Source organism: Rana temporaria, chromosome 7, assembly GCF_905171775.1.
Source record: "Rana temporaria chromosome 7, aRanTem1.1, whole genome shotgun sequence".
Classification (NCBI taxonomy): domain Eukaryota; kingdom Metazoa; phylum Chordata; class Amphibia; order Anura; family Ranidae; genus Rana; species Rana temporaria.
This window is the reverse complement of record NC_053495.1, coordinates 17747597-17819685: the sequence shown is the minus strand read 5'-3', so window position 1 is coordinate 17819685 and position 72089 is coordinate 17747597.

Sequence of the window (72089 nt, the reverse complement as noted above, 5' to 3'; positions counted from 1 at the left end):
GTCTGGGCTTTGACTAGGCCATTCCAACACATTTACATGTTTCCCCTTAAACCACTCAAGTGTTGCTTTAGCAGTTTGTTTGGGGTCATTGTCCTGCTGGAAGGTGAACCTCCGTCCTAGCCTCAAATCACACACAGAGTGCTACAGGTTTTGCTCAAGAATATCCCTGTATTTAGCACCATCCATCTTTCCCTCAACTCTTACCAGTTTCCCAGTCCCGACTGCTGAAAAACATCCCCGCAGCATGATGCTGCCACCACCACCATGTTTCACAGTGTGGATGGTGTTCTTTGGGTGATGTGATGTGTTGGTTTTGCGCCAGACATAGCGTTTTCTTTGATGGGTAAAAAGTAAAATTTTAGTCTCATCAGACCAGAGCACCTTCCTCCATACATTTTGGGAGTCTCCCACATATCTTTTCACAAACTCAAAACGTGCCATTTTGTTTTTTGCTGAAAGTAATGGCTTTCTTCTGGCCACTCTGCCAGCGTATGGCTTATTGTCGTCCTATGTACAGATACTCCAGTCTCTGCTGTGGAACTCTGCAGCTCCTCCAGGGTTACCTTAGGTCTCTGTGCTCCTCTCTGATTAATGCCCTACTTTCCCGGTCTGTGAGTTTTGGTGTGCGGCCGTCTCTTGGCAGGTTTGCTGTTGTGCCGTGTTCTTTCCATTTGGTTATGACAGATTTGATGGGGCTCCTAGGGATCATCAAAGATTTGGATATTTTTTTATAACCTAACTATGACTTTTACTTCTCAACAACATTGTCCCTTACTTGTTTGGAGAGTCTCTTGGTCTTCATGGCAGTGTTTGGTTAGTGGTGCCTCTTGCTTAGGTGTTGCAGCCTCTGGGGCCTTTCAAAAAGGTGTGTCTATGTAATGACAGGTCATGTGACACTTAGATTGCACACAGGCTGAGATTCAGAGACGTTTACGCCGGCGTATCAGTAGATACGGCGTCGTAACTCTGAATCTACGCCGTCGGAAATTTAAGCGTATTCTGGAAACCAGATACGCTTAAATTAGGCTAAGATACGAGCGGCGTAAGTCTCCTACGCCGTCGTATCTTGGGGTGCATATTTACGCTGGCCGCTAGGTGGCGCTTCCTGATGACGTAAATCTTACGAAACGTACGTCGAGGCATACACCATTCCCGTTTGACGCACTTCCGGGTCTGCTGGTTGTCAGCGCTGACACGCTGACACGCACGCCACACCGCGAGCAACGCTGCTGCTGCAGTACACCGCAACGGAGACCCTCTTTTTCCATCCGATCCATGCCCACAGCCTCAGTGCCGGGATTGTGGCACCAGTTCTGGTGAGGAGCCATTTGGCAAAGTTTTGTATTACTGCAATTTTTAATTAAAAGGTATCACACTATCTGTGGTCTCTCTTCTCATATACATGTTACATCAAAATTGACCGCGAGATTGGAATCTAACCACACGGGACAGAGTTTCCCAAAAAGCGCTTTTGACTTCTTTTTAGTTAAAGAGTCATTTGGAGTCGGTAAGGAGCAATCCTTTATTCGTTCACATCGGGTGTTTGATATCTTATTAACACTATGGTGAAGGCTTTGTGATCATGGATTACCTCTTCTCAGCAATCAAAAATCTTGTTATGCACACTATTTCTGTCTATTGTGTCAAGCATTGGATGCATCATAATTTTTTGGACTTTATTATTGATTTTCACATTTTTAATATTGGTCATTAATGGACTATATACATATTAATGCACATTCCAATTTTTTGGTTTATTTTTATATTTATATCTATATACATTATTAGGGTTTAACTTATATTTATTTGCACGTAGCGCCCCCTACCCTACTATTTTCCAATATTCACGGTTCTGACACTGTTATGAGGGAGGCTGCTTCTAATTTGTGATAGAATTTTTGTTTAATTCACATAAATATTGATTTTAGTGTTATCTAATTGGTAGCATTTAAAACTTTATCTTTGGCGCGAAAGTATACCAATTCCACGGAGCCTATTTAAGGTCCTGGCTCCCAGGCTTGGCAAGTGGTACAAAAAGGAGAGATACCCCACCTGTTAGGGACAGCACAAGCATTAGGGAAAGGTGCCTGACCAAGAAGGAAAGGGTAGGGTCGCAACTCCTTGGACCTCTTCCTGCTTGGACACCAGACGGCCAGGCCGCATTCCACTCTCTTGTCAACCCAGATAAAATTTGTTGGGCCAGATTCACAAAGAGTTACGCCGGCGTATCAGTAGATACACCGACATAACTCGGAATCTAAGCCCGTCGTATGTTTAAGTGTATGCTCAAACTGAGATACACTTAAACCTACCTGCGCCTGCGCCGTCGTATCTTAGGGTGCAATATTTCCGCTGGCCGCTAGGTGGCGCTTCCATTAAGTTTGGCGTAGAATATGCAAATGAGTGGATACGCCGATTCACGAACGTACGCTTGCCCGTCGCAGTAAAGATACGCCGTTTCCGTAAGAGGTACGCCGGCGTAAAGATAAAGCTGCCCCCTAGGTGGCGTAGCCAATGTTAAGTATGGCCGTCGTTCCCGCGTCGAAATTTTGAAATTTTACGTCGTTTGCGTAAGTCTTCCGTGAATGGGGCTGGACGTAATTTACGCTCACGTCTAAACCAATACGTCCTTGCGGCGTGCTTTGCCGCAATGCACACTGGGATATGTACACGGACGGCGCACGTCAATCACGTCGGGTCACCATTCATTTAAATAAAACACGCCCCCCTTCATCCTCATTTGAATTACGCGCGCTTACGCCGGCCCCATTTTCGCTACGCCGCCGTAACTTAGGAGGGAAGTGCTTTGAGAATACAGCACTTGACTCTCTGACTTAAGGCGGCGTAGCGTAAATAGGATACGCTACGCCGCCTCAAAGATGCGGCGACCTACGTGAATCTGGCCCGTTATCTATACATCCTTGGAAACCATGAGCGAACCCGGTTAGGCAGGTGTCCCTCCAGGTTGTTTTGAACTGTCGTTGCTTCACTTTAATACAAGTTTTCTATTGCCTCTGTCGGTGTGAGTTACTGCCTCCCTTACGCGTTGCACCCCACCTACACGTTGTGCTTTGATCTCAAATTGAATGCCGTTGACTCCTTCTTCTCCTTACAATCTCTCACACTGAGACAACCTGACATCAATATCTCGTCTTCTACCTCTCTCCCTTCTATCTACATTTCTCTCTCTTTTTCCTTCTTGGTCTTCTCTCTCTCTCTCTTCTCGCTCTCATCCTCTCTGTCTTTCTCATGTCATCCCCAGCAGCGCACACAACGCCTGAGCATCATTGTGTGATACGAATCCTCTGCTTCTCACTGCGTGGGGGTGTCATGGCAACTTGCCTTGGTAGACGGTGAAATTATGACAAATTACATGATCAGTGAAATTATCTCTTCTGGATACAATGAGGTGTTACAAAGAAAGGCCAGGGTCCCCTGCCGTGCCCAACCGGGCCGTCCTGGGCATCTCAATTTGCCGCGCTGACAACCAGGGACAAGATGACTCCGGAGCCTTTTGCACACGCCTCCCCTCCGCAACGTCGAGGGGACCCCCCGCTCGGAGCTGTAATGAGTTATTTTTTGTTAGCATTAAACACCTCACTCATTACCTTTAATGCTCCACAATAATAAATGTCAGAGCACTGTAATATAAAATGACCTAAAACGCCATAAAACTACCCTGTACGAGGAAGTAAATTGCAGAGCTGCGATATATAAACTCACAGAAGTTTAATACAGTGTAGCCTTTACGGGATCCGAATACAACGACCTATACTTGGTACAGCAATAGAGTACAATGCTCAACAATACCACAGTAGTGCAAAATAAACCAGATAATTGTAATGCGATGACCTTCTGGTGTATGAGAGCTCAAAGCATTGTAATACAATGACCTAGAAAAAAAGAAAGTATAATAAGGCAACTATATATAACTATATATAACCAACGAGGAGGACGGCTACAATAAAACAACCTGAGAAAATGTAACTCTAATAGGATGGCCTACATTTTATGAATAATATATAGGCTAATGGCGGACTGTACTATCAATATAGATTTTCTCAAAGAAAGCGTCAAACTCAATCTACTTACTTATACTTCTCAACTTTTTTACATGAAGACTATCTTGTATTTTTTTTTTTTTTTTTTACTTTTTGAAAAACTTTATTGGTATACCAAATAAACAATGCTTACAGTGGTTTCCAAACTGTGGACCAGGGACTGGGTGTGGCCCTTTGCTTGCCTTTATCTGGCCCTTGGGGCACTATTTCACCAACTGATACCAATGATGGAGCACTATTCATCCACTGATACCAACAAGGGGGCACTATTCTTCCATTTATACCAACAATTGGGCACTATTCTACCATTGATACCAACAAATGGGGACTATTCTTCCATTGATACCAACAAGGGGTCACTATTCTTCCATTGATACCAACAATTGGGCACTATTCTTCCATTGATACCAACAAATGGGCACTATTCTTCCATTGATACCAACAAGGGGTCACTATTCTTCCATTGATACCAACAAGGGGTCACTATTCTTTCATTGATACCAACAAGGGGTCACTATTCTTCCATTGATACCAACAAGGGGGTCACTATTCTTCCATTGATCCCAACAAGGGGTCACTATTCTTCCATTGATACCAACAATTGGGCACTATTCTTCCATTGATACCAACAAATGGGCACTATTCTTCCATTGATACCAACAAGGGGTCACTATTCTTCCATTGATACCAACAAGGGGTCACTATTCTTTCATTGATTCCAAAAGGGGCACTATTCTTCCATTGATTCCAACAAGGGGCACTATTCTTCCATTGATACCAACAATGGAGCAACATTTCTCCCATTACAACCAATATTGGGGCACTTTCTACCCCCTCTGGCCACAGTCTGGCACCCCCAACTCCTGAAGGATAGTAAACTGGCCCTTGGCTTACCTTTATGTGCCCTTGAGGCACTATTTCACCAACTGACACCAATGATGTGGCTCTATTCTTCCATTGATGCCAACAAGGGGGCACTATTCCTCCCATTAAAGCCATTGATGGGGCACTGATGTCGGGGCAATATTTCACCAACTGACGCCAATGATGGGGACCTTTCCTCCACTGATACCAACAATGGGGCACTATTCTTCCATTGATACCAACAATGGAGCACAATTTCTCCCATTACAGCCAATATTGGGGCACTTTCTACCCCCTCTGGCCACAGTCTGGCACCCCCAATTCCTGAAGGATAGTAAACTGGCTTTTTGCTTACCTTTATGTGCCCTTGAGGCACTATTTCACCAACTGACACCAATGATGTGGCACTATTCTTCCATTGATGCCCACAAGGGGGCACTATTCCTCCCATTAAAGACATTGATGGGGCACTGATGTCGGGGCACTATTTTACCAACTGACGCCAATGATGGGGAACTATTCTCCCAATCATACCAACAATGGGCACTATTCTTCCATTGATACCAACAATGGAGCAACATTTCTCCCATTACAACCAATGTTGGGGCCCTTTCTACCCCCTCTAGCCACAGTCTGGCACCCCTAACTCCTGAAGGATAGCAAACTGGCCCTTTGTTTGCCTTAATGTGCCCTTGAGGCACTATTTTGCCAACTGACACCAATGATGGGGCACTATTCTTCCATTGGTACCAACAAGGGGGCACTATTCCTCTCATTAAAACCAATGATAGGGCGCTGATTTTGGGGCACTTTCTACTGTCCTGGCCACAGTCTGGCTCCCCCAAGGCCTGAAGGATAGTAAACTGGCCCTTTGCTTGCCTTTATCTGCTCTTGAGGCACTATTTCACCAACTGACACCACTGATGGGGCACTTTTCTTCCACTGATACTAACAATGGGGCACTATTCATCCATTGATACCAACAAGGGGGCACTATTCCTCCCATTAAAACCAAAGATATGGCGCTAATTTTGGGGTACTTTCTACTCCCTCTGGCCACAGTCTGGCACCCCAAGGCCTGAAGAATAGTAAACTAGCCCTTTGCTTGCCTTTATGTGCCCTTGAGGCACTATTTCGCCAACTGACACCAATGACGGAGCACTATTCTTACACTGATACCAATATTGGGGCACTATTTCTCCCATTAAACCAATGATAGGGCACTGATATTGAGGCGCTTTCTACTTCTGCTGGCCACGGTCTGTCACCCCCAAAACCTGAAGGATAGTAAACTGGCCCTTTGAAAGATTGGAGACCTTTGCTTTAGAACTGCAGCTTCTGGAAGAACCACTTGTTTTTGCCTATACCTTTCCTCAAATGTGACTTTGGCCTCACTTCTGGCTTTCCGTTTCAGAGCTGGCCCTCTGAAAACATCCTTGTTCACCACAGCTTTGTCAGGAGGGTTATCCACTGAGTATCTGGTGGGCATGAAGTGGTTGTAGTTGACGTTGTACACCTTCACAAATGACTTGCAGGGGAGACAAAATCGAGATATTGGCTGGAGGAAGCACAATAATCTGGCAAACAGGAAGTGCAGAGACATGACTTAAAGTGTTTGTTACCCCAACACTTCATATTCCTGATATGTGTCTACTGTACCATGTACTTGTATGAGAAAGTATCCTGTTCTCCTTGTATTGCTTCCTTTATGGGAAATCCCTCCGGTTCCTGCCAGTCCATAGATAAAAACAAAGGGATGCACTGGCCTAGTGCATTATGCAACATAGATTTATGGAAAATCGTAAGATAACATAAAACTACAAGTGTAGGTAGTATCCTCGCTAATAAAGCCACTGCAAGTGGCTACAATCTTCCAACTTTGCCAAAGCCTCTAGCTCAGGGAGGACCCTGCCAGCTGACGTGTTTCGAAGAAAACCCTTTTTCATCAGAGCCTGCCAGTCCCTCTGCTTTCCTATTAAAAACTGACCACTCTAAGCAGGAAAGCACACCATGGTCAGTTCTCTAGCTATACTGAGAACTCAGTGTACTCTCCTCCAATGATCAGACTTGTCCTAACACGCCCCCCCCCCCCTCTCAGCCATTAACTGACAAGCTCAGTGTGCTGCTGATTCTCCTCCCCCAGGTCTTATGCAGCTGAGAACAGAGGGAATGTGATCATTTATAAAAAAAGGGAAAAAAAGTATTAATACTTATGTATTATGTATATATATAAATGTTTTGCCTTTCATTTCTATTTTAAACTGAATGAGTTCTCTGGGTTTCTCCCTAACCCACTGACCACGGTGTATCATGGCTGCTGAGACCTGACACTGGTCAGTTTAAAGCGGGAGTTCACCCATTTCTGTTTTGTTTCCTCTTTTCCCCTTAGATTCCTGCTCGTTTTGTCTAGGGGAATCGGCTATTTGTTTTAAAATATGATCCGTACTTACCGTTTACGAGATGCATCTTCTCCGTCGCTTCCGGGTATGGGCTGCGGGACTGGGCGTTCCTTCTTGATTGACAGTCTTCCGAGAGGCTTCCGACGGTCGCATCCATCGCGTCACTAGTAGCCGAAAGAAGCCGAACGTCGGTGCGGCTCTATACTGCGCCTGCGCACCGACGTTCTTTCGGAAAATCGTGACGCGACGGATGCGACCGTCGGAAGCCTCTCGGAAGACTGTCAATCAAGAAGGAACGCCCAGTCCCGCAGCCCATACCCGGAAGCGACGGAGAAGATGCATCTCGTAAACGGTAAGTACGGATCATATTTTAAAACAAATAGCCGATTCCCCTAGACAAAACGAGCAGGAATCTAAGGGGAAAATCTGTTCTCTATGGGTGAACCTCCGCTTTAAGTGCCTCTGTCATCAGCAGCCTTCTATCTGCTCTCCTCTCTGCTCCTGTGTCCTCCTCCCCCCTCCCCTCTCTGTCTGTGTGTGAGCTGCCCCTCCCCCTCCTGCTGCTCTCATGACACTAACCTATATACATCATCAGCACGGCCTCCTATTGCAGTGTCCCCCTCTGTGAATGATTTATAACTATAAATACCTCATTTAAGAGCTGAGATTGCGATCACATGACCAGCCAGCTCTCTCCTCCTCCCCTCCAGGCTGACATCAGCAGAGGAATCTCAGCCCTGCCCACTGCATCTCTCAGAGGAGGAAAGGAGAAAGCTGGCCAGTCATGTGATCGCAATCTCTGCAGTGAAATTAGGTATTTGCAGCATTTATTTTTATAAATCACACACGGGGGTTAGTACAATAGGAGGCAGTTCTGAGGGTGTATACAGGTTTGAGTGGCTTAACAACCACTTTAACTTTAGGTAGATGCTTAAAGGAGGGGGGTGCCAAATTGCCCCACCCCATTACTGTGCACAACTTGGCCCCTGAACAGTTTACTGCGGCGCCCGTCTCCGGACTTTCAATGTCAGACATTAAATTATAAAAATGTAGGTCATCGTCTTCTAGGTACCGCTCTATCCAGTCGCGGCGGCAGGTTGTGGATCCGAGAAAATTAGCATGACTAATTGGTAATTAGTATAATAAAGATAATAATTGCATTCCTCTTTGTCTGTTCTAATTGAACAGACGGCCATTGTACCTCCAGTTATAAGTGAGTGTAGAAATGGACATCTTGGACTAAAAGACATCCATCAGCAGAAGGAATTATCTCTAACAGTTTTATTAATGACCTCTAATTAAAGAAAAAACCCTCTTTCTGTGGATAGTGTGCCAGTTGTAGGTACATTGGAGGGCAGCCATATTTGTTCAATACATACGAATATGGGCGTGCCCATGCACAAGGGGTACCTTTGCCAGAGGGGACGCTCACCAATAGTGATGGGAAGTTCACAGTGGCTCAAAATTTTATCATGCAACCACTGTGCCATCAAATGCAAATGCAGCCACTGTGCCCATCATATGCAGCCAACTGTGTCCAGAAAATGCAGCCACTCTGCCCATCATATGCAGCCAACTGTGCCCATCATATGCAGCCAACTGTGCCCATCATATGCAGCCAACTGTGCCCATCATATGCAGCCACTGTGCCCATCATATGCAGCCACTGTGCCCATCATATGCAGCCAACTGTGACCAGCCTCCTGGGTTTAGTAACACTTTAAGGCAGGGGTGCCCAACCAGTGGCCCGCGGTGTCCTCTGATGTGGCCCGCGACCTCCTGCTCTGGAATGGAATAGAATAGAATACTGTTATTAAAGGTAAGTTTATTACTAAAATCACAGTATATATCTGGACATATGTGTTCTGCAGTGGTTACAGGGCTGCATTCAACTGATCCGCAGGTGCAGAGCAATGCACCTGTGGGTTACCTGCACTGAGCCATAGACCTTTATTACCTGCGAGTTTATTATGCTTTCTGAAAGTGCATCACACCTCCAGGATATTATAGAAGTCTATGGAAAAGTGCAGCTAAACTGCAGTAAAGCCACAGGGGTAAATGCATCAGAGTAAAAGCAGCCTTAGACCCCTTTCACATGCTCAGTCCGACCAAAATCGGACCCTCCATTCACCTCTAAGGCGAGGCAGATGTAAATGGACTTGTGTCCATTTACAAACACCTACCTCCAATCCGAGTTGAGTGGGCTCTATAGAGTGGGCTGCCATCCACCCGCTCCGTTTATTGTGGTCCGCGACCGGTTACCAAGCCGTTTAATTGGCCCACCGCTCTTCAAAGGGTTGGGCACCCCTGCTTTAAGGAGCCCCCATGGCAACTTCTGCCTACCCCTTGACCTGGCCCTCCCTGACCACTCTGCAGTGAAGACATTGGAAATCTCACCGTTGCGTTACGTGTTCCCGCTCTGCCCTTCTCTGTGCCCGCCTTACTATCTAAGCTCTAATGCATATTCATCACATGTATATGTGGTTTTCATAATTCCAAAAAAAAAAAGTTGCCTTTGGTGATCCTGTACTTTTTTTATTGTGAAGAATCATCTCTGCACTGTGATGTATTGAAGCGTGAGCTTATTTATATATGCAATTATCCCCCTCCCCCCCCCTACCGCCTTCCATGGTGCCGTTTGAAATCACTAAACTTTCCAAGAGCCTAAAAACCTTTGGAAGAGTTTTAATAAGGCAGATTAAGGATACAAACACAAAGGCACCCCCATTTCTCTCTCAGCGGGGAGTTTAATCTTTCCCGCTGATAAACAGTTTTCTTTAAGGAAAGCAAAAAAGAAAAAAAAAAAAAGCGCCAGCGAGAAGGCAGAATGGAGCAGACGGCGAGAAGGAGCCACCAATACCGAAACGGCATCTGAAACTACCATGAAATGAAGCCATTTGGGTGCTAATTGCTTTCCTTTTTTCTGAAGGCTTGGTTTTATTTCCCGCCCCCCCCACATCCATTTTTTTTTTTTTCGATTTGAAATCAGTGACAGGCCAACGTAAGTGGGAAAGGAGGAGGGGGGAACCAAACAAGAGGCTTTGATTAGGCAGTTTTGGTGATAAAAAGATATTGAACAGAAAAATAAAGCCATCAATGGCATACTCTTTGTGACATTAATGGGGAGCATTTTTTTTCCCTTCTCCTTCCCTCTAAATAGACAGAACTGATGCATTGTTCGAGTATTGAGCGCTGGAATAGGAGCTTTGCGTTTGGCTATAAATTTACAGTTTTGATCACGTAGATTATTCTGCAGTCCTGCGGTGGTTACCTGTTGTGTGCGGAATATTGAACTAAATGCAGGCTTTTGCAGGATTGTTAAAGATGGCTGCCAACACGTCTGAACCTGGGTAGTTGTTTTTTTTTTTGCTTTAGATTCTTGGTTGGTGTATGTGCCATGAATAAATGAACACATGCATATTAAAATGGATGGCCATCCTGAAAAAAAAAAAATACATCAAAATCCTGCAAAAAAATGAAAAAAATATATTTTTTACTTACCAGAAATGGCGGTTGCTATGCGGATCTTCCTAATCTGCCTCTTCCCATACCGCAGCAGATATTCTTCCTCGTCCTCTCCGCATTGTCTTTTAGGGGAATGAGCAGGCCCGTCACTACAGGACAGGCAAAACAAACAATTGCTTGGGGCCCCGAGCTGGCCTGGGGCCCCCAACTTCCCCTTCCCAGGCTGTAGCTCCTCTTCCTTCCACCTGGAGTCCTGTCAGTCTGACCAGGTACCGCGCGGGGTACAGGAGATTCAGTTTTCTGTTCCCGGCCGGACTGACAGCAAGTGCACACTGAGTGCTCACTTCCTTTCAGTCCGGCCGGGAAGACAGGAAACTGAATCTCCTGTACCACGCGCGGTACCCGGCACTATCTAATAGGGGTCTGGGGAAGAGGCAGGGGGAAAAGGAGCTCGGCCACGCTACAGCGGCAGCCTACAGGGAAAAACGGGAGGTAAGAATAGAAAAAAAAATTAGTGTAGCGTTAACGTAGGCTTTGCATGCGGGGGGGGGTGCTTGGGGGCCCCCATTTTGCTTGGGGCCCCCAAATTCCTTCAAACGGCCCTGGGAATGGGGCGCGCTGCCTTCTGGGAACTGTGTGTATCCCAGAAAGCAGCCGCCTATTCACAAAGCGTAGCAAGACTCGCGCAGTAGGAAACGGGCAGTGAAGCCGCAAGGCTCCACTGCCTGTTTCCCTTAGTGAGGATGGCGGCGCCAGCAGCTGCCAGGATCAAGAGATCGGCCTTGGGGGGATTAGAGAAGTCCATCCCCTTGGGGGATTAGAGAAGTCCCATGGACATTATTCCTTAGTATGTGGCAGGCCCTTGGCTGCTCCTGACTTTGCCCTTTGGGGGGGGGAGGGAGCCTCCTACCTGGGCATTCCGCCTACATGGTGCATCCCAACCTGATGCACCTCAAATAAAAAGGGGGTTTACACTTACAAAATGGTAAGTGTGACAACCTTATAACTTTCTACTGCACTTTTTGGGATCAATAATTTATCAATTTCCCTGTACACGTCAAGAGAGACGTTCTATGGTCGTTTATTCTTCGGATTAACCACCTCTTGGTGTCTCCACATGAATTTGGACTTTTGAGTGTTTTTTTCATATAATTTTTTGCCCTTCTATTAATGGGTTGTTCATTCACTCATGTTCACTGTTAAATTGACATTCATTTTTTACGTTTATTCATTTACTTTTATATTCATCATTTTGAGCGCTACACTCATTTGTTTACAATACCTTATACTGTCCACTTCCTGTTTCTTGTCTGGTAAAAAGCCTAGGCTTATGACATCATCCACAGCTCTCTCTCTCACTCTCGTCAGAGTTTGCCAGCAAGGAGGGATGAGTCATAGAAGGGCCAATGAGAGCTGCAGAGCTGGAAGAGAGCAGAGATAACAGGAGACTGCAAAGATCCATTTGTATTCCTCAATAGAGGAGAAATGTGCAGGCAAGCAGAGGTGTAAGACAGCGTACACACGATCGGAAATTCCGACAAGAAAACAGTTTTTTTTTCCGACGGAATGTTGGCTGAAACTTGTGTTTTTTTTGTTTGTTTTGTTTGGGGGGGGGGGGGGGGATGATGGGAGGTACAGAGGTATGAAGTCAGATAGGCAGGAATCAGAGGCAGGGAGAGGGGAGACGGAGTGGTGAGAACCGGGGATGCAGGGGTCGGGTCTGGGGAAGCGTCGCCCCATGACGGGACATTGGGAGGGCATATGATGGTGGAGAGATGTTCTTTGTGTGCCCTTCTGCATCCCTGGTTCTTCTTTTCTGTTTCTTCTTTTCTTTTCTTTCCCCGTTTTTAGTTTTTTTCCTTAGAGAATGGGAATTTACAATGTGCGATGCATAGAATCCTCTGACCCTAACCATAGTTTGTTTGTTTGAAATGTATGTAAAGAATAAGATGGTGGGAAAATATATTTAATTATGTACCGACCTTTTTGATTTTGAATTATACTAATAGTAATGACAATATATATGCCCTGTAAAGATGATGTGAAAATTGTTTGAAAAAATGAAAATAAAGAAATTGTAAAAAAAAGAAACTTGTGTTGTATACACACGGTCACACAAATGCTGTCGGAAATTCCAACCGTCAAGAACGCGGTCACGTACGACACTCCGACGAGCCGAGAAAAAATAAGTTCAATGATTCCGAGAATGCGTCAAATTGATTCCGAACATGCGTAGGATTTTTGCACGTCGGAATTGCATACAGACGATCGGAATTTCCAATTTTTTTCCATCGGAAAGTTTGAGAACCAGCTTTCAATTTTTGGTTGGCGGAAATTCCGACAGTAAAAGTCCGATGGATCCTACACACGTCGGAATTTCCGTCCAAAAGCTCACATCAGACTTTTCTTGTCGGAAATTCCAATCGTGTGTACGCGGCATTAGTGTTTCTGTCTGTATATGTGTGTGTGCCTCTGTGTGTCTGTGTAAATCCAGGAAGTGAACAGGCAGCAGCTTCAGCTGCCCACAGTTAAAATGGCTGCAGCCAGACTCAGTGGAGGGAGATTTCTGCAGCATATTTGGCAAGTACAGAATCACAGTATATATAAAATATGCAAAGTGGTTGGAGGGAAGCTTTAGAATGGCAAGGATGCAGTGGCAGTGCGACTATTAAGGGCACACGGGCGCCGTCCCCTCTGTCACGCCACCCCCCTATATGTAAAATGGATAGATTCATGCACAGCATGAATCTATTCATGGCCGCTGTAGCCACCCCCTTTTCAGGCATCCGGCTACTTTTTGGACGCCGGGCGCCTAAATTACAGTGGGGGTGTTTTTTTGAAACACATGATTAGAGCCATAGGCACTAATTGACTCCAAAAAAGGTGGACTCGGAGCACAGAGCATTGCGCTCAAAGTCCACCCAAGTGTGTTAGAAAAGCAGATTAATATTTTCCTTTCTAACACTGAACCGCCTCTCCGCCAATCAGGAAGCGCAGGTCTAATACCCGTCACCTGATTGGCTGAAGGCACCGGCATTCCTATTGGACGCCTAGTGGAATGGAAGAAGAGATGCACGCAAACCATGGAGGACACAGGAGCTGTCTGACCTGCTGCATGGACCCGCTGCATGTCCCACAGTTTGCCACCGTCACCAGCTGCCTGACCCACCACCAAGATGGGGTAAGTGCCGGTCAGACAGTAAGTGGGCGAGTGAGTGGGGGGGGGGTCACAGTGGCTGCATTTGATGGGCACAGAGACTGCATTTTATGGGCACAGTGACTGCATTTGATGGGCACAGAGGCCGCATATGATGGGCACAGAGGCCGCATATGATGGGCACAGAGGCAACATATGATGGGCACAGAGGCTGCATATGATGGGCACAGAGGTCGCATATGATGGGCACAGAGGCTGCATTTTATGGGCACAGTGGCTGCATTTTATGGGCACAGTGGCTGCATTTTATGGGCACAGTGGCTGGATATGATGGGCACAGTGGCTGGATATGATGGGCACAGTGGCTTCATACGATGGGCACAGTGAGGCTGCAATTGATGGGGTTTTTTTTCAGCATTTTTGAGTTTGTTTGCGCCCCCCCAAATTTTTTTTAGCACCAGCCGCCACTGCAAGGATGTTTTAATTACAAATTATGTGAGCAGACTGTAATTTCTCTTCAACTACTTGAGTTCCAGAGCCATTTTTTCATGCAAAAATTAACCATTTGTCCATTTACATCCGTTTTTCACCCGATTAATTTATTTTTTTGAGGAAGAAAAATAAGTCTTTCATTTGTTCCAAAAACGGATGTTGATGGAAGCGGATGTAAACGAGTGTACATAGATGATTTTCTACTTATATCCGTTTTTCCATAGAGATGCATTAACCGCTTAAGGACCGCCTCCTGCACATATACGTCGGCAGAATGGCACGGCTGGGCACAAGCACGTACAGGTACGTCCTCTTTAAGGGCCCAGCCACGGGTCGCGTGCGCGCGCTCGCGGCACGTGCCCGCGACCCGGTCCGAAGAAACGTGACCGGCGGACCCGATCGCCGCTAGAGTCCCGCCCCCACACCCCCTACAGTTAGAAACACAAATTAGGTCACACTTAACCCCTTCAGCGCCCCCTTGTGGTTAACTCCCAAACTGCAATTGTCATTTTCACATTAAACAATGCATTTTTTGCTGTGAAAATGACAATGGTCCCAAAAATTTGTCAAAATTGTCCGAAGTGTACGCCATAATGTCGCAGTCACGAAAAAAAATCGCTGATCGGCGCCATTAGTAGTAAAAAAAAAAATATATAATAAAAATGCAATAAAACTATCCCCTATTTTGTAAACGCTATAAATTTTGCGCAAACCAATCAATAAACGTTTATTGCGATTTTTTTTTTTTCAAAAATAGGTAGAAGAATACGTATCGGCCTAAACTGAGGACATTTTTTTTTTTTATATATTTTTGGGGGATATTTATTATAGCAACAAGTAAAAAATATTGCATTTTTTTCAAAATTGTCGCTCTATTTTTGTTTATAGCGCAAAAAATAAAAACCACAGAGGTGATCAAATACCACCAAAAGAAAGCTCTATTTGTGGGGAAAAAAAAGAACGCCAATTTTGTTTGGGAGCCACATCGCACGACCGCCCAATTGTCAGTTAAAGCGACACAGTGCCGAATCGCAAAAACTGGCCAGGTCCTTTAGCTGCCTAAAGGTCCGGGTCTTAAGTGGTTAATGTCCGTTTTTCAATCCGTCAACCGATGGATGAAAAACAGACAAGCGGTCGGCATGTGTGAAAGGGGCCCAACAGCAGATTGGGAAGGCTCAAGGTTGATCGTTATACACCCCCTGCAGTCCTATCGCACTGTAGACCTCCTGTTGAATTTTGCCCCAAAGGTGGCCATATAATGGAAGCAGAAAAACGAAAAAAGTTATTACAGTTTGTGCATTTTGAGGCTCCATTCTTCACTATGACCCCCACCCCCGCCATCCCCCTCCCCTTTACCCAACTGCCCTTAGCACTGGCCCACCATTGACATTATGGCAAATACAGCTGTGCTCCTCAGTGCAACCAACTCTATGGTTTTTATCCATCCTGACCTCTATTCCATTCTCTCTAGCAGGCAGGCACAATGCACACTCAGCACTCTGCCCTGGCACACACAATTGCATTTAATGGATAGTGATGATTTTTATTTTTTTTCTTCAGCAGCTTTAGAAAGTTATCTGACACAGAGATGAGTTTAAACGAATTAACATTATGCAGTTTCAAGTAATTAAACCTTAAAATAACATTATTTCCTTCATCAGGCTGCGAGATAAAACCGTTGAAGTGACAGATCTGTACTTCCACTGGCGCTAATATAATTTAATGACCCCACATGTGTCACGCGCAACTGGCAAATCACGGCGGATTCTCTCCGCGCTGGGCTCTTGAATCCTTGTTTGATGGCACAGGAAGACAGGGAGGTCATTAGCAAAAAAAATCTTCACCTGCCTACTAAAAAAGGTCTAATTGGAATCTTCCATTCCTTCCCTGTTTTTTTTTTCTTGGAGGTAACGTGGAACAGGAAAGAAAAAGCAAATATTACTAGGTGCATGCCTAACATTTATGGAAATTTTGCATTCAAACCAATTCATAAACATATTTTATTTGCTTACCATTGTCAGTGCCAAGCTTGATCGCCATCAGTGGTGGCTGGTGTTTTTTTTGGGGGGAGGGGAGTGGCAAACAACCACCCATCCCCCCCTGAGTGGCACCCACCCCCCACTGTTGTCCGGTCGGTCCGCCACTTACCCCATCGTGGCGGATGGCAGGCAGCCTGGTGCAGCGGCTCGGCTCCGAGTCCTCTCCTTCATGGTGGCTTCCAGCTACTCCCCATCTCCTCCTCCTAGGCCGTCCGTCCAATAGGATTGTCTGTCCTTTCAGCCAATCGGGTGACCGGTGCCAAAACCCACTTTCTGATTGGCCTGGAGACGGATTGGTGTTACAACAGTGAATATTGATTCGCTGTTGTAACACACCTGGGTGTGCTCGGAGTGCACTCTCTGCGACCCGAGCCCATCCTATATTAAAGCCTATTGGCTCTAATCAGTGTTTTTAAAAAAATGGCCCCTCCGCATTGAAATCCATGCGCTGGTGTCCTGAGAGGACAGCTGCAGTCAGTGTTAAGCTTGTCCACAGCAAATCGGTGCAGTTAAATGCAGGCCCAGGTGCTGTGTCTACATCTCTTTACATATTATGGGCCAGATTCAGATAGATCAGCGGATCTTTAGATCCGCGTAATCTATCTGATTTAAGATCCGCCGCCGCAAGTTTTAGTGGCAAGTGGGTAATTCACTAGACACTTACCTCCAAACTTGCGGCGGCGTATCTTAAATCCCCCGGCGGAATTCAAATTCCCCGGCTAGGGGGAGTGTAGCATTTAAATCAGGCACGTCCCCGCGCCGATTTAACTGCGCATGCGCCCTCCGCGAATTTTCCCGGCGTGCATTGCTTCAAATGACGTCGCTAGGACGTCATTGGTTTCGGCGTGAGTGTAACTTGCGACGAGCGGTTTTGTGAACCGACGTACGCAAACGACGTAAAATAAAAAAAAATGGACGCGGGAACGACGGCCATACTTAACATTGGCTGCACCTCATAGAAGCAGGGGTAAGTATACACCGGGAAAACACTTACGTAAACGACGTAAAGTGACTGCGTCGGGCCCGCGTACGTTCGTGAATTGGCGTATTTAGCTGATTTACATATCGTCGCCGTAAATCAGCGAGAACGCCCCCAGCGGCCATTTTAAAATTGCAGTTAAAGCGGTTCTCCACCCTAAAGTGGAGTCCCGCTGATCGGAACCCTCCCCCCCTCCGGTGTCACATTTGACACCTTTCAGGGGGGAGGGGGGTGCAGATACCTGTCTAAAGACAGGTATTTGCACCCACTTCCGGCCCGGCATTCACGGGCAAAAGACGGGCATTCCGTCACTTCCCGTCACCCCCCCCGTTGTGTGCTGGGAACACTCGGCTCCCAGCACACAGCGGGAGCCAATCGGCGGGCGCAGCGCGACTCGCGCATGCGCCGTAGGGAACCGGGCAGTGAAGCCACAGCGCTTCACTTCCTGGTTCCCTCACCGTGGATGGAGGGGGGAGCAGCAGGGTGACGAGCGATCGCTCGTGCCCTGCTGCGGACGGCGCTGGACTCCAGGACAGGTAAGTGTCCTTATATTAAAAGTCAGCAGCTGCAGTATTTGTAGCTGCTGGCTTTTAATATATTTTTGGGGTGGAACATCCGCTTTAAGATCCGACGGTGTAACACAGTTACACCTGTCGGATCTTAGGCATATCTATGCGTACCGAAGCTCTCAGCCCTTCCCCAAGCTCTCGGCGCTTATAGAAACAGATAAACAATTAAAAAATACACAAATATAACCAAACTGTGCGAGAGTCAATATGCAGATCTATAATGCACCTCCCTCGCACTCAGGCTAATGATAGCTAATGATTCTATGAATCAGGCGCATAGATACGACCAGCCGGACTCAGAGATACGACGGTGTATCAGGAGATACACCGTCGTATCTCTCTCTGAATCTGGCCCACTATTCTTTCCCAAGAGCTGGGCTCCCAGTCTGTGATAAAAAAAGAGGGACCACAGTCGGTGCAAAGCTTGTCCACCATCAGTGCAGCGCACTGCAGACCCTAATTCAGTGGGCCTGGTTCAATGTTTACATCCACCGGCACTGTATACTATTACAAGTACCAGGCTCCTTGTCCAAGATAAAAAAAATATGGGTGAGCCATGGTCAGTGCAAAGCTTGTCCACCATAATTCAGTTAAGCTAAATACAGATCCAATGCATCCATATCCCTCAGCACTTTGTATACTCTAACAAGGGTTGGGTTCAGCATCCCTCAGCACAAAGGCTGGAAAATTGGGCAGCCGCAGTTAGGCTACTTTCACACTGGGGCGTTGCGCCGCCGGCAGTAAAGCGCAGATAATCTTAGCGGCGCCTTACCGTTGTTTTTGCGGCGCTATTAGGCCTTTAGCGGGCGCTTTTAACCCCCGCTAAAGGGTTTGAAACCGCTGGCAAATCGCCACTGCAGCGCTTAAAAGATGCGGCTAGCAGGACTTTTTGGAGCGTCCTGCCAGAGCACCGCTCCAGTGTGCAAGCCTTCGGGCTTTTACACTGAAGTGAAAGGAGCGGCTCTTTCAGGACGCTTTGCAGGCGCTATATTTAGCGTTATAGCGCCTGAAAAGCGCCTTAGTGTAAAAGTAGCCTTATGCCTCGTACACATGACCGGTTTTCCAGTCAGGAAAAAAAACAAAGTTTTTCCCGACGTGATTCCTCTCCAGCCTGCCTTGTATACAGACGATCATGCCAAATCCCGCCCGACCAAAGCGCGGTGACGTACAACACGCACAACGGCACTATAAAGGGGAAATTCCATTCAAATGGCGCCACCCTTTGGGCTGCTTTTGCTGATCCTTGTGTTAGTAAAAATTTGGTGAGAGACGATTCGCGCTTTTCAGTCTTCCTGCTTTTCAGTCCGTTACAGCGTGACGAATTTGCTATCTCCATACCGAACGCTAGTTTTACCAGAACGAGCGCTCCCATCTCATACTTGATTCTGAGCATGCACGTTTTTTTCCCCCCTGGGAAAAGCATACACACGAAAGGTTTTCAAGACGGGAAAAAAGAGAGATGGTTCTAATTTTTTTGCGGGCAGTTTTCTCGTCGGAATATATATATAGAGGGCGCTAGACTACAAGTGACACAACCAAAAGTATCCCCTATAATCGTGAATTGAATAATATTAATAGTAAATTGATCAATACATCAAACATACAAAAAAAATTATATTACTATTCATGACAATAAATTATATATAGTGTCTCTGTGCCATAAATGTCTCTATGACATAAAATCCCAATAATAAGTGCAGTATTTTAAGTAATCGCTCTTCTTATCTGCTGTGATCTTGATTAAAGTGAATAAAGTGCCACCACCACACTTGAATCTTCTTTCACCCAAAATGTGTTGAAGAAAATGGATGCGCTTACTAGAACGATTTAACTACTTTAGTGAAAAAGATAGTCAAATGAGCTTTAGCAGGATTGTGCCTGCACACATGCTGACAGGATAATAGTTGTGTAACCTCGTTCCCGGCGTTCCAAATAGGGATATGTGAAAAAAACAGGAGGTGAAAACCAATAGCGTAATAATGTTTTATTTAAAAACTTTAAAAACACAAAGAAAAGCTAAATGGCCTCTTACTGTAAAAGTGCCTCCCGGGAATGGGGCTGCAGACACTTCACCGCTATTGTGCGGTTTGTAGTGGGTCGTCTGGGATCGTCGCCACCTCCGTAGCGAACGCACAGGTTCCCGGCTGCTAGCTCCACAGGTCGGAGAGCACGTCAGGTGACCAGGTACCACCGTCGACGTACGTTTCGTTATTGAACGTCTTCAAGGGGCGTCGGGAAAACTGCTATGGAGCATACACACGGCCGGTTTTCCCGACAAAAAGCAAACATGGCAGTTTTCCCGTCGGGAAAACCGGTCGTGTGTACGAGGCATTAGTGGTAAGCTTGTCCACAGTGAATCAGTGCAGCTTAATGCAGGTCCAGGTGCTGTGTCTACCTCTCTCTGCACTTTTTATATCCTTACACGGGCTGGGCTTGTAGTCTGAGATGAAAACTGGAGCGTCAGTGCTGAGCTTGTCCACAGTGAATCAGTACATCCCAATGCAGGCAAGCCTATCAGACTGCTTCAGAGTAAGCGCTGAGCCATTGTGAGAGCAATAGTCACATTACATTGCCATTCGTGAACCTACACTTATCCTTTGATGTATGTATATTTTATATATATATATATCAATAATCTTGGTAGCTCTCAGTTCTAGCTCTTTCGTATTTCAATGATAGAGGCGCTTTCAGAACACAATAGAAAGCACACATCAGTCTTTCCACCCCCGAGCACAATGGACGGCTGACCGCTGCAATACGAAATACCACTTTAATGAGCGGTGATGATAATTACAGTGTTGAGTTCCTTTTAAGGCTAAAATTGTACAATGAGATTTTTTTTTTTTTTTTATTACCCTCAAATCTTTTGATATTAGCTGAATGTAAATCAGCTTTTCAATAAAATAGAATTGACATTTTAAAATATCATACATGCAAATTAAAGGAACTGTGAGCGAGTATTAGGGATAAACCGCTGAGATGTGAGAGGCTGCCTAGCACAAATCTATCCGTTTTTTTATTCTGAATCCTAATGGCCAATAAATAGTTTCATAACAATAGTCTGGGCTACACAAAGAACAGAGGTAATTTAGGACACTGAAAACTTTTGGTGGTTTCCGCTCTGCGTTGTCACGCGAGAATATCGTTTAATGTTGAGCCAGAGAAGGATGCACAATAACTTTTCTAAACTAATACAACCATAAAAACTCAGTAGGATCAAAAACACTGTATAGCGGATTTTTTTACATTTTTTGGGGATATTTATTATAGTAAAAAATATTGCTTTTTTTTTCAAAATTGTCGCTCTTTTTTTGTTTATAGTGCAAAAAAACGTAGAGGTGAGCAAATACCACCAATAGAAAGCTCTATCTGTGGGGGGAAAAAAAAGGACGTCTTTTTTTTAAAGCTTTAAAGCGGAACTCCACCCTAAAGTGGAACTCCTGCTGATCGGAACCCCCCCCCCCCCCTCCGGTGTCACATTTGACACCTTTCATGGGGGAGGGGGGGTGCAGATATCTGTCTAAAGACAGGTATTTGCACCCACTTCTCGGGCAGACTGTGGGCATGACGTCACCTCCTATACCCCCCCCCCCCCCCCAGTTGTCTTCTGGGAACACTCGGCTCCCAGTACACAGCGGGAGCTAATCGGCAGGCGTAGCGCGACTCGCGCATGCGCCGTAGGGAACCGGGCAGTGAAGCCGGAGCGCTTCACTTCCTGGTTCCCTCACCGAGGATGGCGGGGGGGCAGCAGAGTGATGAGCGATCGCTCATACTCTGCTGCGGACGGCGCTGGTCTCCAGGACAGGTAAGTGTCCTAATATTAAAAGTCAGCAGCTGCAGTATTTGTAGCTGCTGGCTTTTAATATTATTTTTTCAGCCGAGCTCCGCTTTAAGTTTCCTAATTGTAGCTCATAGTGAGTCCATTTATACCCAGTATTTCAGCCCTGATGCAGGGGCAGACATGTCCCCCAGAAACGCATTGGCTTAATTTGATACCGTTGTTCCAATAAATACTTCAATTTAATTTTTTTTGTTTCATGTGAGGCCCAGAGCAAAAAATATATATATTTTTAAAATAGCGGAGGGCATGCATGACTGGGTGAACAGGGGAACAGGTCACATAGGGCTTACCTCAGGATTAGGCAACCTTGGCCCTCCAGCTGTGGTGAAACTACAAATCCTATCATGCCTCTGCCTCTAGGAGTCATGCCTGTGATTGTCAGGGTCTTGCAATGTCTCATGGGACTTGTAGTTTCAAAACAGCTGGAGGGCCGAGGTTGTCTACCCCTGGCTTACCTGATTGGGAGGTAGTCCGTTTTTGGTTGGGAGGGGCTATGTGTCTTTAACCCTCCTGGCGGTATTCCCGAGTCTGGCTCGGGGTGGTATTTCATTACCAAAAGTGGTATCCCCGAGCCAGACTCGGGATCGCCTCGCAGCAGCCACAGGCATGGTTTACTTACCTTGTCCCTGGATCCTGCGATGCCGCCGCGCTGTGTGATCGAGCAGTGTCTCCTCGCTCGATTCACAGTGTCCCTGTGTGCCGCCGAGCTACGTTCCCTGCGACGTTAAGACGCACGGGGGCGGAGAACGGCGCCAAATTCAAAAAAGTAAATAAACACAATACACACAGTATGCTGTAATCTTACAGATTACAGTACTGTATGTAACAAATACACACCCCCTTGTCCCTGGTGGTCTGCCCAGTGTCCTACATGCACTTTATATAATAAAAACTGTTCTTTCTGCCTGGAAACTGTAGATTGTCCATGGCAACCAAAAAGTGTCCCTTTATGTCAAAAGTGGTTTTAGACCAGCTAGAAAACAGCGATAATAAATTATAATCGAATAAATACTGATGCGCTCGTATTAACTCATGTGCAATGTGAATCGTACATATACAATCAAGCAAAAAACCTGGTGAAGAAACTCTTAATATATGTGAGTAGATCATGAAAAAGTCCTGATGATTGAATCAGCCAGTCTGCAGTGATCCTTCCCTAATTGCCAAGCTCTCACTTCAATGTGATCAGGTTACAACAACCTCCAGCAGCGATCAGATGTTTCCAGTTTCATTCAGTCACATGCAAAAGAGGAGGAAAGGAAACGTAGCGCAATATTGTACCATATAGATGTGGATAAAGGCTGCACTTAGTGCACTCACGTATCCTCGCTTATGTTATAGACAGGGTATGTTGCTGCTCAGTTTAAGTGGACTCCTCACTCGGGATAGACATCTGATGGTCCGTCACTGTAGGCTCCTCCCCCACATGTATCGTCACTCGTCACGTGACTTAATCATGGGTAGAACACTTTTTTTTTTTTTTTTTGATAGAGTAAGGGAGATTATTTTTTACCATCCCTGTCCCATTGCAGAGATTTCCCTTCACTTCCTGCCCCATAGCCAAACAGGAAGTGAGAGGAAATCTATGCAAGTTAAGGGAATCCAATGCCCCCTCAGGCCCTAAGAACTAGTGTCTCCACTCGAAAATTTCAGGGTGGGTCTTAAATAGAAAGGGGTATGGCCTTGACAGGAAGGGGTGGGACATATTTAAATTAGGGGGTACACGAGTTTAATCAGGCCTAGGGCAGCACAAAACCTAAATACACTACTGACTGATGGGCACTCATCAAGATACATCATGAGACCTCTATGCAGGCATGGCAAGATTAACACGTTTCACAAAACAAGGTTCACTTAGTCATAATCTGATCAGTCATAGTCTGATTATTTTCATTTTGGATAGAGTAAGGGAGGGTTATAGCCCCTGTCATTTTATTTTTTACCATCCCTGTCCCATTGCAGAGATTTCCCTTCACTTCCTGCCCTATAGCCAACCAGGAAGTGAGAGGAAATCTATGCAAATTAAGGGAATTCAATGCCCCCTCAGGCCCTAAGAACTAGTGTCCCCACTATAAAATTTCAGGGTGGGTCTTAAATAGAAAGGGGTATGGCCTTGACAGGAAGGGGTGGGACATATTTAAATTAGGGGGTGCACAAGTTTAATCAGGCCTAGGGCAGCACGAAACCTAAATACACTACTGACTAACGGGCACTCATAGATGGCACTGATAGGCGACACTGGTGGGCACTGAAAGGCGGACCACGGATCGGCGGACCAGCGTGCCGGCTGTTATCCTGAAAGACGTCATATGATGTCTAGTCAGGATAACAGAACCACCACCCGGACATAATTTTGCTATAGGCCTTGCGGGAAGTGGTTAATGGGAGTTAATGGTATGGGTTGGGGTGGAGTAGGGGTCAAGTCCTGGGGAAAAAAGTGTGGGAACTCCTACCCAAGATCCACTCCCCCACCAAAAAAAAAAAAAATGATACGCTCATATGTATAATTACTAAACCGCGGAGGTCTGCCGCGAGTTATCGCAGGATTTAGAAAGAAGCACGTTCTTTCTAAATCCCGCGATAACTCGCGGCAGACCTCCGCAATGTCTCCTGGGAACAATGACAAAAGCTCCCAGGAGACATTGCGGCATCGAGGAAGTGAAGGAATACCCGCATACTACCCGATACAGGAAGCGGCCAGTAACAAAGGATTACTAAGGTTCGCCTCCCCCTGACAGTGAATCGAGCTGGGCATCGCCGCTTAGTGAAGGATTGGCTCAGGCGGCTCTCGGCTAATCTAGTCCTGCAAAGGGAACTGAGTTCCTGCTGTGAAAAAAGTGCAGGAACTCCGTTCCCACGCGTTCCCGCAGGACTTGAGCCCTGGGGTGGAGTATGGGTTTGGCCTGGCAGACATTGGCTAAGGTTGGGACATCTATTCTACACTGGTCATTAACTTTTATACTGGACATTCCTCAATACCCACCCAAGCGCTTTTTATTTTTTATTTTTTTGTGGCTCTCTGCAGTTGATACAATTGTCAATTCATCCCTATCAAGAGTCAGAAAATCAAATGAATTTTTCTAAATGTATAATTTTAGACCAAAATTCAAACTATGATAGCTTGAAAATCTACAGGGCACGCCATATTTATCTTTTACTTACCGAAAGCTTCAAGAAGGAATAGATAAATCTACCGACCCTCCCAACTTCGCCCAAAAAGTACGACAGTTCAGCCTTGTTCTCAATGCCATGATTTGCTTTTTATGCAAAAAGACACATTCATTATTCCTCCATTTTCCGGTGACAGATGAAGATTGCATTTTTTCTGCACAGAGAGTCTGCGTACGATCGGCAGGGTGCTAAATCAACAGCACAATATGCAAACAAAAGATACCAATTCATTTGTAATATGCAAATGACGGCAGCATATGCACAAGGCACTTGTAAAATAATAAATATACTCTGTAATTACTGGGGTTGTCAGCGATTTGAACAATTACGCTGTAATATGTCAAAATAACCTCCCATAACTGTAAATGCTTTACGCTCACACATCATAATACGGGGGAATTAATTGCGGCACCTTTAGGTAGCAAATGGGTTAACGGCACGGTCATTAGACGTGGGTTTTTTTTTTCCAGTGGAGAAATGCAATTTAGAGGTTTAATTTATATCCCCTCAAACGCTTGACCCCGTAGCGGCCCGATCATTACTGTAGAAATCCCACTTTCCCCCCAATTAATGGGCAGATAGAGCTCATTTTTCACATTCAGGTGGCAGATCTTATTTGGCTTTGTGCAGTTATTTATGTAGCTTTGTATTTATCGCTCAGTTCTTATGACAAATGCCATTTTGGGTTTAAAGTGCAACCATGGGCGAAATAAATAATCACGTCTGCCCAGGGCCGATCCGCCCTATAGGCTCACTATGCAAGCCGCTTAGGGCCCCACAAAGCTGCGGGGGGCCACACAAATTACTAGAGGCCCGCCTGGTGAGAAGGCATTTTCGGCCCCTCACTCCGCTTCTCAACTCGCTGGCTGCATAGGAGAAGAGGAGAATACCCCCCCCCCCCCGCTTCTCAACTTTAATGTTCAATGTGACATGTCAATATCGGCAGCGCCCCCCCCCCCGCGCGCTTCTCAACTTTAATGTGACATGTCTTTTTCGGCAGCCCCCCCCCCCTACTTCTCAACTTTAATGTGACATGTAATTTTGATTAGGGCCCCAGGGAGGTCAGGATCGGCACTGCGTCTGCCGCACCAGAAAGACGTATCCAAGTGCTACTGGTTCTTCAAAACCTATTTGTTAAAAAAACAAAACAAAGGAAACCTCGTACTTCAATGAGCTGAAGGGCTCTGGTAAGATGGTTTACAAACAACAAGGCTTCCCTTGGTGGGTACCCGGAATGTGACTCAAGGTATAGAATGCAAAAAGAGTTAATTCATTCATTTTGGTGCTCTTTTTGCATTCTATACTTTGAGTCTCATTCCGGGTACCCACCAAGGGAAGCCTTGTCCAAGACACTTTCAATTATTTATAATTTGAGCACATGCGACGTGTCACAGAGGCCAATACACCCTTCACCAGGGCTACAAAATACACTATATGGACAAAAGTATTGGGGCGCCTGCTTTTACACACACATGAGCTTTAATGGCATCCCAGTCTTAATCCGTAGGGTTCAATATTGAGTTGCCCCCCACCCTTTGCAACTATAACTGCTTCAATTTTCTGGAGAGGCTGTCCACAAGGTTTAGGAGTGTGTCTATGGGAATGTTTGACCATTCTTCAAGAAGCACATTTGTGAGGTCAGGCACTGTTGGAGGAGAAGGCTTTGCAGTCTCTAATTCATGCTCTAATTCATCCCAAAAATGTTCTATCGGGTTGAGGTCAGGGCTCTGTGTAGGCCAGACAGAGGGTTAGGGGTCCTACAGCCTCATAGGACAGAGGAGAATGAAAACTCCTCCTACAAGCTTTAACCAGACACTGATAGAAGTCATAAGACTGCTTGTCATGGATATGCAATATTCTGGCAGCTTACCTGTTTCCATCTGTCCATTAGAGGCCTGACTCTGTTCTGGTTACCTTCTTATTTCCTCTCCTTCCTGTATGGCCCCACCTAGGCCATCCCAGGAAGTCTATATTAACTGTTGCACTACAGGCCTGCAGTACTGTTCAACAGTGTTGTTTGCTTAAGTTCCTGTCTGCAATGTGCTACGTTTACCTTCCTGTGTACCGTTTTTGGCTCGTTCCTGACTTCTGTTTGCCTGTGCCCTTGACTGTTTGCCTGTCCCTCTGTTACCCTAGTCTGCATGTTGCCCTGACCTCGGCTTACCCATCACTACTGTTTGTCCTGCTTGCTGCTTCCCCTCTCTCTCTGCGGAGCGTGACCTAGGGGATCCCAGGGGTCACGACCTGGATCCAGCTGCTGCGAAGGTCATCCTCACCACTAGAGGCTCTGGTGAACACAAAGCTGGGTCTTAGACTCTGCGCCCTGGGAGATCTTGGGTTCACGCTTCCTCTCTGATAGCAGCAGTTAGCTATAGGGTTCACTACCCTGAGGTGCATCCCTGACCCCAACGGGGTGCACTTGTCACCTGGCCACCTGCTCTACTGATGAGAAAAGATATTTAGCAGTTTATATTTACTGCAGGTCACATGACAGTTGTACACAATGTATGGCTTCTTTTCATGCCATCTATTGTGCACAATTGTGTTTGCTAGCTGTGATTAGTCAATTTGATCACATGGTACAGACAGGGTCAATCACAGCCCATCTATACCAAGTATTAGCTTGGCCCAAGCTTGGCCCAATCACAGCTAATCACAACAAAACAAACTGAAGGATTCTGTTTCATTCAGGAAAATACTTGCTTATAGCAATGTAATTTACTACTGTAAGCAAATATAATGTGTAAAAAAAATCGGATCACTTCCAGAGTAGTACAATGTTATTATGGTAACATTATATTGCTCTGGTCACAGTGTTGTAAAAAAAATGATAACTTTTTTTGTACTGTCACCAGTCAGTGTCCCTGATCACCACCACACCAGTTATATTATAACGCTGTACTGCACTGCACTGGTGACTTTATGTAAAAAAAAAGTGAACTTCAAAATACTAAATACCTTGGACTGTCTACTTTCCAAAAAGGGGGTCATTTGGATGGTATTTCTACTATCTTGGCATTTTAGGGCCTCAAGAAATGAGTCTGTCAGTACATCAAGGAATGATCAATTTTCAGACACAGTGGAACCTCGGATTGCGAGTAACACGGTTAACGAGCATTTCGCAATACAAGCACTGTATTCTAAAAAATCCTGACTCCGTTTGCGAGTGTTGTCTCGCAAAACAAGCAGGATTCAAGCCACAGCGCTGTGCAGTACCGCGTTTGGCCTGAGGTGGGGAGCCGATCAACGCTGTTCGGAAATGCTCGAAAAGACTCAAAAATACTCCGTTCCCAAGGTTTTCCGAGGTCAGCCGAGCTGTCCTCTGGCCTTTCCGTGTGTTTCCGAGGCTCTCCTGCTCCCCCCCCCCACCTCTGGCCACATGCGGTAATGCATGCCATTGAAGTCAATGCGGAACAAATTATTTTCGTTTCCATTGACTTCAATGGGGAAATTCGCTTTGATATGCGAGTACTTTGGATTACGAGCATTTTCCTGGATCGGATTATGCTCGTAATCCAAGGTTCCGCTGTAAATCCCATAGTTTGTGGACTGTATAGCTTTCCTACAGACATAATAATATACACTGATATGTGTTATTTTCTCCAAAGAAATGTAGCATTTTGGGTTAAATTTATGAAGAACAATCATTTATTTGCAACATTTTATAAACAGAAAAGAAGAAATACAAGTTTTTTTTTTTTTTTGTTTATTTTGAAAAAAAAAAAAAAAACAGCGGTGAATAATTATTGCCAAAAGAAAACTCTACTGAAGTGAAAAAAAAAAAATTCATATGGGTACAGTGTAGCGTGACTGCACAATTGTCATTCAAAGGGCGACATCGCTGAAAACTGGCCTGAGCAGAAGGGGGGGGGGGGGGATTGCCCGGTATCGAAGTGGTTAATCATGTATTACGCCAGCCCCAAAAAAAGTTTGGATTCGGATACACTTTGAAGCCTAGTTCACACTGTAGCGCTCATTACTGTCATGTGTGAAAACACGCTTTTTGCGCGGTGGGGTGTTACATTGCCATTTATTCTTAATAGTACCCTAATGCCCTGTACACGATCGGTTCGTCTGATGAAAACGGACCGATGGACCGTTTTCATCAGACGAACCGATCGTGTGTGGGCCCCATTAGTTTTTTTCCCATCTGTGAAAAAAAAATAGAACCTGTTATAAATGTTTCTTATGGTTAAAAAAACGATAGAAAAAAACAATCGTCTGTGGCAGTGGCGTAGAGTGGGTTGTCAGCACCCGGGGCAAGGCAAGAAATTTGCGCCCCCAATCCACTGTCTTTTAGCACTCCCTTCTAAATGTGTGTGGTGTGCAGGGTTGAGGGGGTGCGATGTGTGCGGCGTACAGGGTTGAGGGGGTGCACTGTGTGTGTCGTGCAGGGTTGAGGGGGTGCACTGTGTGCGTCGTGCAGGGTTGAGGGGGTGCACTTTGTGCGTTGTGCAGGATTGAGGGGGTGCACTGTGTGCGTCGTGCAGGATTGAGGGGGTGCACTGTGTGCGTCGTGCAGGATTGAGGGGGTGCACTGTGTGCGTCGTGCAGGATTGAGGGGGTGTGCTGTGTGCAGGGCCCTGTAGGAGCACAGTGACAAGCAGGAGTCAGACTCGTCACTCAGGAGAAGCGGCGGCGGAAGTCCGGGCTGTGGGGCGGGCTAAGAGAACGCGGGCAGAGCGAGGGGGGATCCTGGAGGACTCAGAGACACATGTATAGAGATGGAGGATGCCACCCTCGACTGCCCTAAATTCCCCCCAGCCCCCCTCTCCGCACGCTGCCAGTGCCCGGTCACATTCCCTGGCAATACTGGCATCACCGTCTTCACTCACTCTGCACTGTTCAGTCACTCACTGCGGACACTGCAGTGAGTGACTGAACAGTGCAGAGTGAGCGAAGACGATGATGCTGAAGAAGAAGTGCTCAGTGTTACCGCGGTGCTGGAGCCTAAGCCGCACCGCATCGCAACTGTTTTATTATAGCGCACAGCTGCTAATCACCCGCTAAATCTTCCGCCTGTCACTGCGCCCCTCCAAATGTTGCGCCCAGGGCCACTTCCCCCCTGCCCCCCCCCCACGCTACGCCACTGGTCTGTGGGGAAATCCATCGGTCAAAAATCCGCGCATGCTTAGAATCAAGTCGACGCATGCTCGGAAGCATTGAACTTAATTTTTCTCAGCACGTCGTTCTGTTTTACGTCACCGCGTTGGACACGATTGGATCTTTAACCAATGGTGTGTAGGTAAGACTGATGAAAGTCAGCTTCATCAGATATCTGATGAAAAAATCCATCGGTTTGTTTTCATCAGACGAACCGATCGCGTGTACAGGGCATCACACGCCGTGCCAATGGACGTTGCTAATGCATTGTGCACTGCATTGCCAAATAAATGCATGCACTTTTTTTGGTGTGCTTAGGTTACACAACGCACAATAAGGCTCAAAGTAACCCAGGCTCCAAATATTCTTTATTAGCTGGTAAATTAACGAACATCTCCTTCCACTTGGGTCTTTACCTTTTCAATTTTAACCAGAAAACATTTTTATTTTTTCTGATTGGCATGTTGCCCGTCTCCTACGAAAAATCCACTTTCATTCCCTGGCCTGGCGTGTCACTGTGAGCACCGCGGGGGGCCCGCCTCAGCTCTGCGACGTGCTCTGCGGAAGACAACAATTAAAGTGTAATGTACAAGGTGTCCCGTCACAGGCGGCAGACGTGCAAAGAAATAACGGCGGGCTCCCGTGGAAAATTAAAGGCCTGTCATACATGGAAGACAATTACACCATCGCAGTTCTCTCCCTCATAATTGTACGTGTTGGGCGTCTGCGTGTCATATTTGCAAATAATTATACGCTGCTTATGGTGCATTTTGTGTTATCTAAGCGGCCCCTCCACATGGGAGCTGATAGAGCGTCCGGGGGCACCTGCTGCCTTCCAGCTTTTATTGTTTGGTCTAGGTATCCGGCTGTGCGGGACCGGCTACAGGTGGCCCGGCATCGATTTTGAAGATGCAGCAAAGTCACTCTGATGTTTCAGAGACGTGTGATCATAACAATGCTGCACATTTTGGCCCAGATTCTGGTAGAATGGCGTAAAACTATGTCATTTACGTTACGCCGCCGCAAGTTTTACAGGCAAGTGCTTTATTCTCAAAGAACTTGCCTGTAAAGTTGCTGCAGCGTAGCGTAAATCCCCCGGCGCAAGCCCGCCTAAATTCAAATGATCCGGGTAGGGGGCGTGGATCATTTAAATTAGGCGCGTTCTCGCGCTGAACGTACTGCGCATGCGCCGTACCTAAAATTTCCCGACGTGCATTGCGCTAAATGACGTCGCAAGGACGTCATTGGTTTCGACCTGAACGTAAATGGCGTCCAGCCCCATTCACGGACGACTTACGCAAACGACGTAAATTTTAAAATTTTGATGCGGGAACGACGGTCATACAAAATGACATTTCAACAAAAGTCATTTAAAACTACTCGATCTAATGAATTGTTGGGGATTATTTGGAATTCATTTTCCCTTTTAAACAAAGACAAATAGAAAAGTGATGGCAGAAAAAGAGTCTGCCCACTTAAAAAAAATATATATATATATTCTTCCAGAAGTGCATTTGTGAGGTCAGGCACTGATGTTGGACAAGAAGTCCTGCCTCGCAGTCTCCAAGGTCCATAAAGACATCAATGAGTGAGTTTGGAGTGGAGGAACTTGACTGGCCTGCACAGAGACCTGACCTCAACCTGATAGAACACCTTTGGGATAAATTAGAGACTGTGAGCCAGGCCATCTCCTCCAACATCAGTGCCTGACCTCACAAATGCTCTTCTGGAAGAATGGTCAAACAATCACATAGAAACACTCCTAAACCTTGTGGACGCCCTTCCCAGAAGAGTTGAAGCTGTTATAGCTGCAAAAGGGGGGGGGGGAATTCCACTCAATATTGAACCCTACGGACTAAGACTGGGATGCCATTAAAGTTCATGTGCCCCCCCGGCCTTGGCATAATTTTCTTCTACGCAGGTGTCTCCAATGGAGTGTTAAAGGGGTTTAAAGCCTCGTGTTTTTTCACCTTAATGCATCCTATGCATTAAGGTGAAAAAACACCTTGCACTGTCCGGCACCCCAGCCCCCCTGTTTTACTTACCTGAGCCCCGAACTTCCAGACAAATCTTTCACTGCTCCAGGTGAGCCTCGTATATCATTAAGGGTTGTTGAACCACCAGGGTGCTGGCGATGCTGATTATAGCAAATGGACGAAAAAAACTCTGGATGGCCGCACTCCAAGATAACTAAAATAAAGTTGGTCTTTATTTTCAAATGCACATGCATTCACCGCAAACAACAGGTACAGTATAGGCCGACGCGTTTCACGCTGTACTTCAGCGCTTAGTCATGGCCCCGAACTTCCGTTGGCGCGATCCCGCGTCGCTTTCCCCATGACTTTTCAGCTCTTCATTGGATAGATTGATGGCAGCACAGCCATTGGCTCCCACTGCTGTCAATCAAATCAAATGACGCGGCTGTCGGGGGGGTGGGGCAGAGTCATACACTCGGAGGCTATGTACGCAGAGTGTATGACACGGGAGCGCGCCCGCAAGGTAACCCCCTCAGGAGAGAGCTTCCCAGAGAGGGTTAGCTATTGCGGGGAGGAGCCGCGCTTGCCGCCTTGGGACTAGGGTGACCACATGTCCCGGATTGCCCGGGAGAGTCCCGCATTTTGCAGGTCTGTCCTGGGCACATTCATTTCAGGACAGTACAGTCACAGCCACCCCCTGGGCTAATCTGATGCCCCCAAAAACCACCGCCACATCACCGCTTTACTCACTGACAGTACTTGTCCTGGCCGGGAATGCCTTGGAGGAGCATACTCCCCGCCCCCTGCTTGTGATTGGAGAAATCATAAATCCCTCCTCTTGTGTCCAATCACTGTGATTCGTTACAGCACAAGCTGATTTTTGGGAAGGGAGGGTATCCCTGAATGGTAGTTTGGAAATGTGGTCACCCTACGGGTACCCCAGAAGAGGATGATCGGGGCCACTCTGTGCAAAATGAACTGCACAGTGGAGGTAAGTATAACATGTTTGTTATTTATTTATTTTTTTAAACGTGAACCTATAGTATCACTTTAACCTCTCACCTTCTATTCTGGTGACAATTTTGGATTTCTCGTCACTTTCTGTCCCTCTGACAATGGCCACCAGGACCATCAGGGAGGCCGAATCTCCCCAGAGGGGGACACAGGCAGCAACAAAAACCTGACAGAGGTTCTAGCAACTCCCCAATCCATCCAAATTTTTAAAAAGCAAGAAAACATTTTGGGCTAGATTCTCGTAGATCCGCGTATCTACGAGCGGGGCGTAGCGTATGCCATTAACACTACGCTGCCGCAACTTACTGGAGCAAGTGCCGTATTCTCCAAGCACTTGCTCCGTAATTTGCGGCGGGTAAACTAAATGGCCCGGCGTATCCCCGCGTAAATCAAAGGGGGCGGCTTGTATTTAAATTAAGCGCGCCCCTGTGCCAAACGAATTGCGCATGCGCCGGCCTTAAACGTAGGCCACTGCGCATGCTCCGTAGTATGCCGCAAATACATTGGTTGCGACGTGAACGTAATTAACGTACAGCCCTGTTCGCGACGAGTTACGTAAACGACGTAAACGACGGAAAAACCTGACGCTGTCCCGACGGCCATACTTAACATGGCATACGGCGGACCGACGTAAGGTTACCCCTCATATAGCAGGGGTAACCTTACGCTTACGGAAACGACGTAAACTACGGCGAAGCGGCGCAAAAACGTTCGGGAATCGGCTTATCGGCTCATTTGCATATCCGACGCTGAAATGGACGTAAACGCCACCTAGCAGCCAGCGTAGTATTGCATTTAGGATCCGACGGTGTAAGTGACTTACACCAGTCGGATCCTAGCCTAATTCCGGCTAGCCTAATGATACGCCGGCGGGATTTTCGAATTACGCCGGTGTATCTGTAGATACACCGGCGTAATTCTTTTGAGAATCTGGCCCATAGGCTTCAGATACCCATGGAGTGTCATTCCAGCAAAGATAAAACATCACAGGCGGACAACAAGCCGCCACTTCATGAGCACAAGGACATAGCGATCCCTGTTCTATCCGCAGTCAGGAAAACTCCATTAGCAGCTCTCTTCAATAATGGATCAGCATGTTCTTGTTCGCCATGGCGGAGGCCTCGGATGAGCCCGGCGAGGAAAGGGTCCGAATGAAAAGGCGGCTTTATCATTTGGAAACACAATCGGTATTGGAGGCCCATAAAGGGGACGGTGGGCGATCAGATAAGGAGCGCGGCGAGGGGGCATAATAGGCAGCATTAGATCACAATCGGTACACGGGGAACCTGAGACTTCGTCATTAGATAGAGATCTGCAGGAAACACAACACTGCTCCATTGTAGCCTCCCGCTGACACACATCTCAGTGTCCAGTATCTGGGTCACCCGCTTGCATGGCACTGACTGTAGGTGGCGCTGTAATATTAACGATGAATTGTGCTCTGTCGCCTTCCTCAACATCAAACATCTCAAAATAAACCTACGTTGAGAGAATACAGTGGGGTCAGTACTGGGACTAGGGCAGTGTTTCTCAATTCCAGTCCTCAGGCCCCCCCAACAGGTCAGGTTTTCAGGATTTCCATTATTTTGCACAGGTGATTTGATCAGTTTCACTGCCTTAGTAATCACCACAGCCTTTTCATCTGAGGGAAATCCTGAAAACCTGACCTGTTGGGGGGGCCTGAGGACTGGAATTGAGAAACACTGGACTAGGGTGACCACATTTCCAAACTACCATTCAGGGACACCCCCCCTTCCCAAAAATCAGCTTGTGCTGTAACGAATCACAGCACAGTTATTGGACACAAGAGGCGGGATTTATGATTTCTCCAATCACAAGCAGGGGGCGGGGATTGTGCTTCTCCAGACATTCCCGGCCAGGGCAAGTATTGTCAGTGAGTAAAGCGGAGATGTGGCGGCCTTTTTTGGGGGCATCAGATTGGCTTTTTCCGGCGTAAAGTTACCCCTGCTATATGAGGGGTATCCTATGTTAAGTATGGCCATCGTTCCTGCGTCAAATTTTTAAATTTTACGTTGTTTGCGTAAGTCGATTCCGAAAAGGGCTGGACGTAAGTTACGCTCACGACGAAACCAATGACGTCCTTGCGACGTCATTTGGAGCAATGCACGCTGGAAAATTTGACGGACGGCGCATGCGCAGTTTGTTCGGGGCGGGGACGCGCCTGATTTAAAAGAGATATGTATCCAAATCACCAGGGGGGCCGTGTTAAACCAGAACGTGGGCCGCCATTGGCCCACGGACCAGACTTTGGACATGCCTGCCCTAACTTTTTTGTTAACCCTAAGGCCGAGTACTCACGAGCAGACATGTCCGATGAAACCGGTCCGCGGACCGTTTTCATCGGACATGTCTGCCCGGGGACTGCCCGGGGACTTCTGTTCGATGGCTGTACACACCATCGAACAGAGGTCCGCGCGTAAACAATACGCGGGGTGTGTCCGCGGTGTCGCCGCGTCGATGACGCGGTGTCGCCGCCACAATGACGTGGCGACGTGGGCGGCCTGCCTTTAAAATGCTTCCACGCATGCGTCGAAGTCATTCGGACATGTACGGTAGGTCTGTACAGACGACCGTACATGTCCGGGCGGACAGGTTTCCAGCGGACTGTTTTAAAGCAAGTCCAGGAAACAGTTGTCCGCTGGAAACCTGTCCGATCCGCCCGAAAATGGTCCGCTCGGGCCAACACACGGCCAAACATGTCTGCTGAAAATGGTCCGCGGACCAGTTTCAGCAGACATGTTTGGTCGTGAGTACGGGGCCTAACACTAACCTCAACGCTAACTCTAAATCCAACGCTAACCCTAATTCAAATCCTAACTCTAATGCCATCCCTAAAAATAACCCTAGCTCTAGCACTAACTCTAAAGCCCTGTACACACGATCAGTTTGTCCGATGAAAACAGACCGATAGACCGTTTTCATCGGACAAACCGGTTGTGTGTGGGCCCCATCGGTCTTTTTTCCATCAGTGTTAAAAAATAGTACATGTTTTAAATTTTTCCGATGGATAAAAAGAAAAAAACAGAAAAATCCAATCGTCTGTGTGGACGTAGTGTTGTACATCACCTCGTTTTGGCACGGTTGGATTTTTGACTGATGGTGTGTAGGCAAGACTGATGAAAGTCAGCTTCATCGAAATCCGACAAAAAAATCAATCGGATTAGATTCCATTAGATATCCGATCGTGTGTACGCGGCTTAACCCTAACACTATACTCAATCCTGATTCTAATCCCAATTCTAAATCTAATGCTAACCCTAATTCATACCCTAAGGCCTCATACACACGACCGGGTTTCTCGGCAAAAACCAGCAAGAAAACTGCTTCTTGCCGAGATTCCCGTTCGTGTGTACGAGGCATTCAGGTTTCTCGTCTGGAAATCTGGCCAGAATCTTGACGAGAAAAAAAGAGATCCTGCTCTCTTTTTTCTCATCGAGATTCTTGTCGGCCTGTTTCCCGACGAGAAACCCAAGAGTGTGTATACTTACCTGTCGCCGTGGAAACCCGCGCATGCTCGAAATGACTTTGACGCATGCGCGGTAGCTTCCATGGCATAGGTAGGGTGATGCAAGATGGCTGCGACGCAATCGAATGTGATAAGCGCATGCTCATCGTACGCAATGACGTCACCGGATTCTTTCTTTTCAAGAGAACCGCGGTTCTTTTGAAATGAAATTCAGTACACTCCGGCGGCAAGAGTTTCTTACCAAGAATCTCGTCAGGGAAAACGACGGGTTTTTCCTGACGAGATTCTCGGACGTGTGTACGAGGCCTAACAGAAAAGTTAACCCTTGCTCTAACTCTATTGTTAACAAAAACTCTAATGCCCCGTACACACGATTGGAATTTCCGATGGCCTAAAAATCCGATGGGAATTTTCCGTCGGAATTCCGTACAAGCTGTCTTGCATACACACTGTCAGACCAAATTCTGACCGTCCAAAACGCGGTGACGTAAAACACTATGATGACCCGAGGAAAAATGAAGTTCAATGATTTTTTCTCCGTCGGAGTTGCACACAGACGATAGGAATTTCGGGCCAGATTCACGTACCTGCGCCGCGGCGTAACGTATCCCGTTTACGTTACACCGCCGCAAGTTTTCAGCGTAAGTGCTTGATTCACAAAGCACTTGCCTGTAAACTTACGGCGGTGTAACGTAAAGGCATCCGGCGCAAGCCCGCCTAATTCAAATGGGGTGTGTACCATTTAAATTAGGCGCGCTCCCGCGCCGGACGTACTGCGCATGCTCCGTTTTGAAATTCCCGCCGTGCTTTACGCGAAGTGACGTCATTTTTTTGAACGGCGACGTGCGTAACCTACTTTCGTATTCCCGGACGTCTTACGCAAAAAAAAAATTTGAAATTCGACGCGGGAACGACGGCCATACTTTAACATGGCTGATCTAATTTTAAGCCATGTTAAAGCAGCCGTAACTTTGCGACGTTTTTCCATCGAAAAAAAATAAAACATGTTCTATTTCTAAACACCGACGGAAAAAAGTCTGATGTTGCGAACACACGATCTGAATTCCCGATGAAATGGACTTTTTTCTTTGGAAATTCGTGTGTACGCGCCATACATATTGGCCTAAATTGATGAAGAAATTCGTTTTTTTGACTTTTTTTATTGGAAATGTTTTATAGCAAAAAGTAAAAAAAAGAAAAAAAAAATATTTTCTTTTTCAAAATTGTCGCTCTTTTTTTGTTTATAGCGCAAAAAATAAAAACCGCAGAGGTGATCAAATACCACCAAAAGAAAGCTCTATTTGTGGGGAAAACAGAACATCGCTTTTATTTATTTTTATCCGCGCAATTGTCAGTTAAAGTAACGCAGAGCCGTATCGCACAAAACGGCCTGGTCAGGAAAACCTTCCGGGGCTGAAGTGGTTAAACACACCCGCATGTCCTCCCGTCTAAGACGTCACGTTGTCGCAGCAGGATGGAGGGACGGCGCGGCACAAATAAATAGTTTTCATCTCTCTGTTTATTAAAAAAAAAAACGCGGGGCGGCTGAGATGGGTGAAGTGCGGCGAGCGGCGTACATCCAATTCATCAAATTAAACTCCTTACAACTTTATCTTCAGGTGATAACCCAGCAAGACAGCTTTTTAATACGGCCACAAAGCAGGTTTTCACTTCTCAATCTCGCCGTCTATCTCCCTTATCGTTCGAGCGCGCATTTCCATTTCCGCGATAACCCGGTTACGGTCCCAAGTGGACGCATCTGCGCTTTCCTCCTCCAGAATAAATAAAGAACAAGAAGAAGAAAAAAAAAAGTCCTTCAAATAATTCCGGGCCCGTCAGCCCTGTTTGGCGGTGGAAGTGGCGGTAAGAGACGCGGGAGAGATAAGACGCGGAGAGTTTATCATTGTAATGTTGTGTTTTACGGCAGAAAATCCCTTTCCCCCGCCGTCTGCGGTCGCGGCTGCTTTATAGAGCTCCGATAATTGCGCGGACTGAAGGTTCCGTCTCTCCAACAACATTCCGTGATACCGAATTAAAATATACTGTGTCATTCTCTCAAGATTATGTGGCTGTATCGGCATCGGTGATATACGGCGGGCCCCGGCGCGCACAACGCTGCGGACTTTTATCGCCGTCCTTCTTCTTGTAGATAATATTTTCCTTTTATATGGGATTTTCACGCGGGAAACAGTCGGACGGATGACAGATGGCTGTTGATGACATGCGCGGCGACTCTCTGGCCTTTCCGCCTCTTCTCTTCCCGTTTATGTTGGTGTCTCCGGCTGAAGGCCGCCGTAGAAATGACATAGCTTTTGGGTACAGTTTTATGCAGTCCTCTTAAGGAGTAACTCCGCTCATGAATGGGAAGTTACATTTTTCAAGGCGATCCAAAATGCGCCCAACCACAGCGGCCATGGCATGCCAAATGATGATGTCACTATTCACTTGAAGCCAAATTTTATTCTTTTTTATTTATTTATTTATTACGGGCACTTATACAGCGCCATCAATTTGCGCAGCGCTTTACATATTTATTATACATTCAGGCCCAGATTCACAGAGGAGATACGATACGCCGCCGTATCTCTGAGCTGTGCCGTCGTATCTATGCGCCTGATTCATAGAATCAGTTACGCATAGATTTCTATTAGATCCGACCGGCGTAAGTCTCTTACACCGTCGGATCGTAACTGCATATTTACGCTGGCTGCTAGGGGCGTGTACGCTGATTTACGCCTAGAAATATGTAAATCAGCTAGATACGCAAATTTACGAATGTACGCCCGGCCGACGCAGTACAGATACGCCGTTTACATTAGGCTTTTCCCGGCGTAAAGTTACCCCTGCTATATGAGGCGTACATGCGGCGTACCAATGTTAAGCATGGACGTCGTTCCCGCGTCAAATTTTGAATATTTTGCGTAAGTCGTCCGTGAATGGGGCTGGACGTAATTTACGTTCACATCAAAACCAATACGTATTTGGAGCAATGCACACTGGGATATGTCCACGGACGGCGCATGCGCCGTTCGTGAAAAACGTCAATCACGTCGGGTCATGGATATTTTACATAAAACACGCCCCCCTGTTCCAAATTTGAATTAGGCGGGCTTACGTCGGCCGATTTACGCTACGCCGCCGCAACTTACGGAGCAAGTGCTTTGAGAATACATCACTTGCCCTGTCTAAGTTGCGGAGGCGTAACGTAAATCGTATACGTTACGCCCGCGCAAAGTTACGGGGATGTACGAGAATCTGGCCCTCAGTCTGCTTATATCAGTAGTCTCCAAACTGCGGCTCAGGGGCCGGATGCAGTGTTTTGCTTGCTTTTATCCGTCCCTTGGGGCATTAATTTCCCCACTATCAGCAACAGTGGGGCATAGGTCCTGCCAACCTAAACCGACCATGGGCCACTAGTCCTCTCACTAACACCAACAATGGGGCACTATTACCCCCATTGACACCAATGATGAAGCACTATTTCTTCAACGGATACCAAAGATGGGGCACTATTTCTCCAATTGACACCAATGACGGGGCACTATTCTTCCCACCGATACAATGATGGGGCACTATTCCTCCTACTGATATCAATGATGGGGTACTATCTAATGATGTATTAGGATTTTGGGTGCACAAAACGTTCTTTTGGGAATGATAAATGAGCATTTCGGTTGTGATAGATGACTTGATCCGGTGACTGCCAGGCCGGTGCCACCCTCCTCCCCAACTATATTGCGTTGAAAACAAATGTTCCGCGTCTCGGCGTGCTTTTATGGGCGCAACAGAAAAAAAAATTCTGCCTTTCTGTCGCTCTTTTTTTTGTTGCAGCCATAGTCTCTTCCTCTCCCTCCATTTAATTACACACAAGTCTGTGCTCCGGCAATTACCCGGCAGACAAGAGCACACACAGCTCTGTCACAGTTGTGCGCGGCTCATGAGCCCGGGTCCCGGCATGCCGGCATTCCGGAGGAGCTGTCACCGTGTTTGTGCTGAGTGGATTTCCGAAGATGACATCTGCTGCTCATGTCTTAGGCTCGCCTCGGGCTAAAAGCTATATTTGTTATTCTCTGCGGCAACCTTTCCTATAGGACACAAAACTGGCTAATTGGGGCCCGTGAAGTGTAAACCGGTGAGGAGAGGGCAGGCCGGTGGAGAGACGAGGAGAAAACTTTGGGGGCTCCCGGCTTTCGATTAACTGCGAGGAAAATCTGAGATCAGGGGGCTCCAAACTTCCCTGTACCGGGGAACACATATTGGGGCAGATCCACGTAGATCGGCGCATATCTCCCCCGGGCGTAGCGTATCTAAGATACACTACGCCGCCGTAACTTATTTTTTTCGAATCCTCAAAGAATTTGCGCTGTAAGTTACGGCGGCGTAGTGTATCTTTGGCGGCGTAAGGGAGCGGAATTCAAATGGATGTGATGGGGGCGTGTTTTATGTAAATACGTCGTGACCCGACGTAAACAACGTTTTTTTTGAACGGCGCATGCGCCGTCCGTGGGGGTATCCCAGTGCGCATGCTCGAAAATAAACCGGCCAATGCTTCCGACGGTGACGTCATTCTACGCAAATCCCTATTCGCGAACGACTTACGCAAACAACGTAAAAAATAAAAAATTTGCTGCGGGAACGACGGCCATACTTAACATTGAGTACGCCTCATAATAGCAGGGGTAACTATACTCCGGAAAAAGCCGAACGCAAACGACGTAAAAAAATGCGCCGGCCGGACGTACGTTCGTGGATCGCCGTAACTAGCTAATTTGCATACTCGACACGGAATTCAACGGAAACGCCACCTAGCGGCCGGCGGGAAAATGCATCTACGATCCGACGGCGTACTAAGACGTACTCCTGTCGGATCGATCCGAGATGCAGTCGTATCTTGTTTTGTAGATACAAAACAAAGATACGGCGCGGGAAATTTAAAATTACGCGGCGTATCAATAGATACGCCGGCGTAATTCTTTTGTGGATCGGCCCCATTGTTTGTTTTTTTTTCAAAATTGTCGCTCTATTTTTGTTTATAACGCAAAAAATAAAAACCGCAGAGGTGATCAAATACCACCAAAAGAAAGCTCTATTTATGGGGAAAAAAGGACGCCAATTTTGTTTGGGAGCCACGTCGCACAAACGCGCAATAGTCAGTTAAAGCGACGCAGTGCCAGAAGCTGAAATTTCACCTGGGCAGGAGGGGGGTATATGTGCCCAGTAAGCAAGTGGTTAAAATGTAATCATGCATGCAGCTTCTTTTTTTTTTTTCATACAGACTTCTTTCCGACCTCCAGGGGTAACCGTGTCCCGAAATACACCGTATGTTTTATTGACCTGCATTCAGTGTGAATTTTATTAAGCAGGCACTTGGTGGAATTATTCAATGCATTTCAGTGCTGGAAATGCGCTGGCAGCTCAAGGTATAAGAGATATATGTTTATTTATCAGCCTGCGAGATGTGTGACAGCTGAAGCCGGATGTATTTCCGTCTCCACAGATTTAATTGCATATGTTTACCGGGGGGGAATGTAACTCACCGGGATTTCAGCAGGTGAGGCACGGAATATATTTTTTTATGTAACGTGTTTTGTTGGATGATATTTAGTTATGTGATTAATTGCAAATATTTATTAGGTTTCCATTAGGAGGTAGATACAAATGTAACAATACACCCAAAGGGGCTGCTGGGGATGTTGGATTCTCCTACTGAATGCCCACCTGTACCTGGACCCAACAGTGCACTGACACTCCACCTGTAGATGTTTGGTGTGTATTAGGGCAGGCAGTGGCGGCTGGTGCTCAATTTTTTTTTTTGGGGGGGGGGCACACAAACTGGAAAAAAAAAAACATCAAGCGCAGCCACTGTGCCCATCAATCGCTGCCACTGTGCCCATCAAACGCAGCCACTGTACCCTTAAATTTCCGCCACTGTGCCATCAAACGCAGCTACTGTTCCCATAAATTGCCGCCACTGTGCCATCAAACGCAGATACTGTGCCCATCAATTGCTGCCACTGTGCCCATCAATTGCCACCACTGTGCCCAATCAATTGGTGCCAGTGTTCCCATCAATTGCTGTCAGTGTGCCCCATCAATTGCCGCCACTGTGCCCAATCAATTGCTGCCAGTGTGCCCATTCAATTGCTGCCAGTATGCCTCATCAATTCATGCCAGTGTGCCCCACCAATTGCCACTAGTGTGCCCCATCAATTGCTGCCAGTGTGCCCCATCAATTGCTGCCAGTGTGCCCCATCAATTGCTGCCAGTGTGCCCCACCAATTGCTGCCAGTGTGCCCCACCAATTGCTGCCAGTGTGCCCCATCAATTGCCGCTAGTGTGCCCCATCAATTGCCGCCAGTGTGTCCCATCAAATGCTGCCAGTATGCCCCCCTGCCCGACACTTACCTGTCTCGGCACTGTCCTCCACACTCCGAGTCCTCCATGTCTTCTCCCGTCCTCTTACCGTCATCTCTGCTATGATTAGACGCCTGATAGGCGTCCAGTGCCAGCGCCTGTTGCTTCAGCCAATCAGGTGACAGGGCTGTGTGAGAGGCGGGTCAGTGTTAGAGAAGCGATTTATTCGCTTTCCTAACACAACACTGTGTAAACAGCGAACGCACAGCATTGCGCCCGCTGTTTCAGGCACTTTAAAAAAAAACACAGCTGTAATTCAGCGCCGCTCGCGCATGCGCAGTAGGGAAGCGGGCAGTGAAGTCGCAATGCTTCACTTCCTGATTCCCTCACCGAGGATTTGGCGGCGGGGGCAGCTGAGAGACGAGCGTTTGCTCGGCTTCGACTGCCAACATCGCGGGCGCCCTGGACAGGTAAGTGTCCATTTATTGAAAGTCAGCAGCTGCTGTATTTGTAGCTGCTGGCTTTTAATATTTTTTTTTTTCGTGGGACTTCCGCTTTAACAAAATTAGATATTTGCACACAGCCTGCCAATAAGCAGGCAGGTAGCTTAGCCTGCTTTGCAAACTGGGCGTCACGACTGCAAGTAAGTCTCCTACGTCGTCGTATCTTGGGTTGCAATAATTACGCTGGCCGCTAGGTGGCGCTTCATTGATTTCCGCGGCGAGCAAGATACGCCGATTCACGAACTTACGTATGCCCGTCGCAATTAGTTACGCCGTTTATGTAAGACATACGCTGGCGGAAAGATAAAGCATGTCTCTAGGTGGCGCAGCCCATGCAAAGTATGGACGTCGGAACAAGCGTATCTTTTTACGTCGTTTGCGTAAGTCGTACGCGAATAGGGCTGTGCGTAAGTTACGTTCACGTCACAGGCATTGAGCCGACGTATCTTTGGTCGTAAATACGACGTGATACTGAGCATGCGCGCGCATGCGCCGTTCGTTTGGCCATGCATCTACATGGGGTCAAGCCTCATTTAAATACAACACGCCCCCTACCAGCCTACTCTGAATTACGCGCGCTTACGCCGGCCCATTTACGCTACGCCGCCGTAACTTAGGACGCAAGTGCTTTGTGAATACAGCACTTGCCTCTCTAAGTTGTGGCGGCGTAGCGTAAATACGATACGCTACACCCGCGCAACGTAGAGCGGCCGTACGTGAATCTAGGCCTAAGGATATAGCATTAACTCTTTATATGGTCTAAAGGACCAATTTGGTAATAATGGGCCAGATTCACAAATGAGATATGACGGCGTTTCTCCTGATACGCCGTCGTATCCCTGTTTCTATCTATGCGACTGATTCATAGAATCAGTTACGCATAGATAGCCAGAAGATCCGACAGGTGTAATTGTTTTACACTGTCGGATCTTAGGATGCAATACCACGGCCGCCGCTGGGGGGAGTTCGCGTCGTAAACCAGCGTCGGGTATGCAAATTAGGAGTTACGGCGATTCCCGACGGATTTTTGCGTTCGCTACGTCGCCGCTAGTCTAGTTTCCCGTCGCAAAGTTAGTCGGTTTTTTTGGTGCCTTAACTTTACGCAGCAATCGTATTGCTGTATAAAGTATGGCTGTCGTTCCCGCGTCGAAATTTAAAAAATAACGTCGTTTGCGTAAGCCGTCCGGGAATACGGAATTACGCTACGCGCGTCGCCGTTCGAAAAAATGACGTCACGGCGCGCAAAGCACGACGGGAATTACGGAACGGAGCATGCGCAGTAGGTCCGGCGCGGGAGCGCGCCTAATTTAAATGGCACACGCCCAATTTGAATAGGCCCGCCTTGCGCCGGAGGCCGCCGGCGTAGGTTTTCATCGCAAGTGCTTGGTGAATCAGGCACTTGCGATGAAAACTTGCGGCGGTGTAACGTATCTACGATACGTTACGCCGCCGCAGTTCTACGTGAATCTGGCCCAATGTGTATTATTCTAAAGTGAAAATAAAGAAACAATTAAATAAACAAACAAAATAAATTAAAAGAAAAAGGGAGAGGAATGTTTAAAAAAAAAGGGTGGGGGGGGGGGTTGGGAAGGGTATTCTCCTATACAGAAGAGGAATTTTTAAAATAAGAACAAAAATAATTTGTAACTATTATCTAAACATTAGTCTTTACAGAAAAATAAATAAAACAGAGTTTGCCAATAAAATACATTTTCCTTTTATTTATTTGTAGATTATCTCCTGGTGCTGGTCATCTCTGAGGGTATAATTATGATACCCACCGACCATCTTTAATTCCATACTTAGAGGCGAGATAGCAGACGCTGAGTAAAGCACGGCATACAGCGGGCCTCGGTTTGGAATGCCAGCTTCAAACATATGGGGCTTGTTTGTACATTAATTAAATTTGTGAAGCGAGGCTTTGTGCTCGGAAATTAGGAGGAGGGTCAGTAGGAGGTGGGTGTATGAAAGCTGCCATATGCCAGGACTCAGGTGAAGTCCATTTATCCTCGTTCTACTAAAATCTCCACCTGTGCCGGGGAAACGGAGCAAATATGTTCAGGATGGAAGCCCGGAACCCAGCCTGCGCTGCCACCTGAGGAATAGAGCTGATAATATGAAGGTTGATGGAATCAACCATCACTATAAAAGGCAACGGAATGGCTATGATTGTATAGCCTAGGTATGGAACTGCCATATATAATGGCATAGGCGTGCGCACAGGGTGTGCCAGGTGTGCCCAGGCACGCCCTAATCACCCTGTGCTGCACATATTCCCTCTTCTGCTTGGCTGCAGAGAAAGGGACTCAGGAATCTCTGTCCTCAGCCCCTTTCCCTGTCTCAAAAGTGAGATATCAGGGGTCTGTTTAGGCCCCTAATATCTCACCAAAGCTTAAAAAATGGTTCTCCTAAAAAATTGTAAAAGAAAATAATAAAAAACTATTGTAAAAAATAATAAAAAAAATTAATTGTAAAATGTAATAATAATAAAAATAAACTACTGACAACAGTCCCTGCCCACTGACACCATCAACTGTTCTACTGACGATGTCCATTGCCCTATATATATATTTATATATATCTATATATACAGAGATCTATATATATACGCATGTGTGTTTGAGTTTTGGGGTGCACACCCTAATGTAATAGGCTGCGCACACCTATGAATAATGGTGAGTACTCATAGCCATAGACATGGGCTTCTATAGAGGTTCCTGAAGAGATCACAAAGAGGGTTCAGTTGGCAGTGTGGCAACTATGACATTGGGACCTTCAAGTTGGTGACAACTGAGCACCTCACAGAGACAGAGAGGTAGCAAATTATAGCAAAAGGTAAGTTACTGTATTTGCTCGGTAAGCACGATCACATGTATTGGACTGCATTTTAGGGACAAGCAGGTCCCCTTTATCAAGAACAGTTGTGTAAGTTGCTCACACCTATGAAGAGATAGACCACTTAAGGAGAGAGTTAAAGGAACACTAAGTCCCCTTTCACATGTGCGGACCGTATGTCCGCTTTTTATATACATTGGTCCCTATGTGATTGCGGGTGTCAGCGGATAAACATCCGCTGACACCCGTAATCACCCGCCACCGCAAAGATCCGATTTTGCGGATGGAAGAAAACCCTATTTTTTCTTCCGTCTGCGGATCGGATGAATACGGACACACTGAGGAAAAGCTTTGTAGACGTCAGGCCAACCTTTGCCTCTATTGTGGAGCAGCTGGCCACTTCCTCCGCACCTGTCCAGTGACACCCAGTAAGTCGAAGCCTCCATTCTGGGCTAACTTTGGTTTCCATCCCTCCTTTCTCCCAGATTCCATCCCCGAGGCACCTGTCCCAGCTGTCCAGGAGCATTTAACCTTCATTCGGCAGAATTTCCGGAAGTTACAGGAGGTAATGCAGCGAGCTCAGGAGGATTATAAGAGGTTCTATGACAGGGGGATGAAGGATTGCCCAGCTTTCGAAGTTGGCTGTCTGCCACCAACCTTAAATTACCTGTTCCCTCTCCGAAGTTGGGCCCAAGGTTCATCGGTCCATTCAAGATTAGGCGGAAGATCAATCCCGTGGCCTTTGCACTGGCATTACCTGAGTCTTACAGGGTCCATCCCGTGTTCCATGCCTCCTTGCTCAAACCCGTTGTGTCGGATCCCTTCAACGGAAGGGAAGAACTTCCACCTCCACCAGTGAAGATTGAGGGGGAAAAAGAATTTGAGGTGGAAGCTATCTTGAGCTGTAGGAAAAGAAGAAGGCAGCTCCAATATCCTATCAAATGGAAGGAGTATCCCCCTGAAGATAACTCATGGGAGCCTTCCCGGAATCTTCATGCCCCTCGACTGATTCGGGCCTTTCACCTGGAACACCCGGAACTAATGGCCAGTTTGGGCGTCCGGAGCCCGCCCCTTGAGGGGGGGCACTGTCAGGGTACCAGTTCTATCCCGGACAGATTCGCGCACATGCGTGGTAGAACTGCACTACAGCGCATGCCTGTGCACGAGCTGCCCACGCATGCGCGGTACAGCGGCGCGCCGTGTGCAGGGGCACGCACGCGGCATCCCTGGGACCAATCAGAGGCCTGACGGCCCTATTTAAACCAGCAGCTTCCCCTGAACAGGTTGCTGGTTTGTCATCAGCTCTAGTGTGTTTTTCTGTTGCCACATTACCTTGCTTGACCCGGACTTCCTGACGACTCTCCTTTCACCCGGAACTTCTGACCCTTTGGCTTACGTACCTTGGATTGCTGCTGTCTCCTGCCCTTTGACCCTGGCCTGTATCTTTGGACTCTCCCTGCATTCTCCAGCCCTTGACCCACGGCTTGTTCCCCAGACTTGTCTTTAGTTCCTGTTCTTGTTTACAAACCCTGAACTCCCAGTCAGTAGTTGCCTGACCCTCAGCTGTCATCAGTGTACCACGTCTGTTCAGCTACTACCAACGCACCAAGTCTACTACCCCGCTTCCGGTACTGGTGCCTCCTTGTGCCTTCCCCCCTCTGTCCCAACTCCAGAGGATGGACTGCGCTGGGTCGCAAAGGTGAGCCTCTGTAAGTACAGTCCCTGATAGGAGGTCATGGTAGGGAGCACACAGGTATAGCCCTAAAAACAGGCAGAAGGTCAGGGCAAGCAGAAGAGAGATGAAGCCACAAAACCAAGGAGGAGGTTGGGGTAGGGAGCAGACAGCTATAGCCACTAAACAGAGCAAGAGGTCAGGGTACGGAGCAGAGAGGTTTATGCACAAAGCCAGGCAGGAGGTCAGGGTAAGCAGAAGACCAATGAAGCCACAAAACCAAGCAGAAGGTCAGGGTAGGGACTAGGGTGTGAACAGATATAGTCATGCAGGTTCTCAGGACAGGCAGCAGAGAAACAGGCTGGCAAATCCAAGGAAAGGCTAGGGTTCAACCCAAAAAACTATCAGGATATTTAAATGTCATGGGAACTGCAGGGAACCTTTTAGACTCTAGGTTACATTTTTACAATGTTCTTGAACTGTATGGCATTTTATCCAGAACATGGGCATGTTCCTGCGCCCCCAACCTGGCGAAGAGGAAGTCAGTGAGAGAGTTAGCCAGAAGCACAATTCATTAGGTGACTTTTTAGCTGTAGAAGAACTCATCATACTAAGATAGAGCTGGACAGGTAGATAACGATCAGGAAATATGGACGTGTGGTATGTATAATTTATTTTATTGCTTTATTATTTATTATAGTTTTGCCTTTTTGAAAACAGCATGGTCTGAGTCTCTTTTAAATGTTTGACAGCCATCACCAGTAGGCTTCTTAGCACTCCTTGGATGGAATTAATGATGACGTGACGGGTGGATGGCATATTTATGAATGAATCCATACATTGTGCTGGTTCTCACAACAGATGTACAGGCGCACGCCCCCTTCACTATTTAAAGCAATGAGATACATTTTTACATGAGACCCAAGCAACAGTGATCCAGAAATAACTGTGTGACCTACTTCTGTCCAGGAGGAAATCATTTTAGTAATGGACCGCCAATTTTTTTATTTTTTTTAGTATGCATAAGTAGGCGTTTAGGTCTCGTTGCTTGGAAAACCCGCACCGGCATTTACCAGTATTCCTAGAAATGATGCTTGTCTGGTCCTTAGGAACTGGGACAGCTCTATTGTATAGAACAAGCACTTATGTACCCCATCAAAACACAATAAAATGTTCAGTTTAAATAAGCTAAATACATTCCAGGTGAATAAACACAAATGGTGTTCCAAGTCGTATGCCCCTTTCACGCCATCTGATCAGGTCCACCTGATGGAATGGTCCATGTATTCCTACCAGTGCCGGGACAAAGTCATCTAGAGCCCAAGGCGAACATGTCAAACTGCCCCCACTATATTGTCAAAAGTATTGGGACTCCTGCCTCTACACCCACATGAACTTTAATGGCATCCCAGTCTTAGTCCGTAGAGTTCAATATTGAGTTGCCCACCCTTTGCCGCTATAACAGCTTCAACTCTTCTGGGAAGTCTGTCCACAAGGTTTAGGTGTGTGTCTATGGGAAGGTACCGTGGGTGTGTGTCTAAAGGCTGTAGCGTGGCCAAGCTCCTCTTCCTTTCTTCCTGGAGTCCTGTCAGTCCGGATTTTGTTTCCTGTTCCCGGCCGGACTGACAGGAAGTGCCCACTGAGTGCTCACTTCCTTTCAGTCCGGCCGGGAACACAGGAAACTGAATCTCCTGTACCGCGCGGTACCCAGCCCAGGCACTATCTGATAGGGGGCTGGGGACCCATAATGATAGAACACCGAACTGACAGGAGGAAGAGGAGCTCGGCCACGCTACAGCGGCAGCCTACAGGGAAGATGCGGAGGTGAGATTAGAAAAACATAGGGACAAGGGAGGGGGGAGTGAGAACATGGTTTTAAAAAATTAGTGTAGCGCTAACGTAGGCTTTGCATGCGGAGGGGGGGTGCTTTGGGGCCCCCATTTTGCTTGGGGCCCCCAAATTCCCTCAAACGACCCTGGTCGGCCCGAAGCTCCATGTCTGCATGGACACACGGAGCTGTGACTCGGCTCGGGTGCCCCCATGGCAAGCTGCTTGTTGTGGGGACACTCAACAGGAGGGAGGGGCCAGGATCACAGAAGAGGGAACCAATAAGAGGAGAACCTGGGCTGCTCTATGCAAAACCAACTGCAACAGGGCAGGTAAGCAAACATTTTTGTAAAAAAAAAACTGGACTTTACTATCACCATAAAGCCCAACTCCAGGCAAAATAAAAAAGTTTCCCCATGCAGTGGGGCTGTGCCCGCTCTCCACAAGTTAACTGATTGTTTTAGCTTAGGGAATCGGGGAACAGAGATATACTTGCATAATCCTCCCTGTACTAGACCACTCCCGGTGGCTCCTGACCCCCTCTGTGGTCTGGTGGACCGTTCCTGACGTCATCAAGCCCATAGACCTGCTCTGAACATGAAGACATCAGGAGCAGTCCACTGCTGGATCGTGGGGGAGCGTCGTTTGCCAGTGGAGCGGAGGATCAGGTGAGTATAAGCTTTCAAAACAAGCAGTTGACCCGTGCTGTGGGCTTTAACAGCTTAGCAATTTCTCCAGAGTTTATAATATAATAACAAAAGACAAAAAAACAAAAGATAATCAATCTTGCCAAATAAACCCAGAAGACAACGCGCCCATTGTTTGAGCTTCATAAAAAATATAAAAAAGACATTTTGTTATCCCGCTGACCTGCGATACTCGCTATCCTTTCCCCTTTGCGATAATGCGAGGAGCAGGATCGCATCTAACAATGAGAATTCAGCCCCGTAATTACAACACCAATCCAGCTCATTCTGTAAAGCTTTGCAACAATTATCGAGGTTTTGTTGTTTTTTCCTCTGTTCATTAGCTAATCACATCCTCTTGTTTTTTGTCAAGCTTCTCAGCACCGGAGGGGATAGCAATGCTCTGTTCAGCTGCCTTGTTTAAAGCGGACCTAGAATCGCAGATATGCTTCCAGTTCGATGCAGCATGCTCAGTAATGTTTTAGCATAACACGTCCAGGTTGTTATTACTAGAGGTGAGCTTTATGTTCGGGTCGAACATGAGTTTGACTCGAACATTGGCTGTTCGCCCGTTCACCGTATAGCGAACAATTTGTTGCGTTCGAGGCAAATTCGAAAGCCGCAGAACATCCTTTAACCGCTTGGGACGAAAGACGTCCACAACGCGGCTCTCAAGTGCCGAGTGGACGTCTTTAGACGTCCTATTGTTGTCATTCCCTGTGAACGCCGCTGGGGGCGCGCAGCGGGGAAACAACGTGCCTGGCGCATCGCTCGGGAGCCGATGCGAGTGCCTGGCGGCCGTGATGTCCGCCAGACACCCGCGATCGTCGGTGACAGCAGGGACGTGGAGCTCTGTGTGTAAACACAGAGCTCCAAGTGCTGTCAGGGAGAGAGGGGACCGATCTGTGTCCCTTTACATAGGGACACAGCATCGGTCACCTCCTCCAGTCAGTCCCCTCCCCCCACACAGTAAGAACACACCCAGGGAATACATGTAACCCCTTCCTCACCCCCTAGTGTTAACCCCTTCCCTGCCAGTCACATTTATACAGTAATTAGTGCATTTGTATAGCACTGATCGCTGTATAAATGTGAATGATCCCAAAATTGTGTCAAAAGTGTCCGATACGTCCGCCGCAATATCGCAGGTCTGACAAAAAAAAATCGCAAATCACAGCCATTACTAGTAAAAAAAAAAAAAAACAAATCATAAATCTATCCCCTATTTTGTAGGCGCTATAACATTTGCGCAAACCAATCAATAAACGCTTATTGCGATTTTTTTCAACAAAAATATGTAGAAGAATACGTATCGGCCTAAACCGAGGGAAATTTTTATTTAAAAAAAAAAAATGGGATATTATTATAACAAAAAGTAAAAAATATTGTGTTTTTTTTTCAAAATTTTCTGTTTTTTTATAATTATAGCGCAAAAAATAAAAATCGCAGAGGTGATCAAATACCACCAAAAGAAAGCTCTATTTGTGGGAAAAAAATGATAAAAATATAATTTGGGTACAGTGTTGTATGACCGCGCAATTGTCATTCAAAATGCATCACGGCTGAAAGTTGAAAATTGGTCTGGGCACGAAGGGGGTTTAAGTGCCCAGTAATGAAGTGGTTAAAAGTCTATGGGAGAAATCAAAAGTGCTAATTTTAAAGGTTAATATGCAAGTTATTGTCATAAAAAGTGTTTGGGGACCCGGGTCCTGCCCCAGGGGACATGTATCAATGCAAAAGAAAGTTTTAAAAACTGCAGTTTTTTCGGGAACAGTGATTTTAATAATGCTTAAAGTGATACAATAAAAGTGAAATATTCCTTTAAATTTTGTACCTGGGGGTGTCTATAGTAAGCCTGTAAAGTAGCGCATGTTTCCCGTGTTTATAACAGTCTCTGCACAAAATTACATTTCTAGAGTAAAATAAGTAATTTAAGACTACTGCGGCTATAATGAATTGTCGGGGTCCGGCAATACAGATACAAGTAATTAAAAAAAACGACATGGGGAACCAAAAAAAAAAAAAATGCATGGGGTCCCCCCAAATTCCATTACCAGGCCCTTCAGGTCTGGTATGGATATTAAGGGGAACCCTGTGCCAAATGGCGCACGGATCCCCCTAAAAATCCATACCAGACCCTTCGGGGGGCGGGGTCACTCGTGATGCCACAGGGAAACAGTTGCGTCAGAGGGGGCGGGGTCACTCGTGACTCCACAGGGAAACTGCCGGAAACCCCTGTTACAGAGGGGGCAGCGTCACCCATCCACTTGACGGGTGGCCCTGCCCTCGGCTATTTAAGAACTGTCAGACGGGTCACGCGTCATTTGGCTGGGCGCCTCCTATGGAGGCTGTTTCGTTCATGACGGCGGGTCGTAGAAGGATTACAGCACTGGATTTTTTTTAACATTTTTTTTATTAAAGGACTTGTCCCAAGCTGTGTGTGTGTTTTTTTACCTTTTATGTCACTTTTTGGGTGAAATGGTAGGGGTACATTATACCCCGTTACCCATTCACATAGGGGGGCCGGCATCTGGGGGTCTCCTTTGTTAAAGGGGGCTTCCAGATTCCAATATGCCCCCTGCCTGCAGACCCCCACAACCACTGGGCCAGGGTTGTGGGGATGAGACCCATGTTCCCATCAACATGTGAACATCCTCCCCATGTTGAGGGCATGTGGCCTGGTATGGTTTAGAAGGGGGGTGCTCTCTCGTCCCCCCCTCTTTTCCTACTGCCTGCCAGGTTGCCTGCTCGGATAAGGGTCTGGTATGGATTTTTGGGAGGAACCCCACACCATTTTTTTTATTTGGGCACAGGGTTCCCCTTAAAACCCATACCATATGGATTTTGAGGGGGCACTCCTATGCCATTATTTTTTTCAATTTGGTTTGTGGTTCCCCTTAATATTCATACCAGACCCAAAGGGCCTGATAATGGACTGGGGGGGGGGGGGGGGGGACATATGTCGGTTTTTTCAATGACTTTTATCTGTATTGCCAGGACCCGACAATTCATTTTAGCCGCGAGTAGTTTTAAATGACTTTCTTTCCTTTAGAAATGTAATTTTGTGCAGAGACTGTTATAAACACGGGAAACATGCTCTACTTTACAGGCATACAATAGACACCCCCCAGGTAGGAAATGTAAAGGTATATTTCACTTTTATTGTTTCACTTTAAGCCTTATTAAAATCACTGCTCCCGAAAAAAACTGCCATTTTTAAAACTTTTTTTTACATTGATACGTGTCCCCTGGGGCAGGACCCGGGTCCCCAAACACTTTTTATGAAAAAAACTTGCATATTAACCTTTAAAATTAGCACTTTTGATTTTTCATGTTCGTGTCCCATAGACTTTAACAGTGTTCGCATGTTCGAACAAATTTGTTGCCTTCTGCTGTGAACCGAACTGGGGGGGGGGGGGTGTTCGGCTCATCCCTAGTTATTACTTCTCCAGAAGGACGGCACCAGATTTCTTAAAGCATCATCCAGGGTTACCATCTACTTACATAGTTGGCAATATTGTGAAAAAAATTATAGGGACACTTTTTTGTATGTAGGTTGGGTCTTATTATAATGAGGGGGCGGGGCTTTCGTGTATTGGCATGACATGCAGGGGAAGTATATATATATATATATATATATATATATATATATATATAATTAATAATAAAATATATATATATATATATTATATATAATATTATTATTCTTATATTAACTATTAATATATTAATTACTCCTTATTAAATAGACTAACTTGGACCAGATAGTACTTCTCGTGTGGAAGTAGCCTAGGGGTTATTTCAGACAAGCTTACTGCCCTCTTAAAAGCAACCCATGATAGATTGAGAGTAATATAGCAGTGTCTGACAGCCGTTTAGGAGGCGCTTCTGCTGCCTCCTGATGTTTCATTTTATTTTTATTTTTTAATTGCTGAGTTTTACATTGTGGGACTGAATCATAACTGCAAGCCAAGCAATTGCATTGGTTGCAATGCGGCCTCTTTGATATCAATGGGCAAGTCTGACGGGGGTTGCCGCTTGTCAAACTCTGCAGCCTTCTTGTGTGCAGTCCTGTCAGGCAGTAATGTTAGAATTCAGGTGGGCAACCAAAGGGAGTAAAAGTGCAGCCACCTATTTTTACACCCCCCACGGTGAAAGGGGCCTCAATCATCTTTCCTTTGTGCCACTAACAGCCCTGGCTACACAATGCACCCATCCCGACCCTCATGCAGTACAGGTTTGAAGAACAATATGGCTGCGCCCGCTCTTTTATGCCCCGTCATTATGGTTTCCCCGTCGCAGATGAGAGAACTCAAGCCGCGTGATAAGCGGTTAACAGAATTTTGCGCCGCACTCCAAATGGCGGCTTCATAGAATTACCCCTTGAATCCAGAAAATCCGCAGAGAGACAAGATTTATCGTAATTTTTTTTTTTCTTTGTATTTTTATGGTAACCGTCTGGCGCGTCGCATGAATAAGGGATAATAAACAGGCGGGGAGTTTGTTGAACAATGCGTTTCCCTCCCGTCTTTATTGAATTCCATTATCTTTTATTAATAAATCTGGACTACTCCCATCGCCATGAACCAGCTTAACTGTTTCCCCGTCGACTTTGCGACAGAAGAGTTAATTAAGTCGTCGCTTCCCCACCGGCCCCCTCGTCCCCAACTCTCAAAATGGATTTCTTGGAGGGGTTTCTTTTTTTTTTTTTTTTGCAATAAACGATTCAGCCACTGGTGAATTTACAGCCACTCTTTAATTAAACACACTCTTGGTTTAATGACAAACAAGTGGAAAGGAATCTGTGCCTAATTAACTCTCTTTTTCCTCTTCACAAATGCCAGGCAACGACGCCGTAAAAAAAAAAAATCAAGACCGGCCCTTGGCGGAGTTCCAGGGGTCAGCAGATGGAAGCCGAGGAAAGCTATTGGTGGATTGCTGCTTATTAAGACAAAGTAGCAATTCTACAAAAAAAAAATATACAGCTATACTTTGCGTGAATTAGGTTGGCCGCGCTCGCAGGAGTCAGCTGCTAAATGGAAAAAGAACTGAAAAGCCTTTCCTGGTCTTACACAGTTGTATCTTGTTTGATGCTTAACCTCTAAATCTGTGTCAAACGGTTCCATCGTAGGTAGTTTACAAAGAGCGAGAGGAAAAAAAAAACGGCATTTTATATATCTTAAAGGGAAAATTCATGTTTGTGCCAAATTGTTTTTAAAATATTTGCATAGCCATTCGTCAAGCAAAATTGCATTAACACAGAGCAGTAGGCGCACCTGAGTGGGTTGACTTCCACCTAAAAAAGAATTGATTTATAGAGTTCAGTTTATAAAAGCTTGAAACAGAATTGTGCATGACCGAATACGGCGATGCACATGCTCTGAAACGCGTTGCAGCCCCTTGCTTGGTGACGTCATCCCGCACACGCTGCATTCCACCATGATTCTGGATAGGAAGAAGCCGGGTCTTTCCTCCTGTAAGCTGCCTATCATGGATCTTTAAAGCTGGGGCCCAAAAAAAAAAAAGAAAAAAAAAAAAAGCAACTGTACATACTGCAGCTGCTGACTTTTAATAATTGGACACTTACCTGTCCTGGAGTCCAGCGATGTCAGCACTGCAGCTGATGTTTCTATCAGCTGTTGGGTGCATGCCGCCTCCATTGCAAATAAAGGAACCTGGCAGTGAAGCCTTACAGCTTCATGCCGGGATCCCTCCTGAGCATGCACGAGGCTCGACTCCTCTCTCCTATTGGCCCGGTGGTCAGGGAAGGAGGAGGGAACCCCAGCAATGACATCAATACCCACAGCTGAGGCTCCTGGAAGTGGGAACAGGATACCTATGAATGACAGGTATCCTGTCCCCCCTTCCCCCCGAAAGGTGCCAAATGTGGCACCGGAGGGGGGGGGGGGGGTACAACGAGCGGAAGTTCCACTTTTGGTTGGAACTCCGCTTTAATGCAGATTTTGGCGGAGAACACCAGTTTAGTTCCAGCGATTACAAAGATGAGCCGGTTTTGTAATTTAAAAATTGTGACTGTGCCTAGTTGGGTTTAATAACATTGTTTGGTCCCACTGCACTTAGAGCAGGGCTGTCTTAATGAGTAGGCACACCTGGGCACTGCCCAGGGGCCCCAACTGCAAGGGGGCCCCTGCATTTTCCCCAAAGCAACTAGTCCTTGAGCCCACTCTGCCCAGAAATTTGGGGCCCCATGATGGTACTGGGAGTGATGGATACACAGGGGAAGCAGGCTGGCAGCGGTGCGCCGTGCTGTGCAGAACGATACCTATTATTTCACAGCCAGCGGGGAGGGGCAGGGCCAGAGCGCCAGTGATGCTCTGACCCTGCCCCATGCAGCTTGAATGCTCAGGACTCAAAGGCTGCGGGGTAAGAGCTGGAGTGGGAGCTTCTGAGTCGGCAGCACTGAAAGCCCACCTGCGGAAGTAGCATTGTGGATGGTGTCATGGTGAGCCCAGATGTGCAGCATGGTTTACACTGAAGGGCTTGGAATGCCCAGAGGGATGCTCCCTCCTCCGCCCCTTATTCTGCCTGCTTGATTGGTATAGGTGAGTCCAGTGCTGGAGGTGGGCACATGGCCAAAAGTTCACATGCACTCTATCTCCACTGGAAAAGGGGGTACTACGTGGATGGAATAATGGTGCTGGGGGATATCAAGGGTGTATGGGGAAAACAATGCTGAAGGGGGATCTTGGGTGTATAGGGGGTAGCAATGCTTGGGGTATCTTGGGTGTCTATAGTGCTAGAGGTATCAGGGTGGAGAGAGGCCACAGTGTAGGGGGTATCAGGGATGTAGTGGGGTCACAATACCAGGGGTATCTTATGGTATATGGTAACATTGCTGGGGGGGATATCTGGGGTGTAGAGGGGTCAGAGTGCTGGGAGGATATCTAGGGTGTAGAGAGGTAAGGGTTCTGGGGGAATATCTGGGGTGTAGAGAGGTCAGAGTGCTGCGGGGATATCTAGGGTGTGAAGGGGTCAGAGTGCTGGGGGGGATATCTGGGGTGTAGAGGGGTCAAAGTGCTGGAAGGATATCTGGGGTGTAGAGGGGTCAAAGTGCTGGGGGGGATATCTAGGGTGTAGAGGGTTCAGAGTGCTGGGGTGATATCTAGGGTGTAGAGGGGTCAGAGTGCTGGGGGGATATCTGGGGTGTAGAGGGGTCATAGTGCTGGGGGGATAGATGGGGTTTAGAGGGGTCAGAGTGCTGGGGGGATATATAGGGTGTAGAGGGGTCAGAGTGCTGGGGGGGATATTTGAGGTGTAGAGGGGTCATAGTGCTGGGGGGATATCTAGGGTGTAGAGGGGTCAGAGTGCTGGAAGGATATCTGGGGTGTAGAGGGGTCAGAGTGCTGGGGGATATCTGGGATGTAGAGGGGTCAGAGTGCTGGGGGAATATCTGGGGTGTAGAGGGGTCAGAGTGCTGGGGGGATAGATGGGGTTTAGAGGGGTCAGAGTGCTGGGGGGATATATAGGGTGTAGAGGGGTCAGAGTGCTGGGGGGGATATTTGAGGTGTAGAGGGGTCATAGTGCTGGGGGGATATCTAGGGTGTAGAGGGGTCAGAGTGCTGGAAGGATATCTGGGGTGTAGAGGGGTCAGAGTGCTGGGGGATATCTGGGATGTAGAGGGGTCAGAGTGCTGGGGGAATATCTGGGGTGTAGAGAGGTCAGAGTGCTGGGGGGATAGATGGGGTTTAGAGGGGTCAGAGTGCTGGGGGGATATATAGGGTGTAGAGGGGTCAGAGTGCTGGGGGGGATATTTGAGGTGTAGAGGGGTCATAGTGCTGGGGGGATATCTAGGGTGTAGAGGGGTCAGAGTGCTGGGGGGATATCTGGGGTGTAGAGAGGTCAGAGTGCTGGGGGGATATCAGGGGTGTAGAGAGGTCAGAGTGCTGGGGGGATATCTGGGGTTGAGAGGGATCAGAGTGCTGGGGGGATATCTGGGGTGTAAAGGGGTCAAAGTGTTGGGGGTTAGGCAGTACCTCGGCCGCCGCTGGGGGCATTTCTCGTCGAAATGCCGCTTCGGGTATGCAAATTAGCACTTACGGAGATCCACGAAGCTTTTACGCTTCGTTTTTTCTCCGTAAGTATTAGTTTGCAAACGCAAAATTAGGGCTGCTTTTACAAGGCCTAAACTGTTTAGGCCTTGTAAAAGTAGACCCTTCTATCCCGCGTCGCCGTCTTTTTTTTTCAAATTTTTTTTTTCCCGCCGCAACTCGTATTTTTTTTTTACGCCCGTCGCGATTCTCAAAATCCGGCGCAACATAAAACCGCGCAAAGCACGTCGGGAAAATGACGTCGTGAGCATGCGCAGTACGTCCAGCGCGGGAGCGCGCCTAATTTAAATGGGACTCGCCCCATTTGAATAGGAACACCTTGCGCCGGCCGGATTTAAGTTACACAGCCGAAAATTTCTAGGTAAGTGCTTTGTGGATCGGGCACTTAGGTAGAAATTTTCCGGCGGTGTAACTTAAATGGGAATATTTAAGTTACGGCGGCTGGCTGTGGATCTGGCCCTTTGTTTTTTCTAGAGGCTGAAAAACGTCGTTTTTTACATGCCGAAAAACGATCGTGTGTACGCGGCATTAGTGGTGCTTTTCCTTTTCTTTCTTCCCAACATATTTTCATGTACTTTTGTTCTGTGCGAATCGGGACAAAAATATCCCCCACACCATTACACCACCACCAGCCTGAACCGGTGATACAAGGCAGGATGGATCCATACTTTCATGTTGTTTACACCAAATTCTGACCCGACCATCTGAATGTCGAAACTGAAATCAAAACTCATCGGACCAGACTACGAATTTTGGTGGGCCTGTGCCAATTGTTTCGTGTTCTTAGCTGACAGCAATGGCGCGCGGTGTGGTCCTTTACTCCTGTAGCCCAAGTGCTAATTTGAGTTACTGTTGACTTTATACCATCTCGAACCAGTCTGCCCATTCTTCTCTGACATGCCATTTTCATCCACACAACTGCCGCTCACTGGATATTTAAAATTTTTCCCACAATTCTCTGTAAACCCGAGAGATGGTTGTGCGTTGAAAATCCCAGTAGATCAGCAGTTTTTGAAATACTCAGACCAGCCCCCGTCTGTCACCAACAATCATGCCACGTTCAAAGTCACTTAAATCCCCTTCTCCCCTATTCTGATGCTTGGTTTGAACTTCAGCAAATCGTCTTCAGCACATCTAGATGCCTAAATGCTGATTTGTGATTGGCTGATTAGCAATTTGTTACCAAGCAATTGAACAGGTGTACCTAATAACAGGGGTCGACAATATCCGGGCGCCAGGTCGCATTGGCGACAAGAAATTGTGACCTGGCGCCCGCCGGTAATTGAGGCTGCGGCATTGCGACCTACAAGGCCGCGAAGCCACGGCCTCAATTACCGGCCGCCGCGGGCGCGGCGGGGGAGATGGGGCGAATGGAGGCACAGGATCCGCGACGGCCGGTAATTGAGGCTGCGGCTTTGCGGCCTTGTGAAGTCCCAAGCTCTCCTTTCTGTGACCTGGCGCCATCTGGTGGTGGCCGTTGGCATTACAAGTTAAACAGCAATTCTAATGTGTGTAATTTTTCACTATTTTTACTGCCATCTCCTTCCCTCTAATTAGAACCCCCAAACATTATATATTTTTTTTATTCTAACACCCTAGAGAAAAAAATAGCGATCGTTGCAACACTTTCTGTCACATCGTATTTGCGCAGCGGTCTTACAAGCGAACTTTTTTGGGAAAAAAATACACTTTTTTAAATTAAAAAAATAAACGTTTTTAAATTAAAAAAATAAACTTTTTTAAATTAAAAAAATAAACTTTTTTAAATTAAAAAAATAAACTTTTTTAAATTAAAAAAATAAACTTTTTTAAATTAAAAAAATAAGACAACAGTAAAGTTATCCCAATTAATGTTACGCTGAGTAAATTGATACCCAACATGTCACGCTTCAAAATTGCGTCCGCTCGTGGAATGCCGACAAACTTTTACCCTTTAAAATCTCCATAGGCGACGTTTAAAAAAATCTACAGGTTGCATGTTTTGAGTTACAGAGGAGGTCTAGAGCTAGAATTATTGCTCTCGCTCTAACGATCGCGGCGATACCTCACGTGTGGTTTGAATACCGTTTACATATGCGAGCGCTGCTCACGTATGTGTTCGCTTCTGCGCGCGAGCTCGGCGGGACGGGGTGCATTTGCTGGCTCCTAACTTTTTTTATCTGGCTCCTAGATTCCAAGCAAATTTGTCAAACCCTGCCTAATAAAGAGGCCGGTGAGTGTAAATGGCAGTAGCCATCTTTAAAAGACCAGATGGGCAGCTCTCTCATGAGGAAGGCAAGAGATATTACAATATTAGTCACAGGTGATTGCAGTGACTAATAAGAAATAGTTACTGGAACCTTATTGAAGCTTTGGGAAGGTGCATTGAACCAGCGACAGATTTGTAATTGTTCTCTAAATCTCCTGGGCTTCGCCGAGGCACGTCGCGAGGCCGGCTCCTGCCAATAGTGTCGCCCAAGACTCTCCTTATAATTAAGGTCACTCTTCTCACCCTTCATCTGCCTCGTCATTAAGAGCTTCATTAACAAATCACAGAGAAACATCAGCTCCATGACGAGACACAAGTGCCTCTCCTTCAATGGAACGCGGCGGAAGACCGAAGGTAACTGAATTGAGTCATTGTGCGCCTTATCGCAACATTATCTTAAACGGGGGTATAAATGATCAGCTGAATGATGAGGTCGATGTCAGCTTTGGAAAGCTCAAATTAATCCATTCTGTTCAAGACGCGTCTGATTGTAATCTTCAGAGTCACAACCTCTTCCCCGCGTCTGCGTTCAGCGCTCTGTTTACTTTCTGGTAGAGACGTAGATTTCACTTGTCCGTGTTTCCAGAGATGTACCGTATTTATCGGCGTATACCGCACACTTTTTTCCCCTTAAAATAAGGGGAAAATCGTGGGTGCGCGATATAGTTTGAATGCCTGCGCCGACATATACGGAGTGCAGTACACTCGTCTAAATTCGGCCAGGCATCGGCTTCGCTCGTGCTCACGCTCTGTGACGTTTATGCGTGAGCACGAGCGAAGCCAAGCCTGGCCGAATGTAGACGAGTGTACTGCACTCGGTATATGTCGGCGCAGGCATTCAAACTGAGCGCGGGAAGCGGCAATTCGACGGGGAGACAGCGCGGGAGAACACCACCGAAGTCGCAGACGGACGCCGGACCCGACGAGGCCGCCGATGGACGCCGTGCAAGACACCAAGGCCCAGATTCTCGTAGATGGGCGTAAAACTGTGCGGGCATAACGTATCTGATTTATTCACAAAGAACTTGCCTGTAAAGTTGCGGCGGCGTAGCGTAAATCACACGGCGCAAGCCCACCTAATTCAAATTAGCCGTTTAAAATTACTGGCCCAGATTCTCGTAGAATGGCGTAAAACTCGGCGGGTGTAGCGTATCTGATTTAGGTTACGCCGCCGCAAGTTTTACAGGCAAGTGCTTTATTCACAAAGAACTTGCCTGTAAAGTTGCGGCGGCGTAGCGTAAATCACCCGGCGCAAGCCCGCCTAATTCAAATTAGCCGGGTAGGGGGCGTGGAGCATTTAAATTAAGCGCGACCCCGCGCCGAACGTACTACGCATGCGCCGTCCGGAAAATATCCCAGGGTGCATTGCTCCAAATGATGTCGCAAGGACGTCATTGGTTTCGACGTGAACGTAAATGGCGTCCAGCCCCATTCACAAACAACTTACGCGAACGTAAATTTTTTAATTTCGATGCGAGAACGACAGCCATACTTAACATTGGTTGCCCCTCATATAGCAGGGGCAACTTTACGCCGCGCAAATCTAACGTAAACGTTGTAACTCCACTGTGTCGACCGCGTGTACATTCGGGTATTCGCGTTTTTAGCTCATTTGCATACTTGACTGGGAAAACGACGGAGACGACACCTAGCGGCAAAAAAAAAATTGCATTTAGGATACGACAGCGTAAGAGCCTTACGCCTGTCGGATCTAATAGATATCTATACGTAACTGATTCTAAGAATCAGTCGCATAGATACGACGGCCCAGATTAGGATTTACGACGGCGTACATTGCGTTACACCGTCGTAAGCCCTTTGAGAATCTGGGCCCAAAACTTTAAGTGCTAAAATGTTTTTTTTTACAAGAATTGCAGGTCCACATTAGGGGTGCGCGCTATACGCCGGAGCGCGCAATAGCCCGATAAATACGGTATCTACATTTTAAAGAATGTCTTCAGAAAATGTTTGAAGTTTGTATCCCTGATAAGACAAGGCCATAGACATGAAGGAAGGGAATTAACCACTTATGGACCGCTGCACAACAATATACGTATATGTTTGAAGAGGGATATCTCTGTTATGGCGGCAGCTCGCTGTCATCACCCAGGTATCCTCTTCTTCAGGCGGCGGTCCGGTTTCCGGTTTCCAATAATGGTGGTCTCTGCGGCGGTTCTCTTTTTTTTTACGAAGTTAGGGGTTAGGGTTAGGCCTAGGGTTAGGGTTTCCCATTGAAGAATCGCCTGTCCTTTAAGTTGCGTTGTAAATTGCTCCAAGTCGCGCTGAAGTCACGCTGAAGTCGCACTGAAGTCGCCCTGCAAAGTCGTGCTGTAAGTCGGGTTGCCCCTGTGTGAACTGGTGATCTGACCATATGGTTCCTCCTATCGATATGATTCCTGTCTTGACTGCGCAGGCGCAATCCTTGCCGATGGAAATCATCGAACCTCCAGGGCGAGGTGGAATTTGAGGTAAGTGGCCAGTCGGCCTCACGTCCTCGCTTCGCTCGCTTGGCCTCCTGGCTCTTTTTTTTAACATCCTTCAATCCACCAGGATGTTAAGGAATGAGCCTGGATGCCGCCCGAGGTTCGGAAAGTTCGGAGATTTCCGTGTGCTTCGTCCGCAGTCAGGCACGGAACCATCTCAATAGGGGAACCATATCGACAAGACACCGGCACTTAGGGTGTTTCGATTATTTATTAATTCATTGTATATATTCATTGTATTTATTTATGGTTTTTTTTGTGTAATTATTTTATATTTATTTATACATTCATTATTATTATTATCCGTAGTAGTAGTAGTAGTAGTAGTATTAACACCCTGACCCTAAAAAAAAAAAAAAATAACCCAAACCCCAACCCTAAGGCCTCGTACACACGACCGAACATGTCTGCTGAAACTGGTCCGCGGACCAGTTTCAGCGGACATGTTCGGTCGTCTGTACGGCCGACCGGACCGGATTCCCGGCCTAGCGGACAGGTTTCCAGCGGACAAATGCATGCTAAGAAACATGTCCGCTGAAAGCCTGTCCGTCGGACATGTTCGGTCGTCTGTACGACTCACCGGACATGTCCGCTCGGCCGAAAGCCCTCGCATGCGTCGAAGTGATTTGACGCATGCGTGGAAGCATTGACTTTCCAGGGTCGCGAACGTCGCCGCGTCATCGTCGCGGCCATGTCGCGACCACGTCACCGCGTTCGCTGTCTGCGGGGATTTACACACATCAGACCAAAATCCGGTAGCGGACATGTCCGATGAAATGGTCCGGCGGACCGTTTTCATCGGATTGTCCGACCGTGTGTATGCGGCCTAAGGCTGCATTCACAACTGAGCGTAGCTTGTTTGGTCGTTTTTTCGGGCGTTTTTTTCTGGCGTTTTGTCGCGCGTATTAATGCGTATTTGCATACAGCGTCGTCCGACGTTTTTTATTTTAGCCAATAGGATAAATTATCATCTTTTCATCACTTGTTGCTATGTTGGTAGATTTTATTTATCTTCTGCCTGGGTGAAATGTTCTATTGAATTAAGCGCCAAAATGCCCGTAGCAAACGCTCGTTGTCGCGCTAGTCGCTTGAATCGAGCGTTTCCATTACTTTCTATGGGAAATACAAATGCTCAAAAACGCCCAAACCGCCCGATTCGCGCGACAAAAAAAAGTCCGGAACTTGTTTGAGCTTCAGGCGTTCGGCGTCAGGCGTTTTGGAGTGGAAATGTGAACCATCTCCATTGAGAATAATGTATTTTTGTCCCCTCTAGCGTTTTGGAGCGTCGCGCTTCAGGCGACAAAACGCTCAGGTGTGAATGCAGCCTAAGCTAACCTCTAGCAATAATAATAATAAATGAATAATAATAAAAATAATAATAATAATAATAATATTAATTTATTATTATTATTATTCATTTAATATTATTATTATTATTATTATTATTATTATTATTCATTTAGTATTATTATTATTATTATTATTATTATTAATTTATTATTATTATTATTATTATTAATAATAATAATAATAATAATAATAATAAATGAATAATAATAAAAATAATAATAATAATAATAATAATAATATTAATTTATTATTATTATTATTCATTTAATATTATTATTATTATTATTATTATTATTATTCATTTAGTATTATTATTATTATTATTATTATTATTATTATTATTATTATTATTAATTTATTATTATTATTATTATTATTAATAATAATAATAATAATAATAATAATAATAATAAATGAATAATAATAATAATAATAAATGAATAATAATAATAATAATAATATTAAATGAATAATAATAATAATAATAATATTAAATGAATAATAATAATAATATTAAATGAATAATAATAATAATAATAATAGAGAAAATAAATAAAAGCTGGTGGAAAAGCTAAAAAAGCTGAAAAACCTAGCAACAAGTGATGCAACAGATGATAGTTTTCTCTATTGGCAAAAAAATCAACAAATGCCAGAGCGCAAACACGCTGTATAAAAATGCGCAAATCCTGCATAAAAACGCGCCAAAAAATGCCAGAAAACTGCTCAAAGGTGTAGCGCTCAGGTGTGAATACAGCTTTACTAACTGGATCACCAAGTGAACATGAAAAAAAAAAACGAATGCAGCCATCACATATAAGAATTGGTAAGCTGAAATATAATAAAATGTTTGCTTTGCGGTTTAATACCGCTTTAATTTTTTTTTTTTTTCACAAAAAAATGGACTACGCCTTTAACTGAATCTCTGAGCGCTGCCATGCGCTCTGTAAGATATATATCACATGGTTCAAAGTGTACAGATGTAATTACCGATAAATGATTAATTTACCTTAACGGCAATTAGTGTTTATTTAATTAAAACCACCATTGAGCGTATAGCTCTTTACCGAATAATTACTGTTTGCTTTGTTCCAATGAGGGTGGTCCTGTTTATCTGCAAATAATTGAATGTCAATACTTCGCTCATTGCATAAGGATGTGAAGGGAAAAGAATTATCGTTATTGTATGATGAATAATAATTCCGTACAATCATTTATGTGTAACTCTTATTGGATATACGGTATAAATCCAATACTATGATACGGTGGGAATTTACTTTCGTAGATAATTCTCCTACTACAATGACTCTCTCTTTGTGGGCACCAAATGCGTTTACAAACCCAGATATTATGATGTAAATGTAGCAGTGACTTCATTACTATGCTGTACATAGCCTGTGCAGAGAGCAGAGCTGTGGGAATGAGCACCAGCAGGCTCCACCCACTACAGGTTGCCTGCAGGAAACTACGGGAGGGGGTGTAGACCAGACCAGTCACCCTGCTCAAGGAGAGAGGGCAGAGCTGTGGGAGGAGCACCAGCAGGCTCCACCCACCACACGTTGCCTGCAGAAAACTACAGAAGGGGGCGGAGACAAGACCAGTCACCCTGTGCAAGGAGAGAGAGCTGTGGGAGGAGCAGCAGCAGGCTCAACCCACTACAGGCTGCCTGCAGATAACTACAGAAGGGGGCGGAGACCAGACAACTCACCCTGCACAAAGAAGAGAGAGCAGAGATGTGGGAGGAGCAGCAGCAGGCTCCACCCACTACAGGCTGCCTGCAGGAACCTACAGGAGGGGGCGGAGACCAGACCAGTCCCCCTGCACAAGGAGAGAGAGCAGCAGTGAGCGGTCTTTATTACAGGAAGTCTCACACTGGATGACTGCACAGATCTGGAAGAAATACACAAGTAAGAATACATGTGGCTCTTGTGTTTAGATAATATTAGGTAGATTCACAAAGAGTTAGGCCGGCTTATCAGTAGATAAGCCGACCTAACTCTGAATCTACGCCGGCGTTTGTTTAAGTGTATTCTCTAACAGAGATACACTTAAACAAAGCTAAGATAGGCCGGCTTGCGCCGTTCTATCTTAGCTTGCAATGTTTCTGATGGGCGCTAGATGGCGCTTCCATTGCGGCCGGCGTAGATTATGTAAATGAGGGGATATGCCGATTCACGAACGTACGCCAGGCCTACACCGTCGCATTACGTTGTTTCCGTAAGGCCTTAGGCCACCTAAAGTTATTCCACCTATGAGGTGGAATAACAATGTTAAAGTATGGCCGCCGTTCCCGCCGCGAGGTTCGAATCTTTTACGTTGTTTGCGTAAGTCGTCCGCGAATCGGGAGTTACGTCGTTTACGTACACGTCGAAATCAATAGGCCCGTACGGCGTACTTAGCCGCAATGCGCACTGGGAAATGTAGTCGCCCGGCGCATGCGCAGTGTCAAAAAACGTCAAAAAACGTGAGGTCAAGCCTCATTTCCATACAACACGCCCCCCTCCAAGTCATTTGAATTAGGCGCCCTTACGCCCGCTCGTTTTAGGCTACGCCGCCGTAGATTAGCAGGTAAGTAGATTGTGAATCACTACTAGCCTAACTAATTTACGGCGGTGTAGTCTAAAAAGGCTAGGCTAGGCCGCCCTAAAGTTAGGCCAAAGTACGTGAATCTACCTACTGGTAACTTACCTCTGTGCTTGTCAACAAGTCATGTTTTGCTTGGGGATCAAATACTTATTTTACTCACTGAACTACAAATCAATTTATAACATTTGTATTGTGTTTTTTTCTGGATGTTTGGTTGATATTCTGTCCCTGTCATATAAAATACACCTATGATAAAAAATTATAGACCCTTCGGGCTAGATTCAGATAGCCCGCCGTAACTTTGTGCGGGCTTAGTGTATCTCAGATATGCTACGCCGCTGTAACTTAGTGAGGCTGGGGCTGGATTCACAAAGAACCTGCGCCCTAAGTTACAGCGGCGTAGTGCAAATCTGCCGGCGTAAGCGCGCCAAATTCAAATTGTGAAGAGGTGGGCGTGTTTTATGTAAATAAAACATGACCCCACGTAAATGACGTCTCTAACGAACGGCGCATGCGCCGTCCGTGAACGTATCCCAGTGCACATGCTCCTAATCACGTCGCAAATAGTCAATGCTTTCGGCGTGAACGTAGTTTACGCAAAGCCCTATTCGCGAACGACTTAAGCAAACAACGCAAACGATGCAAAATTCGACACTGTCCCGACGTCCATACTTAACATTGGATACTCCTCATATAGCAGGAGTAACCTTACGCCGGAAAAAGCCTTACGTAAACGCGTAAAAAATCTGCCGGGCGCATGTACGTTTCTGAATCAGCGTATCTAGCTCATTTGCATATTCTACGCCAAAATCAACGGAAGCGCCACCTAGCGGCCAGAGTAAATATGCACCCTAAGATACGACGGCGTAAAAAACTTACGTTGGTCGTATCTTAGCAAAATTCCGGCGTATCTTGCTTTCTGAATACAGAAAAAAGATACGCCGGCGCATCCTAGAAGTTACGGGGCCATATTCAGATAGGTCAGCGGATCTTTAGATCTGCGTAACCTATCTTATTTACGTTACGCCGGCGCAAGTTTTAGAGGCAAGTGCTTAATTCAGAAAGCACTTGCCTCTAAAGTTGCGGCGGCGTATCGTAAATCCCCCGGCGGAATTAAAATTCCGCTGCTAGGGGGCGTGTAGAATTTAAGTCAGGCGCGTCCCTGCGCCGAACGAACGGCGCATGCGCCGTCCGCTAAATTTCCCAGCGTGCATTGCTCCAAATGACGTCGCTAGGACGTCATTGGTTTTGACGTGAACGTAAATTACGGCCATCCGTATTCGCGAACGACTTACGCAAACGACGTAAAAAATAAAAAATTCGACCCGGGAACGACGGCCATACTTAACATAGGATACGCCGCATATAGCAGGGGTAACTATACGCCGAAAAAAGCCGAATGCAAACGACGCCGGGCGGGCGTTCGTTTCTGAATCGGCGTAACTCCTCATTTGCATATTCCTCGCGTATGCAAACGGAAGCGCCACCTAGCGGCCAGCGTGAGATTGCAGCCTAAGATCCGACGGTGTAAGTCACTTACACCTGGCGGATCTTAGGGAGATCTATGCGTAACTGATTCTATGAATCAGGCGCATAGATACGACGGCCGTACTCAGAGATACGACGGCGTATCAGGAGATCCGCCGTCGTATCTCTATCTGAATCTGGCCCATGCGGCGTATCAATAGATACGCCGACGTAACTTCTTACTGAATCTAGCCCTTCTTTTCTTTGTAAGTGGGAAAACTTACAAAATCAGCAGGGGATCAAATAATAATTTTCTCCCCCTGTATATCCGATTTTAGGTCCTCTCTAAATTAATTGGCCTAAAAAATAACTTTTAGGCATTTGCGCAGATTTTCCTTTTTTTTTTTTTGGGGTGTCTTGGCATTGCGGCTCCCGTCTCCTTTCCTCTCTCCAGCAGCAGAAACTTGACAGCGCGGTCCGGGAAAGGTAATAACATATTTATAAAGCATCACTTATAATTCTTTCTGTTGCTTTTACGAGCCTTCGGAAAATGTACGCCGTGTTCCCTCGGCAAGTTAGTGCCTTCCTCCGGTAACGCAACTAATTCTCCGGCGCAAAGAGTTCACCGTGCAGAAAATAGCTGCTGCAATTTATTACGAAGATACAGTACGGATACATATTTATATTGATATTTTACTGCGCAATATTCCGAGCTGCAAACACCGAGATGAGCCGCATAATAAGATTTCCCGCGCTCGCCGGCCGAGGGAATCTTCACTTGTGCCGCAAGAGCTTTTATTTATTTATTTTCATTTTTTATTATTATTGAGGAGGGTGCTATGGAAACTTCAAAGTGTAACCCCGGCAACATGAAAAAAATCAATCGGCGAGCTGATAACCTGAGCGGAGGAACGTCGCAACTGCGCTACAAGTCAGAATGTCCACTTGATTTACTAGTAAGAACCCCCCCTCTCCTGTCCACCTGGCTGCACCCCCCCCCCTCCTGTCCACCTGGCTGCACCCCCCCCCCTCCTGTCCACCTGGCTGCATCCCCCCTTCTACCTGGCTGTACCGCCCTCTCATGTCCACCTGGCCCTGCCCCCCCACACCTGGCTGTACCCCCCATTTCCTGTCCACCTGGCTCTGTCCCCTGTGCCCGCCCCTACCTGGCTGCACCTCCCATCTCCTGTCCACCTGGCTGCACTACCCATCTCCTGTCCACCTGGCTCCGTCCTCCCCATACCTGGCTGCACCCCCCTCTCCTGTCCACCTGGCTCCATCCCCCCTTAACCTGGCTGCACCCCCCTTTTCCTGTCCACCTGGCTCCGTCCTCCGTGCCCCCCCCCCAACTGGCTGCACCCCCCATCTCATGTCCACCTGGCTCTGTCCTCTCCCCCCCCCCCCACCTGGCTGCACCGCCCATCTCCTGTCCACCTGGCTGAACCCCCCATCTCATGTCCACCTGGCTCTGTATTCCCCCCCCCCCACCTGGCTGCACCCCCCATCTCCTGTCCACCTGGCTGAACCCCCCATCTCATGTCCACCAGGCTCTGTCCTCTCCCCCCCCCCACCTGGCTGCACTACCCACCTCCTGTCCACCTGGCTGCACTACCCATCTCCTGTCCACCTGGCTCCGTCCTCCCCATACCTGGCTGCACCCCCCTCTCCTGTCCACCAGTCTGTATTCCCCCTCCACCTGGCTGCACTACCCACCTCCTGTCCACCTGGCTCCGCCCTCCCTATATCTGGCTGCACCCCCCCTCTACTGTCCACCAGTCTGTATTCCCCCTCCACCTGGCTGCACCCCCCCTTCTCCTGTCCACCTGGCTCTGTCCTCTGCGCCCCCTACCTGGCTGAACCCCCCCATCTCCTGTCCACCTGGCTCTGTCCTCTCCCCCCCACCTGGCTGCACCCCCATCTCCTGTCCACCTGGCTGAACCCCCATCTTCTGTCCACCTGGCTGCACCCCCCCCCATCTCCTGTTCACCTGGCTCCATCCTCCCGATACCTTGCTGCAACCCCCCTCTCCTGTCCACCTGGCTGCACACCCACTCTCCTGTCCACCTGGCTCTGTCCTCTCCTGTCCACCTGGCTGCACCCCCACTCTGTTATGCCTCTGGCTCCCCCTCCCCCACCTGACTGCACCCCCCTCCTGTCCACCTGGCTCTGTCCTCCCCCACCTGGCTGCACCCCCTTATCCTGTCAACTGGGCTGCAACCCCCCTCCACCTGGCTGCACCCCCCTCTCCTGTCCACCTGGACCTGCCCCCTCCCCCCACCTGGCTGCACCCCCTCTCCTGTCCATAATAATAACATTGCTTCTCCTTTCGGCTAATCGGGAAACGGGTAATTCGCTATTCTCACACAGCTGAGTGGGCTTGGAGCGCAGTGCTCTGCGCCCTGAGCCCACCCCTTTTGAAGCCAATTAGAAGCCAAAAAAACACCTCCCCATTGGAATCCATGATTCCGCACCCTGTTTGTAGATCAGGGGGCCGGACACATGGATAGGAGGGGGGGGGGGGGGCGGCGCCCGTGCGCACCTAAAGGACTGGACGCCATTGCTTTCTACTGTAGAACTTTGAATACCTTCTACTTTGGCATAAGCTTCTCTCTTTCACCCAATTATTTTCTACGGGTCCCTGCACTGCGCCAGTGACCTTCGTTGTGCTTCGCCAGCCGCTGCGTCTGCTATTGGCGCTACGGGTTCCTCCATCCCTCCATTTATTATATCATATGTGCATTACCCGAATAAACAACATATTTTATGGCCGCGACGAGAGCTCTTTAAACAAATTACAGGCAACATCTTCTCCTAAAGCTGAAAAACGAGATTTGCACAGTTGCAATGAATTGGAAAATAGCTCTCAGCACCAAATTTCATCTTCCGATGTGTCTTCCTACAGGATAATACAGCGAGAGGTGAGGGGGAAAAAAAAACAATTTATTGTCGCTATAATTGAAGAATCAGAGACCTTATAATACAATTCATAGCTTATATGCCGCCAAAATTGAGAGCAGGGCTGAGTGGTCCCCTGAAGAACTACAAATCCCATCATGCCCCTTGAGCCGCCATCCGTAAAAACCTTCTCTATCGCCTTTAACCCTTTTTTCTGCCAAAGCTACCGTATTTATCGCGGTATAACGCGCTCCCGCGTATACCGCGCACCCCTAAAGTTACCCCCCGAAATTCCTGTAAAAAAAAATGTTATACGATTTTATTACTTACAGTTTTGGTGTCTTCCCAGCGTCCATCGTCCGGTCCGGCGTCCGTCTGCGGCCTCTGTGGTGTCCTCCCGGCTTCTCCAGCGCGCGCCTCACGTCGAGTCCCCGCTTCCCGCGCTCAGTTCGAACGCCTCCGCCGACATATACCGAGTGCAGTACACTCGGGTACATTCG